The sequence below is a fragment of the Lactuca sativa genome, chromosome 8, assembly GCF_002870075.4.
Source record: "Lactuca sativa cultivar Salinas chromosome 8, Lsat_Salinas_v11, whole genome shotgun sequence".
NCBI classification, from domain to species: Eukaryota; Viridiplantae; Streptophyta; class Magnoliopsida; order Asterales; family Asteraceae; genus Lactuca; species Lactuca sativa.
In genome coordinates, this window is record NC_056630.2 from 231350522 (window position 1) to 231422610 (window position 72089).

Here is a 72089-nt window from a genome sequence, read left to right on the forward strand (position 1 = left end):
CCTCCTTGGACTCTTGAAAAGCTTATCAAAGAAGCAATCGAGTCTCCAAGTATCCTCTGGCTAGAACCTGTGATCTCACTGGATCGAGATAACTCTGTTGACTCACAGTTTAACATGCCCCTGACCCGAAAGGCCTTCATCTTTCATACCTTCGACCACATTGCTGAAGTTCCTCATCCGCACCCAAAGGTTGACAGGGATTTGATTGATTTCTACCTGAGGTTTGCTCAGCCTCAGTATAAAAGATGGAGTGCACAGAAAATCATCAACGTCCGGGTTCTCAAACCTGCAAAAGAGGGCAACTTTATCAATGTTCGATTCAAAGTCTTGAGGGGATCAGAGAAAACCGAACATGCCATTTCTCTTGCTGATCTTCCCAACTTAAATCCTCATGATTGGATTATTCTGCACAATATCCTCCTTACCAATGAAAAGGAATATGAACCGATCATAGATCACTTAAAAAGGATGTTGGGCTACTATGTCATGGAGGTTGCCAAGCTGGATCAAGAAATCGCTAGTGTCCTTAGAAAGAAGCCTACCGTTGCCCCAGTCGGTTCTTCAAGTGATCTGAACAAAATGCAGATGGGGAGGATTGACTCGAAGCGAAACTCGGTCATGTTCACAAGAGGAGAAGGCTAGAAGTGTTTGTTTGCCTTAGCAGATAAACATCTCTACTCTACAGCTTGTCTGGAGCATGTTCTGGGGATCATCCATCGATGCAGGCAAAACTCTGACAGTGACAAGAAATACTTCAACGATATGATCCAGTGGTATATTCGGTTCAGGGTAACTCTTCTCGCCATCATTCCTTGCTTATTCAAGGTTACAAAGAAGGCCGATGCAGCTAGGTCTAGTAAGCCGGTGTAGAGTCTCGCCCCATTTGACGCAAAGGGGGAGATTGTTGGGTGTATGGTGTTGCGTCTTGGGCTCGACTCTTAGCACTGTTTTGTATCCGGATTGGGCCTGTCCATTCGTGATTTATTTGTTAGGGTTTATGTATATATAGGTGCTTGCATGCATCTTTGTACGTAAGATTCAGGAGTAGATTTGATATCTTTTTATTGTTATTGATTGTAAACCCTAAAGCCTCTACAGCGGAAGTTCTTTGTCGAGCTCTGCTGAGGCTTGAATTATTTGAATCATTAAGCATACTGTTGATTCCATCTCTTGTTTATTACTTTGTTTGAATCGTTTTGCCAAACCTGTGTAAGATCTAAACGATCTAAGAGATTCATATCTCTTCAATAAGCCAAGGATCACTTCCTTCCAAGTGAGTAAATATGATGTTTTTTTTTTCTTTTTAATATTTAAATATAAAAGAAGGGCTGAAAAATATTTCTATTACAACATCTCACTTAATATATAAATATGGATATTTATGTTTTGTGTAGTGTAACATCAAATATGTTCCTTCTTTATAGAGTGAGCGCCCTTTAAATTGTGAGTTCTTATCTTTCTTTTAAATTTTTTGTTGACATTGCTATAATTGGGTAGATATTTTTTATTCAAAAAGTAAATATTCAACATTGAAGAATTTTTTAACCTTGCTTTCAAAGTTCAAACTTTGAACAAATTATTAAATTTTTGTTATATATTTGTTTCTTATAGTATAGGGACTAAGTTTAATGATAAAAATGTAGCTTTTTTCAATAGTTAAATGTGGTTTTTAGATTCCGCTTTTGGGTTCTTACTTTGGCTGCTTGTGTGATGCACTCAGAAATCGGAACTAACCACCATTATGTTCCTATGGTAATACTTCATATTATTGCCAAATGATTTAACTCTTTATTTGTAAAAGGAGATCAATGAACTTAATATCATTGTATATTAATTTATACATTTCACTTTTTATGTTGAAGATAATAATCAATATATAGTACTAAGTTAAAACTATTGATCTTCATCTGTGTTTTCAATTTTCTTATTGCACAAAAAAGGACAGGTTTTTTATGAAACAACAGAAGGGCTCATCAACCTAGGTTATTCCTGATGGTTATCTCCTTGTTCTCGAACGGTCTCCTGAGTCGATACCCAAAATGGAGCCAAGAAGATCAATCGAGTTTTTGTTAGTGTAAGAGCTAATTTTTTATTATTTTGATGGCTTAACTTTATGTTAATATTACTTTAGCATATTTACTGCATAATATGAAAGCTTTGAAATCATTTATGTATCTGACATCAAATTGATTTAATGTAAAGTTGTTTTACAGAAAGCTTCACAATATACAAATGTATTAGGGTCATTACTTGAAAATCAACATGTTGGCATTATCATTTTGATTGAATAATGTAATTTTATTGGCATATATGAATTGTAAAGTTTAGTAAACATGGGTTGTATTTTGACTTTTAATGTGAAATGTGTTCATTTTGAACATTGTAATCTTTAGAGATAAAAAAATTGATGTTTTTCATGTACTCTTTTTTTCAAAGAGATCATTAAAGGTCTGGTGGTCATAAGGGAAATACAAGATCTGATGCTTAGCTTCATTTGGAAGTTTTGTAATTTCTACACCTCATTTTTAGTTTTTATTTTCAAGGATGTTTCTTAAAGGTCTGATGATTGATGATTCTTTATTCAAATTTTATGCATCGTTTGCAAGTTCTGGATTTTAAATTAAAGGTCTGATGATTGATGATTCTTTATTCAAATTTTATGCATCGTTTGCAAGTTCTGGATTTTAAATTAAAGGTCTGATGATTATAAAGAAAACAAGAGGTTTGAATTTTAACTTCCACTATTTACTACTTAAAATGTGTGTAAGAAGAAATTAAATTAGGATGTTATAGTAACAAATAAATGAAAAGTATGTTGCTATTTTTTTGCTTGACAAGTTTCGTGGTGGTGGTTCACCGGAGGAGGACCGGAAGAAAAGGGTGAGGGACAGGGGTGCGAGGGTGGGGGGATGTGGGACCTGCATATCTAATATCAATTTTCTTTAATAAATAATAACATAAATAATTAAAAAAAGTAAAAAATTATTATGAATGGAAAAATAGTCATATTCACATTAGTAAGGACCACAAATGCAACAAAAGCAAACTATAAGGGACCATCCGGATTAAAAAAAATAGTTAGAGACTAAAGGTACGGATTACCCCAAACCATAGGAACCATTCGTGTAACTTACTCATTTCTTTTTAAGGCATTTTACTTTTAAAAATTCAACTAAATTATTAGGTTTATAGCATCTCACTTTCATTTGTTTTAACTGTGATAATGTACTTTCAAATGGGTAGCATTCTTAAAGCACAATGTTCTAATATAAAGAAGTTAATATACAATGTTATAATTAACATCACAATATGAATTAGTTAAACTATCAATAATCAACCTGTGTATGTTTTTTGTTATCATCTATTTTATTTTAATTTTTCAACATGGCTTGGTTTTAAATTTTATTTATATATAATAATTGTAAATATATTGATCGTAGTTTCCACAGTTATAGCCTAGTGCATTAATATATATGAAGTGGCAAATCTTTTATATTTATACTAATATATTGAGTCATTTTAGTCCTTGTTTTCTCTATTATGTACTCTTACTTCCTATTAATGGTCGACTTCTTTAATCACGAAGGTTGAGTTTTAATGGCTTTTACATTCATCAAATAAAATAAGGGATAATGACTTAAAAGGGTAACATGTTATTGGTTTTGTACACATTTAGTCCCTGACTTTTTTTTGTCCACATTTTACCCTTGAACTTGTTGTTGTGTATAAATTAAGTCATTATTACCGGTTGCTTCCGGTTAAGCCGGTCATTTTGTGTTTTACTGGTTTACGTGGCAATTACGTGGCAGTTACCCTCTTCCACCCTCATTTATCAAGAAACCTCATTTACGAACGAAGATCAATTAGGGTTATATTGTCTTTATTCTCATAATTCGTTCTTGATCGGTTCCACATTAATCACACTTCTCTTCTCTCTATTTGAGTGGATTCAGAAAGAAGAACCAGACGATGAAGAACTTGTGTATTCAGAAGAAGATGTCGACTCTGTTTTAGCAGATGATGAGAACTGTGAACATGAAGCGGATGAATCTATTACATCAAGCAAAAGAATCTTCACAAGAACCTATAATGATAAGTTTTTGAACAAGTTATGTCCAGTAGTTGTTGAAGATGAAGATGAAAAAGGCAATGAACTTCCAGCTGTCTATGCTAGGCATGATGCTACTCAGGAATAGAGGAAGATGAAGCATGAACTAGGTATGAGATTCTCTTCTCCTGCTGAACTTAAGTCATCTCTCAGTAACTATGCAGTTGCACATGGATATGACTTGTATTATGAGAAGAATAACAAGGATAGGTTGCTTGTAAAGTGTTGTAAAGGAAAAGACCACAATGCCCTTTTAGATTGTGGGCTTCCTGGATGAAAGATGGACAAACATTTCAAATAAAGTTCCTTAGAGAAGACCATAGCTGTTCAAGGGCATTCAAACTTGGGTAAATTGTTACCTACAAGTGGATAGGGAAACAATTTGTCGAGCATCTTCACAAACAATACCGGGGCTCCTCGGGGTGAGGAACTCGGTTTGATGAACCCTTTGTCGAGCATCTCATTGAGATGAATAGATAACTCCTGCATTTCTGCTGGAGTTAAGCGATAGGGAGATTTGGCTACAGGATTTGCTCCAGGGATTAGGTCGATGCGAAACTCGACTTGACGTTCGGGAGGAATTCCCGGGAGCTCTTCGGGAAAGACATTAGGAAAGTTACAGACTTCGGGGATGCTCTTGAGGTCTTTAACTTCCTGTTTCTATTTGATTACATGAGCCAGGAATGCGTAACACTCCTTTCGCAAGAGCTTTTGAGCTTTGATGCATGAAATGATGCGAAGGTTGGAACTGAGTTTATCTCCATAGAACATGAGAGTCTGGCTAGAAGGAAGATTTAGACGGATGACTTTTTCATAACATAGGACATCAGCATGTTTGGGGGTCAACCAATCCATGCCAATGATAACATCAAAGTTCTTATGGAAACTGGGATTAGGTCGATGGGAAAGGAATGATCGTTTTGGGTAAGGGTACAGCCTAATTATATCGTTAGCGTTCTCTTTCTCACCGTTAGCCATCTCGACGGTAAACGTTTCGGTTAGTAGTTGAGGACTATGTTTAAGAAAATGTTTGAATGAATAGCTAACAGATTTTGTTTCAGCATTAGAATCGAAAAGGATTGCAAACATAAGAGTTGTCGAGGAGGAACATACATGTGGCAACGGTGGGATCGGCGACTGCCTCATCTTGTCCTATAGTTAGAACTCTACCGGTGCTGCCAGTTGTTGCTGTCTTGGGGCAGTTTCGCTTGAAATGCCCGACTTCACCGCAACCGTAGCAGGCCTGACTGACACCCGCTCCGGAAGCTTGATTGGTTGATTGGGTTGGGGTTCTGCAGTTTCGCGCAAGGTGACCCTCCTGGCCACAGTTTTTGCAAAACTTCTCACGACATGGGCCATGGATACGATGGTGGTAACTACACCTGTTGCACTATGGGAGGGTACCAGTATATCCACTGGTAGGTGCTTGAGCTGAGGAACCGACGACAAAAACAGCAGCATGAGTAGTAGCAGCGTGGACTGCCACAGTTTGTTGGTTCTTCGAGGACTCCTGCGAAGACTGACTCTTCTTCTTCTTCCAAAATTTTCTTTTCTCACCACTCTTCTCTGTCGGTTCCGGAGTGGTGGCTGCTTCCTCAAGGTCATCACTATGGTCGATCAGAGTTTGTGCTAGGAATTTGGCGTTGTCGTAGGTGTCTGGCTTTGCAGCCAAGACATTACCCTTGGTTGGCTGGGTCAACCCCCAGATGAACCTCTCAATCTTTTTGCTTTTCGGGGTAACCATACCCGGACAGAGTAGTGCCAAGTCATCGAATCTGGAAGTGTAAGCGGCGATATCGGAACCCTTCATCTTTAGGTTCCAGAGTTCATGCTCCAGCTTTTGCATTTCTCCCCGAGGGCAGTACTCCGCAAGTAGAAGTTCCTTCATGATCTCCCAACCCATAGCATTGGCTACAGGTAGGGTTAAGGATTTGACTCGGCCATTCCACCAAGTCAGGGCTTTATCGGTGAACGTGCAGGCAACGAACTTCACCTTATCAGTTTCAGAGCAGGCACAGATTTCGAAAATAGATTCGATTTTCTCGAACCATCGACTTAGGGTAATGACACCTCCAGTGCCATTGAAGGGTGTGGGTTTCACGTTCATAAAGTCCTTGTATGAACACCCCTTCCGGTGTCCCTGACTACCTTCCTGGTTTTCGGGCTGAGTACTGTTGGATTAATGTCTAAGTCCATAACTATATTTGGTATGTACTTGACCCGACCCGGCATGGTCCATTTGGGTTGCACTTCACCGACACAATTTATATGGATAATCTTTTGAGAATAGTATGTTTGTGATTAATATTAATATATTATAAGTTCTAATATATTAATATGGAATCATATTATTTAATTAGTATTGCTCAAGAATTAATTTATAATTAATTAAGTGATCAAAAGGAACTAATTAAATATGGACTCTTATATATATGGAATGGGCCAAGTTCATTTAGGTTGGGCTAAGCTTTCACGGATAGTCCATGGAGTGTTTAACCCATGGATCCTAGGAAATGAAAGGTCATGGGTATTAGGGTTTAACCCTAATCCTCCACACTATATAAAGATGTCCTTGGTTGGTGAAATTGGCACTAGTGTGGTACACTAAGAAGGGCTAGCCAATTTCACTAGAGAGAATCAAGTATCCATATTCTCTAAAGTCTTCTAAGGTGTTTTGGTGATTTGTGATTCCATTTGAGGCTTCCACACTATTGGGGCTAAGCTCTTAAAGCTTGAAGACATCAAGCTACATCATAATATGCTAGTTAGGATTAAAGCCTTGGAAAGTTCTTATTTGCATGTATAATAGAGAAAACATAGATCCAAGCTTTTTAGGGTTGCATGTACACTTAGGAGTGTTAGAATGCTCAAAACCCAACAGTGGTATCAGAGCCTAGGCTTGTTTTCTTGTTATACTTGCAAAAGTAGCTGAAAAATCGAGTTTTGATGCTGTCTGCCCAGCAGACTTGCCGAGTCCATGAATGGACTCGCCGAGTCCAAGGCAAAAAGCATCCAACTCGCCGAGTTGGTTCGTGCACTCGACGAGTTGGACCCCCAGACAGCATAAATTCGACTTTTTTGGCTGGAATTGGACTAGGAACATTACCCTAAGATGTTTTTGAACTTATAAACTTGTTTTTGATGTGGTAATGTTCATGCTAATCCAATTTCAAAGATAATTGTCAATAGATTCATGTTTTGTATTAGTTTAAGGTTTAGACTAATTACATGAAAAAATTTGATTTGAATTATCTTGTTCTTATGAGTTGCTTAGATTAATAGAAAGTTGAGTGAAATAGTTGTTTTCAATTCAAATTAATCTAAGAGGTGATTCTAAAATGTGTTTTTGTAACTTGTCCTCAAGTTATATGAAAAGTCACATTTAAGTTTCATAAAACTCATAAAAGTTGGCAATGGTTACAAAAGATGAAGAGTCTTGTCCTTAAGTTATGGAGGTTCAAGAGTCACTTCATTAATAAATAAATAAATAAAGTGTAACCTTAATTAATTCCACAAGTTATAAAATAAAGAAAAGTAATTCTTTTATTAGTTTAAAGTCTTCCATAACTTGTCCTCAAGTTATGGAACTTGAAGAGTTTTTGGATTAAAACTACTTTAAACACATAAATCATGGAATTAATTAGTTTTGAATAGTTTCAAAACTTGCCCTCAAGTTTTGGAATTTGTAAAGTTTTCTCTTATGAATACTTTAATTCCAAGTTAGCCCTTAGAATCTTAAAGAGTTAAAATTCAACCCTTATACTTTATAATATTATAAGTTAATAATATATATATATATATATATATATATATATATATATATATATATATATATATATATATGTATGTATGTATGTATGTATAAGAGCAAAGTCAGTCTTACCGCTAGTACGCCTCATTCACGAAGCCGGTTTATAAGGTGGGTATAAGGTTGTTGCCTATAAAATGGCAACTTAATGGGTGTCCACTCTCACCCACCGCTTGCTTGACTGGTGGAGGGTCGTTAGCCGAACGGGTTTGACAGGACTAGAATTCTCCCTTCATTAAAAGTATTAATGATAAATACTAAGTAACTAAACTCTTAATAATACCCAATCTTAGTTACTTAGAAAAATGTGAATAAGGTGCTAATCCATGAAATTACACTTTGCACTTTGTTTAAGTCGGTTAGTGGAGCGTGTGTGGTTAACCGGCACACTAACTCATATTTAACAAGGTAGGTAAAGGGTAACTTAATGTTTATCATAGTATCGATGGAGCGTGTGTGGTTAACCGGCACATCGATTGAGGGGTAAACACTTAAGGGGACCAAGTAATTTGCATGGTTACTTCACACCTTGTTTTGTGATCCTCGGCATCCCAGTCACAAAACCTGAAGGGCACACTTGAGATTGAAACATGCCATTGAACAGTTCAATGAATCTCAAAGATCTAGGAGTTTCAAAACCATTAAAACCTAATAATACATTTCGTTCATCTTGGTGGAAATTGGTGAATTGTCATTCACTTACCTTCAAATATTTTATAGCTTGGATTACGGCATACCTCTTCTAAGTTATAAAATAGTTTGTTGGGTCCTAGCCTTAATATTTCATATTGGGTGTCATATTAAGGACTTAAGATCAACTATCTTGAATATCTCCCAAAAGATGTCTGGTTTAGACATTTATGATCTTCCCAAATCTCTTGAAACAAGCTTTCCTAAATGAAGATGATGTCCCATGGAAATCATACTTCTTTCACCTCCTCCAGTTATTCTCCCCAACCCACAAGTTCATGAAAAGTTTAAGGTCACTCAAGCCCAATTGGCAAGGCAAGGTCTAGGTGTGGTCACGTCTTGGAGAGGAAGTCACATATTGACAAGCCGGGAGAGTTGGGTGTCAAAGTCTTGAGAAAGTTGGTGGTTCAATCACTTTCTAAGTCACATAGTGAGTTCCTTTGGGACACCTATGAAACAAACTATGACAAGACCCTTAATGATCTTATCTATTTGTTAAGATCAACTTCCTTAAAACTTGATGGACATTGACAATAGTGACACAGGAAATCCAGAAAAGTATTCTCTTCCCAATGGAAAGGGATCGGCCATAGTCAACTCGGTTGACCAAATGGTAAAGAGAAAAGCTAAGTCTGTGATAGTCTGGTGTACCATTATCAAAGGGTCCATATGTTTATATTGCCAAAGAAAGGAGCATTGATTGCGAAGCTGCCAAATTTACCTAAGGATGTTAAAGTCAATAAGTTTGACTCTACTTCAGGTAAAGTCCACAATCTAACTCTGTTAAGTTTCTATTATGAGATTCTTGATACATGATGTGACTGGGTCACATGGTGATGTTTTAAGAATCAAAGAAAAGTGAAGAAACTTAAAGAAAGAATATGTTGAATTTGATGGCGTAGATGGATTTCTATCGCATAGTTTGAAGATCGGATTCTTGAGCTACTTCTTAGGAGTTATGAGATATTGCTTAGGAATAGATAACAACAAGTTTTCATATGGATTGTAAGGATAAGTTTTTCCGCATAGTTTTAAAATAAAAGAAAATTTTTGATTTTATTTATTTTAAAATATCCTTACAATGACATCTGTGGAAATTTTTGTTGCTTATAAGATTCCATTAATAGCAAGAGTGGAAGTATGAAATTGATTCTTTCATTTGTGGTAATGTCTAAATTTACCAAATAAGGAAAGATTCTCATCACCCAAGTTTCAATTGGACCGGGACTTGGAATCATGCAAGGTGTATAGCATGATGAATGAGAACTTTCAAGTATTGGAAAAATTAAGACTAATTACTCGGTCACATGGATGTGTGGTTCAAGTAAAGGATTAAGGGATCGAGTACACATTCTTATGCACTGGTCAAGTCCACCACAAAAGATTGATAAGACTATTCGTCATAGTTTACTAAAGCTTAGTAAATATGATAATACTTACAAGATTAAGTGTAATTCTGAGACATTGGAAAAGGTTCCAATGTATGGCAGAGCGAATAAGAAGAATCAAATTAGGCAGAAGGATAAAAGTTTCTCAAATCTGAAAAGATGGGAGAGTACTTTAGTATCAGTTTTGTGATCATCTTAATGATTAAGAACCCATAGCACAATTAGTTCTCCAAGGAAATCTTAGTGCATTCTTATGACTAAGAAGAGGAACTTGAATTGTTGAAGTGGTTAAATCAAGAAGATGAGTCTTACTTCGTTCCAATACAAGTCTTAGAGTCATACTCCAAGATTGTAACTTGAGTGACATGTCTTAAAGAAGGTTTAAAACACTTGTCAAATGTGAGAGTAAAAGATTTCCACTCTTGTACATTTGAAATTGGTAAGCTGTGATGTTTTGGATAAAACAAAGACCAACTTAGGCCAATTTTGTGAAGTGTTTGTCTTGATTAGAATCCACACCATCTCTTGGATGTTTGACAAGGGAGTCTTATAGGTCAAGAGGACAGTGGGAGTCTTAAAGGTCTTGAAAGTCTCAAGAACTAATCAAGAATAAAACCTGAAATTCTTCACTAGCACACGACTTGAGGTTTATAACCTATCGTGTTGACATATTCTGTGCCCATTCCAGTTAAAGTTGGCTTTGCATATGAGTTCTTAGAGTTCTCAATTAGTTGCACAACAACTTGGAAGCAATGGAAGGCCCTTGAGCTGCCAGGTGACAAGAAGTTATGATTGAGTTCAATCCATATGAGTTTGGATTTGTCATTATCCTTGTCTTGTGACTATGGTTTTGACAATTCACATGGATAAGAACACACACACCATAAAAATCTAAGTGTCATAAGGTTTCTCTCCGATTCATGAAAATGATGGTGAGGAAACACTTTCACTAAGTAGATTTTAGCTAGATAGCAATTATGATATTTGCATTCTCAAAGTCGTTAGTGGAGCGTGTGTGGTTTACCGGCACACTAACCTGGACTTGTGAGAAGTGGCAAAAAGGTCTAACCATTATGATTACGGTATCCCTCTTCATAATTGTTTAGACACACAAGTGTGCTATCTAAGGGAAGGTGTATGATTTTGATAAAGTCTTATCAAAACAATCTAGTATCAGAAATATGAACTTTGGTAAGAAAGTCAGCTGATTTCTGAGTACATGTCAAAGCTAGTGGGAGCATAAGTGTTATGCTAATAATCATCATGTTCGTGGCAGCATGATAATTATGATAAGTATTGCAAGCTAGCAATGTTAATTATAGAAAACAAAAGGTTTCAATTGGGAAAAATTGTTTTGCTATAGTTAAGGGAGAGGAAATTATACTTCATCTCAAATCTAAAAGCTTAGATTGAGGTTTTAATTGTATTTAGTCAAGGATATATATATGAATTTCATGTTGGAGTGGCTCAACATAAGAAAATTCTGTATATGGGTCCATTATTTGCGTTCTAAAATTCAATTATGATTACGGCATCCCTTTTCATAATCTGAATTATGAGAACTTGGCAAATAGAAATGGAAATGTTATAGCAAAAGACTGGTTTAGTCTTTATGTGAGACATCATGAATCGTGTCCCATATGCTTTGGATATAGGATCGATTACATGTGTTATATTCATCCTTTCTAAAATTTTCCAAATGCCTGGGGCATTAAGAAGTGAAAAGGTTTAGAACTGGATATGACTAAAAGGATTAAACAATTGTCGAGGACAATCTAAGGTTTACCAAAGATTGGTTGCTCAAGGACAGTTGGAAGTATAGTGATAATTCTGGAAGGACCATATTGACATAATCTGTAAGGAGGAAACTCTTGTTCAGAAGTGATAGTCAAAATGGAATCTGGAAATGTTTCAAAGTTAGAATTTTCAATCTGTGTAAGATTAAGGAAACTTAATGCAAGAAGAATGTTTCCAAGGAGCTGATCTCCTTTGGAATACTCTATAATGATTGTTGTCAAGTCTTTCTGACTTTGTGCATAATCATTACAAGAGGATCAATGCATATAAGTTTAGAATCTAACAGATTTCAGTAAATGACATGAATTTGGAATTCTTGCATTTGCGGTAAGGGTTTGAGACTGTGAAAAGAGGATCATTGGAGTTATGTTCAATTGATCTAGTTCACAAAGTGAAGATCATAGATAAACATAGTATGCATACTTGGTGTATGGCATGACTAGTGTTTAGAAAACATAGTGTACATGCTTGGAGCATGGGACAACTATTGTTTTAAATTCAAGAATAAAGTTGATAGCTGAAACAATATACAATGAATAATGTGTAATCATATGGTGATAAATAAAAGGTGTTTTATTTATGTTCATAGGTTTTGATACCATATTGGATTCAATTATTATTGTGTTTCATTTTGCATGTTTTGACTTCCCGAACAAACTGGGTTATTCTTCCGGAATGACTAAGTTATTCAAACCATCCACAGTCGGTCATATGTTGGAAGTAGATATGAATTAAGACTGTCATGGGTTGGCTTGTAGAGGTCTAAGGTGTTGGACAAAGGGCTACAACACTCATGAGTGCTCATAAGTTCTGAGTATTGGATTCAACCCGTGCTCATTGGAATCACTTCATGGATTTTATCACGAGTGATCATGAGACGATAATATCTTATATTCTTCAAACCTAGAGATATGAGTTGTTACTATGAGTTGATAGTACATTGATTGCACGAAAACGCATTTGGTAACTCGGTGCTATAAAACGTGTCTTTGTGTATGATTCAACAAGTAGTAGAACAAGCCATATGAGTCGAAGTTTATCCATTCCTTTTACCTTCAGGATAAAAGCAATATCTGTGGGCCCCTCGATGATTTGATGATGACAAATGGAAGTGCTCAGCCGGGCCAGGACTGATTTGATTTGTTCAATTAGTCAGTCGTCATAAATCGGAAATCGAGAAACAACAAATGGATAGAGAGAATGATTATAATCCATGTCTCAATCCATATGGTATCTAGAATGGAGGAATATATGATCCCTTATCTAATGGACAAGTTCGTTGACAAGATCAGAGTTCGACAGCGGCTTTAAGAGCTACGATTGCCAGTTAGGTTTGAAGTCATACGCAATAATTGTTTTAGACTTATCCAAGTGGGAGACTGTTGGATTAATGTCTAAGTCCATAACTATATTTGGTATGTACTTGACCCGACCCGGCATGGTCCATTTGGGTTGCACTTCACCGACACAATTTATATGGATAATCTTTTGAGAATAGTATGTTTATGATTAATATTAATATATTATAAGTTCTAATATATTAATATGGAATCATATTATTTAATTAGTATTGCTCAAGAATTAATTTATAATTAATTAAGTGATCAAAAGGAACTAATTAAATATGGACTCTTATATATATGGAATGGGCCAAGTTCATTTAGGTTGGGCTAAGCTTTCATGGATAGTCCATGGAGTGTTTAACCCATGGATCCTAGGAAATGAAAGGTCATGGGTATTAGGGTTTAACCCTAATCCTCCACACTATATAAAGATGTCCTTGGTTGGTGAAATTGGCACTAGTGTGGTACACTAAGAAGGGCTAGCCAATTTCACTAGAGAGAATCAAGTATCCATATTCTCTAAAGTCTTCCAAGGTGTTTTGGTGATTTGTGATTCCATTTGAGGCTTCCACACTATTGGGGCTAAGCTCTTAAATCTTGAAGACATCAAGCTACATCAAAAGGTATGTCATCTAACTAGTACTTTGTAGTATAAGAACTTCATAATATGCTAGTTAGGATTAAAGCCTTGGAAAGTTCTTATTTGCATGTATAATAGAGAAAACATAGATCCAAGCTTTTTAGGGTTGCATGTACACTTAGGAGTGTTAGAATGCTCAAAACCCAATAGTGAGTACCACCTCCTAGCCCGCCTGAACCACCAGGGTTCATTTGCGACATGGCAGCTGCCACAGCAGCAGTAACAGCTCCTTGGAACATGGCCGGATCAAATGGAGGGGGAGGTGGTGGCGGAGGAGGATTGTTATTCTTTGAGCTGGGTCTTTTCCTTGGAGGCATCTTGATCTAAAATGATCAGGAAAAAGAGGATTATAAGTCCTCTGAATTGAATCAAGAGATATGGAACAAGAGATATATCATTATGACAGATATAGAGTTCTTTTAAGCGATAAAATAGGAAAGAGTTATCAAAGCAGATAAACTATCGCTAAGGAAGGAATGAGTAGCGATACTTGGGATGGATTTCTACCACGTATTCGGCTTTGGCTAAAATACTCCCATAGTATTTTATGTTTCGTTGCGACGATGACTCATTGTTTGGATATTAGGTAAGTTTTAGGCATGCCGCATACCACAGTCACTCCCAAGCACATGTTGGCCGTGTCTCGAATGAATATAGTTGATCAGGCTATATTGATCCTAGACACGACTACATAACTTCTCAGGTTTAACCGCAGCGTACAACACCCAATTACTTATGTTTTGATCTACTCGTAGTTACGGATTCTGGCGGTTAGGTATTCTTGTATACTTTTGAAAAATACTTATATTTTAAAGTATACTTTTAGTTAAGAGCACTTAGGCCCCTTAGTGTTTATAGTCTTATACCATGTAAGGTTAGGTATACTTAGTTCACTATAAACAAGGGCTTTGATACCAATCTGTCACACCCCAAACCAATGGCGGAAACGTTCCGGGGCGGAGGACGTCATGTAAAGTATCACAACCAATGTAAATAGTAAGCGTAGTAAACACAACCATTACATTACATAGAAGTATTTACATTTGTTGAAAGTAAAGTTATACATGATTATAGATATATACATCCAAAATGAACAAAAGTAAAGACGAGACTGCTAAAAATGCTCCGTCTTATCCAAAAGATCGCGGGGTACTTGTCTAATGAGGACCTGAGAATACAAGCAGTTTTGAAAATATCAGCATAAAGCTGGTGAGTTCATAAGCGGTTTGTTTTTGTAAACTAGGATTTTACGGCCGTAAACTCTCATATACGCTTTCTTATTGTGTTTTGGTGGTCCTAGGTTAAGCACAAGTGGTTCTAGTCCAAAGTACAAGCCATGGAAGGAAGTTAGGGCACCATTTGACCACTTTATGGGAGTTTACGGCCCAGGAACCATTCCTTGGGGGGTTTACGGCTGTAATCTCTTAAGGAGGTGGTTTCTCTCATGATTAAGGTCCCTAACACAAAGGTGGTTGATTCTAGACATTATTCCAAGGCATAGGAGTTGTTTAAGGGGCATTTTAACACCTTAAAATGTGTTTACGGCCTTAGAAGGGGTGTTTACGGTCCAAGCATGCTCTTGGGTCGTAAACTCATGTTTACTCTCCAAATGTTTAATGGTGTAGGGGTATGAACTCACAGTCGAGAAAATGTGCCGATTAGGATGCTAAGTGTCAGTTCAGGGCTTGAACACACGTGAGGTTCCTATGTAATATGCAGAGATACATAATTGTATCAAATTAGACATTGAACTACTAATTAGGTAAGAATATACACTCCGAGGCGCGAAAACACTTCAATTCAAGTGTTAGGAGTGGTCTGGGTTGCATCTAAGGAGGTGAAAGGCCTAGATATGGAGTTTGCTCTTCAAGAGTAAACTCCTAAAGGAGATTACGGCCTAATGACCATATCCCCATGATTTTACGGCCGTAAACTCATGGGTGGTGTGTTCTTGGATGTTTAATGGTCTTACAACACTTATGGAATTAGGCTAGGATCAATTCTAAGGCATTGGAAGAGATTAAACCATCAAAGGGACCATTTTAAGGAGTTTACAGCTGTAAACTAGGAGTTTACGGCCGTAAACTCTCATATACCCTTTCTTATTATGTTTTGGTGGTCCTAGGTTAAGCGCAAGTGGTTCTAGTCCAAAGTACAAGCCATGGAAGGAAGTTAGGGCACCATTTGACCACTTTATGGGAGTTTACGGCCCAGGAACCATTCCTTGGGGGGTTTACGGCTGTAATCTCCTAAGGAGGTGGTTTCTCTCATGATTGAGGTCCCTAACACAAAGGTGGTTGATTCTAGACATTATTCCAAGGCATAGGAGTTGTTTAAGGGGCATTTTAACACCTTAAAATGTGTTTACGGCATTAGAAGGGGTGTTTACGGTCCAAGCATGCTCTTGGGTCGTAAACTCATGTTTACTCTCCAAATGTTTAATGGTGTAGGGGTATGAACTCACAGTCGAGAAAATGTGCCGATTAGGATGCTAAGTGTCAGTTCAGGGCTTGAACACACGCGAGGTTCCTATGTAATATGCAGAGATACATAATTGTATCTAATTAGACATTGAACTACTAATTAGGTAAGAATATACACTCCGAGGCGCGAAAACACTTCAATTCAAGTGTTAGGAGTGGTCCGGGTTGCATCTAAGGAGGTGAAAGGCCTAGATATGGAGTTTGCTCTTCAAGAGTAAACTCCTAGAGAAGATTACGGCCTAATGACCATATCCCCATGAGTTTACGGCCGTAAACTCATGGGTGGTGTGTTCTTGGATGTTTAATGGTCTTACAACACTTATGGAATTAGGCTAGGATCAAATCTAAGGCATTGGAAGAGATTAAACCATCAAAGGGACCATTTTAAGGAGTTTATATCTGTAAACTAGGAGTTTACGGCCGTAAACTCTCATATACGCTTTCTTATTGTGTTTTGGTGGTCCTAGGTTAAGCACAAGTGGTTCTAGTCCAAAGTACAAGCCATGGAAGGAAGTTAGGGCACCATTTGACCACTTTATGGGAGTTTACGGCCCATGAACCATTCCTTGGGGGGTTTACGGTTGTAATCTCTTAAGGAGGTGGTTTCTCTCATGATTAAGGTCCCTAACACAAAGGTGGTTGATTCTAGACATTATTCCAAGGCATAGGAGTTGTTTAAGGGGCATTTTAACACCTTAAAATGTGTTTACGGCCTTAGAAGGGGTGTTTACGGTCCAAGCATGCTCTTGGGTCGTAAACTCATGTTTACTCTCCAAATGTTTAATGGTGTAGGGGTATGAACTCACAGTCGAGAAAATGTGCCGATTAGGATGCTAAGTGTCAGTTCAGTGCTTGAACACACGCGAGGTTCCTATGTAATATGCAGAGATACATAATTGTATCTAATTAGATATTGAACTACTAATTAGGTAAGAATATACACTCCGAGGCGCGAAAACACTTCAATTCAAGTGTTAGGAGTGGTCCGGGTTGCATCTAAGGAGGTGAAAGGCCTAGATATGGAGTTTGCTCTTCAAGAGTAAACTCCTAGAGAAGATTACGGCCTAATGACCATATCCCCATGAGTTTACGGCCGTAAACTCATGGGTGGTGTGTTCTTGGATGTTTAATGGTCTTACAACACTTATGGAATTAGGCTAGGATCAAATCTAAGGCATTGGAAGAGATTAAACCATCAAAGGGACCATTTTAAGGAGTTTATATCTGTAAACTAGGAGTTTACGGCCGTAAACTCTCATATACGCTTTCTTATTGTGTTTTGGTGGTCCTAGGTTAAGCACAAGTGGTTCTAGTCCAAAGTACAAGCCATGGAAGGAAGTTAGGGCACCATTTGACCACTTTATGGGAGTTTACGGCCCATGAACCATTCCTTGGGGGGTTTACGGTTGTAATCTCTTAAGGAGGTGGTTTCTCTCATGATTAAGGTCCCTAACACAAAGGTGGTTGATTCTAGACATTATTCCAAGGCATAGGAGTTGTTTAAGGGGCATTTTAACACCTTAAAATGTGTTTACGGCCTTAGAAGGGGTGTTTACGGTCCAAGCATGCTCTTGGGTCGTAAACTCATGTTTACTCTCCAAATGTTTAATGGTGTAGGGGTATGAACTCACAGTCGAGAAAATGTGCCGATTAGGATGCTAAGTGTCAGTTCAGTGCTTGAACACACGCGAGGTTCCTATGTAATATGCAGAGATACATAATTGTATCTAATTAGATATTGAACTACTAATTAGGTAAGAATATACACTCCGAGTCGCGAAAACACTTCAATTCAAGTGTTAGGAGTGGTCCGGGTTGCATCTAAGGAGGTGAAAGGCCTAGATATGGAGTTTGCTCTTCAAGAGTAAACTCCTAGAGAAGATTACGGCCTAATGACCATATCCCCATGAGTTTACGGCCGTAAACTCATGGGTGGTGTGTTCTTGGATGTTTAATGGTCTTACAACACTTATGGAATTAGGCTAGGATCAAATCTAAGGCATTGGAAGAGATTAAACCATCAAAGGACCATTTTAAGGAGTTTATATCTGTAAACTAGGAGTTTACGGCCGTAAACTCTCATATACGCTTTCTTATTGTGTTTTGGTGGTCCTAGGTTAAGCACAAGTGGTTCTAGTCCAAAGTACAAGCCATGGAAGGAAGTTAGGGCACCATTTGACCACTTTATGGGAGTTTACGGCCCATGAACCATTCCTTGGGGGGTTTACGGTTGTAATCTCTTAAGGAGGTGGTTTCTCTCATGATTAAGGTCCCTAACACAAAGGTGGTTGATTCTAGACATTATTCCAAGGCATAGGAGTTGTTTAAGGGGCATTTTAACACCTTAAAATGTGTTTACGGCCTTAGAAGGGGTGTTTACGGTCCAAGCATGCTCTTGGGTCGTAAACTCATGTTTACTCTCCAAATGTTTAATGGTGTAGGGGTATGAACTCACAGTCGAGAAAATGTGCCGATTAGGATGCTAAGTGTCAGTTCAGTGCTTGAACACACGCGAGGTTCCTATGTAATATGCAGAGATACATAATTGTATCTAATTAGATATTGAACTACTAATTAGGTAAGAATATACACTCCGAGGCGCGAAAACACTTCAATTCAAGTGTTAGGAGTGGTCCGGGTTGCATCTAAGGAGGTGAAAGGCCTAGATATGGAGTTTGCTCTTCAAGAGTAAACTCCTAAAGGAGATTACGGCCTAATGACCATATCCCCATGAGTTTACGGCCGTAAACTCATGGGTGGTGTGTTCTTGGATGTTTAATGGTCTTACAACACTTATGGAATTAGGCTAGGATCAATTCTAAGGCATTGGAAGGGATTAAACCATCAAAGGGACCATTTTAAGGAGTTTACAGCTGTAAACTAGGAGTTTACGGCCGTAAACTCTCATATACCCTTTCTTATTATGTTTTGGTGGTCCTAGGTTAAGCACAAGTGGTTCTAGTCCAAAGTACAAGCCATGGAAGGAAGTTAGGGCACCATTTGACCACTTTATGGGAGTTTACGGCCAAGGAACCATTCCTTGGGGGGTTTACGGCTGTAATCTCCTAAGGAGGTGGTTTCTCTCATGATTAAGGTCCCTAACACACAGGTGGTTGGTTCTAGACATTATTCCAAGGCATATGAGGTGTTTAAGGGGCATTTTAACACCTTAAAAGGTGTTTACGGCCTTAGAAGGGGTGTTTACGGTCCAAGAATGCTCTTGGGTCGTAAACTCATGTTTACTCTCCAAATGTTAAGATTTTGGTGATCCAAGTCCGTTCATGAAAGCCCATAAGTCATATCTAAGCTCCAGAAGTGGTTTGGAAGGGTTTTGGGGCTCCAAAACCCCATTTAAGGGTGTTTGCGATTTGGGATAGTTCCTGGACCGTAAACACATGTTCTTGGTCCTTTTGGATGGTTTAGACATAGATTTGAAAGCTAAACATGCTAAACTATAAGCTAGGATAGATTACTTACCAAATTGGAGCTTGAAAAGGATGGTTTTGGATCAAAACTTGGATTTGTAGAGAGAGAGTAGTGAGAGGAAGTGAAAAAGCTTCAAATGAGATCCTCTCAACTTTATATATGGTTTGAGTTTGAGACCCGGTGGAAATCTACCCGATACTGACGTTAAACGAGGCTTATGGTCGTACACGATTTAATTGTCGTAACCCGATGTGGTCGAAATTAAAAATTCTCCAATTAAAAATTGGGATGTTTTAACGTGTTTTAAATGGGTTTGGACACTCATGAGATCATAATAAAGGTCTCAATTTAATTAACTTAACCCAAAAGTTAACGGAAAAATTGGAATACAAACGGGTTTTATTAACGAAAACGGGTTACAGTGACAGAAACATTTTCGGATTGTCACAGTGGTTGATGGCTGGTTAGATGGGTGTAGGAAGGTAATTGGGATAAATGGATGTTTTCTAAAGGGCATCTGTAAAGGGGAGCTCCTCTCAGCAGTAAGAAGGGATGGAAACAATAACATTTACCCAATAGCTTGGGCAGTAGTAAATGTTGAGAACAAGAATACTTGGAAGTGGTTCTTGGACAATCTAATGGAAGACATAGATGAAGGGGAAATGGTAATGGAATCACATTGATGTCAGATGGACACAAGGTACATATATACACTACTTTTCTTTTACAAAAATTACTGTTTACATAAACTAACATTCCAAATCAATGCAGGGTATAATGGAGGCTGTGAAAGAAAGATGTCCAGAAGTTGAGCATAGGTTGTGTGCTAGGCACATCCTTGCTAACTTCCATAAAAAGTTTAAGGGTGAGTGCTACATTAAACCTTTTTGGAGGTCTGTAGCAACTACAATTCCAAATTTTGAACTTGCAATGGAGAAATCAAGAGCTTTGATGTAGGGGCATATGGTTATCTCATTAAAAGGGACCCCAACTGTTGGTCAAGGGCTTTTTTTAAGGTTTGAATGGGATGTGATGCAATGGAAAATGGTGTGTCTGAGAGCTTCAATGCTCCTATTAGAGAAGCTAGAAAGAAGCCATTGATCACTATGTTGGAGGACATAAGGGTATTTATGATGGAGAGATTGTACATGCAGAAAGGGAAAGGATTGGGTTGGGATTTGGCAATTTGTCCAACTATCAAAAGGAAACTTGGTGAACTAAAGAAGTTGAGAAGGTTAGTTGTTACAAACACTTTTACTTACTTTTTGTACATGCTAGTGCTAACTAAATTTTTGAATTGACAGATTCTGGGCATCATATGTTAGTGGATACAAGCGGTTTGAAGTTGTGCAATGTAATGAAAGGTATGATGTTGACTTGGAGAAGAGAGAATGTGGATGCAGAGGTTGGCAATTGACAGGAATTCCTTGTGTACATGCCATATGTGCCATATCTTCCTTGAATCTTGATCCAGAGGAATTTGTTGCATAGTGGTTTACTAAATCTGCATTTATTAGGGCCTATGAGTACACCATACATCCCCTGAATGATAGTACCTTGTGGCCCCACATGCCTGATTTTCACCAGATACTACCTCATATTAAGAGGAGGTTACCTGGTAGGCCATGTGTGAAAAGAAAAAGAGACCAAGCAGAAAGTGAACTCAGTGGGAACACAAGGCAAACTATAAGCAGGGCAGGTGTTCTTTACAAATGTACAATTTGTAATGAAACTGGACACAACAAAGCTACATGTCCAATGAGGGGTCCTTCTGAAGCAGGTAAAAGTAAAACAAGAAAGAAGAGTAATGCAAGAAACTGTCCTTCACAAGTAGGTCCAAGCACTCCAGCTCCAAGTGCTCCAACACATGTCAATCAACATCCTTTGACTCAAGACCATGTCCCTGTGTGTCACACCCCCGAACCAGACGGCGGAAACGTCCGGGGGCTGTCGTGACTACATTGAATACCATAACATTGAATATATATGAAACATAACATCATTCGTCACCATGCATTAATATAGTACAACTGATAAAGTTTACACTGAGTACTTTGTCTTAGCATTACATTCCCAAAAATAAATTGTTCGGTTCATAGATAAACAAACTGCAAGCCATCACTGAGTACATTTTTCCTTCGATTTACTTGTTACATGAGAATACAAGTATTTTGAAAAATGTCAACATATGAAATGTTGGTGAGTTCATAAGCGGTATTTGAAAAACAACGTTTTGTATTGCTTTGAAAAACTACCAGAAAATCCGATATTTTCTGAAAAGAGTTTATGAAAAAGTTTGTGAAGATCCATAAGTATGCTTGTTTGTTTCTATAGTTGTAAAAATTGTTCATTAAACTTGTATACATTTCGAAACCGTATGTATTGAAAACCCTAGGAAAACCCGATGTTTTCCTAACACTTTGAATTCCATGTAGTTGTTGTACCATCGCGGTGTGTGAAGTCATTGATTCCAGGCGACGTCGGATTATTGCGCATGGTGAATTGCTATAAACACGCGTTACGCAAACGACCAGTTTACAACTATACTAACGATCCCGTAGGCGTCATTCGTACTATTCACGTAATCCAACCGCCCTGACTTCTCGTAGTCCCACATCCGAAGAGAAAGAGGGCACGAAGACCTCGATAACTCCGTTAGTCGGTTGGGGATAAAAAAAAAAGAGTGCGAAGGGCCCTTGACCCAACTCACATTAGAATAACCGACTTTACTAGCAGTACCAAAGGACCCTTGGGGACCAATAGTATAAAAGCCATTGAAAGTCCTTTTACGCTGTGTTGGATCATATAAGACCCAACAACTCGTAAGGTTGAAGTCTTCGGGCCTAAAGATCAGGTCATTGGGCTAGCTAGGCCCAACAAACAAGATTTTCCACTTTGGGGCCCAAAGATGGTGCGTCGACGTCTGTGCACTCTCACGTGTGTATTGAATTCCCAAGTGTTACTTGTATGAATCGAGTTATCATCGTGTTAGTAGTTTCGGGTTGTTATTGATTCGAGACCGAATCATTTCGTTTAACAACGATTTTTGGTATTGTTGTGTATTGTGTTTCGTCGGTAGTCGCGGTGCCAATATTTGATCACGATGGGTGTATTGAATTAGCATTGAAAATTTTCTGTTTACAGCCCCTCTTTAATTTGTAAATTTACTTTTTCGACCCTTTGCATAAATAAATTTCCGGTTTAGTCCTTAAACTATTTTTCTTGGCATTTTAACATCAAAACTTATTGGAATTGATATTTTTCAGCACATTTTTAGTTGAAAACAGTTTTAGTCCCTGAAAATACAGTTTTCTTGGTTGTAACCCCTCTTTTTCGTAGTTTTTACAATTTTGGCCCAAATTGGAAAATTTTTGCAACTTTGGTCCTTTTAAATTTTGAAAAGCATTTTAAACCTTAGAAAAGGACTTGGAACACTAGTAGTCCACTGTTTTACAGAAAAACACAGTTTTAGCCCTTCAAAACAGAAAATTTCGCATATTGGGCCCTATTGGGCCAAAAATGCCATTTTTAGCCCATTAAGCTTGAAATTTATATTTTTAATCCTCCAAAAGAATGTATTTCCAGAAAACACTTTGTTGAAACTGTTTTGACTCATCTCACCCATCAGAATTCGTAATATGTCATTTTGGGCCCTTTAACTTTATATTTTTAACATTTTGTGTCCAAAAATTGAGTTTTTAGCCCAAAGAAGATGTTATTAAGCCACTTAGCTATTTTTCTTGAAATACTTTGTATGTAGAAATATAATTGATGCTAGTATCATTTAACATAAAGTATATCTCGATTTTTAGGGGCTTATGACTAGATCCAACATCATAATCACACAAAAACACACATATAAGCATAGAAATCATACAAGGCATACAAAATACATATAGATCTACACTTTCACTTGTATTCCCCCCCCCCCTATAAAACTTATAAAATAGAAAAATAGGGAGTATGAAGCTCACCTTAGGGTGTGGTTTCGGTTTTTGAAGAAAAGATGGAAGAAAACTTGGTGATTTTCGGCCCTAGCTCCCTTGATGAAGATCTCGAGTTTATGGAGTTTTCTTAGATGAAGAGTTTGTGGAAATATCCTCTTGAAAACCTCCTAATTTTCGAGATTTTTGAATGGAGAGGAAGGATGATTTCTTGAGTAATCTAGAGAGAGTTTGTGAGGTGTGTGTGTGTGGGTTATTCTCGGCCTAAACAAGAAGGGAGAAGGAGAGAGAGAAGAAGAGACCTTGAGGTGATGTTTGCATGGAAGAATGAGAATACATGGATGTTTGAAGGGTAATACTTAGATATACACCATGCAAAGATGATGTGTCATGCAAGAAGTCAACTCCTCCCTTTTATTTGGGCTTGGGCCAAGAATGGTGGGGGAAAAGAGAATGTTTGGGCCTTAAATGCTTAAGCCCAATTTTCATGGTTATGTTGAGTGATTTTTGGTCCAAGTAAATATAAAGGTGATTTTTATGACTTGTTAGGGATAAATTAGGTTAATTATGGCTCATAGTTATTAATTTATTTCATTCTAGGCCCAATGTGGCCCAAAATGTTGAAATAAATGGATGTGGGTCCAATTAGAGCCCGTTTAAGGGTTCTAAGACCATGATAGTCAAATTGGAAGCTTATTGGGCCATTGAGTCCAATAAGGAAGTCCTAGCCCAAAATGGACCTAAACAAGAACTTCTAGGGTTTCCAATTGCTTAATGACTATTTGTAGTATTTGTATGATGTATTGATTGAAGTTTTTGATGCCATAATTATAGGTATCACACACATGCTCTTAAGTTTTTGATTCAACATTTTACTTAAGTATAGTGATTACAAGACACAAAATTTCTGATTGTGACACTGTGAATCAACAGCCTGTCATTCAAGAGAATGGAGATACTGTGAATCTAGAGCATGTGAATGAAGATCCTGTGAATCAGGAGAATGTGAATGAAGTTCCTGTCAACCAAGATCATGTGAATGAAGTTCCTGTGCATGAAGATCTTATGAATGAAGTACTTATCAACCAATATCATGTGATTCCAGTACCTGTTAACCAAGTACCTGTGAATCTTGGTATTAAAGTGCCTAGGAGACTTGGTGTTAGAACAAGGAAGCCTTTAGAGAGAATCAACAAGATACAAATCAGGAAGCAGGTTTTCCGAAAGGATGGAAAAGGAGTGACTGAGGACAACACAATTACTTTAGATTTAGACTGATTAGGTTTACTTGTTTTCTTTTGCTTTGGAAGTATGTAATAGTACACTGTGTATGGTGACTTTCTTTTGTTAATTGGGCCAACTTTTGATGTAATTGACAGTACTACCCTTGCTTGTAACCTAGCAACTTTTTATGGTCTTTAAGTAATGGAATCGGATATGGTATCCTATATCAATTGTGTTTTGTCTTTTTCAATATTTATTAGTATTAATGCATTAGTTTATTAAGAAGGTCATAATGGGAATCATATGTCAATTGTCTAATGGGAATCATATTTCCTATTTGTTTCTATCAATGTCCTTTATCTTTTGGTTGTTGAAATTGCAGACAAATTCAATTATCATTTTCCTTGTCTTTTGGCTGTTGAAATTGCAGCCAAATTCAATGTAAATTACAATCAAATGTTCACCATGTAACACTTCATTCAGTATGCAAACTCCATTCAATACATTTAATATAAACTATTCAGTACATTCCATATAAACCATTCAATCCCTACATTCAAAATACCACAATTCAATACATCATACAAAACACTATTCAAACTGTTTTCATATAATATTACAACTGATTTCAACCCTATAACTATGTGCTTTATTCTTCAGCTCTTGAACTTCTTTCTTCAAACATGCAACATCCTCTTTAACTGCTTCAAGTTCTTGTTTTAAATACGGATTCCCAGTCACAGGTTCATCAATCCATTCCCAATACTTACACTTCTTACTTGGTTTCTTTGAAATCAAATATAAAAATTGTAAGAACCTCAAAATCTTTATTTATTAGAAGGAAAATCAAAAGTATAGAGGGAAATCAAGATCGACATACCAGAGAATTAAGTCAAACTTTGAACTTTTTGTTAGGGCTGTCTTTAGTATTGGATGTGCATATTCGAACTGGGAGTTGACAATCACGTAACTCCTCTTTCTTTGCGATGGAACCAGATGAACTGGGATTCGACATCTTCTTCTTCGATTTTGGGTATGGGTTCGAATGTTTTTTGACTGAAGTTAAGGCTAGGCATCTTATTATAATCAACGGAACTAAGAGATGATCCACGTAGGAGTGTTTTCTTTTAATGAGTGTCCACATAGGCAGCCATGTCAGCAAATATGGAAGCAACCGATAATAATGACTTAATTTATACACAACAACAAGTTCAAGGGTAAAATGTGGACACAAAAAATTCAGGGACTAAATGTGTACAAAACCAATCATATGTTACCCTTTTAAGTCATTATCCCATAAAATAATGACAAAATTGAAAAAACGATCCCTGTGGTTGGCAATTTTATGTGCTTTTGGTCCAAAACGAAATGTTGGTGCACCACTGGTCCAAAATTGGATATTTCTATTGTTTTTGGTCCATATCTACTTAAAAAGACCATTATGCCCTTATAATTTGTTTTTCCATTTTTTATTATCTATTTTTATTCAAAATAAAAAACCACCACCATCCTCTCTCTCTCTCTAAATCTTCATATGGGTTCTTTAACTTCGTCTTCTTAAACACACACACACACACAATACACAAAGTTATGAAGATCCTCGTCCGATGGAGAAAAAGAAATATGAATTGGAATAGCCCCAAGGTCGATCGATGGTCCAGTGGCCGAATTCACGAGTAGGGGCGAGCAATACAAGAGGCCGTCGCCTCTTATCTTTCATCGGGAAGAGAAATTGCCGCCTCTTGGTGTTTTACTCACCCGGAGCGGAGGATGAAGCGAGGGCAGCAATGGCTGCTTGAGCAGATCTTGTGCTCTTCTGTCTCGGAAGAAGGATGCGGAGGAAGGGGGATCGGTGTGGCTAGGGTTTTCGAAGGGAAGGAGGCTAGAAAAGAGTTTAGACGAGAAACAGGATGTCGCAGGTGGTCCGGTGGTGTTTGCTTTGACGGGAGAAGAAGAGATGTGCAAGAGGTGAAGCTGCTGTCTCGATGACTCACTGAAGCACCACTACAGCCAGTGGTTCATGACAGAGGACGAAGAAACAGGTCGAGACCAAGAGACCCAACGATGGGTCTCGATTTTTGTTGAATCTCAAACCTGCAAATCATGATTGGTAATGAATCTAGTTGATTGTGGGTGGGTTCTTGTGCTCACTGTATAGTTTAGGGATGAATGCACTTTTTTTTGCTACATATTCCCGTTTGATCTATCTGATGAAGATGAAAGGAAGCAGGAGATAGAGAGAGAGGTGGGTTTATTTTGTTTTTGTTTTTCATTTTATTATAAGAATAAGAAAATAAATAAAATAAATTAAAATATAATTATTTAAGGGGCATATTAGTCATTTTAGGTGGGATCTGGACCAAAAACACAAGAAAATACAACCATAGGGACCAAAACCACACAATGTATCTAAAATTAGACCAATAGTGCACCAACATTTCGTTTTGGACCAAAACTACAAAATTATGCCAACCTACCATTTTTGCAATTTTGTCTAAAATAATTTTGACATAATTGTCGATATATAGATTTGGGAAACCTAGTACATTTCTTGAAACAAAGATCGGAATTTCTCTATCATAGATATGAGTATAAAATCTATAATATTTTCCATCAAAATATCAAAATATACGGTAGATATATTAGTTTATTTATTTATTTATATATATTTTTTTATCTATCGAATCGAGTTAAAGAGGCAACTTTTGGACACATACAAAAAAAGGTTGCCATTTGGAAATCCACCGAGCATGAGGTCACGTGGGTAGTGCCTGGTTTGAATGTCTATTTACTGTAATACCCTCACGTTTTCAAATCGAAGAAAATTCCATCACGCGCTCACGCGCCTACCACCACTACCTTCACCTTCTGCTTCTCTTCTTTCCTGCAGGTTTACGTTACCACCCTCAGAAATCACTCACTCTCTTTCTCTCTCTCCGTATTGTGCTTTCTCTCTCTAAGACTCTCCAAAATATTCATTCAAAAGTTTGTGATTTGACTTCAATTACTAGTACAGATCCATATGGCCACAAAGCAGCGTCCTCCGCCGTCAGCACCGCCGCATCGTTCACCGGCACGCAACGCATCTGCTGAAACCGCTTACAACATAATCCCAATCCACAACCTTCTCGCTGATCATCCGTCCCTACGTTTTCCGGAAGTACGCGCAGCCACCGCTGCTTTACGCGCCGTTGGAGACCTCCGTAAACCACCTTTTGTTCCATGGCAGCAACACTACGACCTTCTGGACTGGCTCGGCGCCTTCTTCGGTTTCCAAGCCGCCAATGTCTCAAACCAACGCGAACACCTTGTCCTCCATCTCGCCAACGCTCAGATGCGACTGCAGCCACCGCCGGACAATGTCGACACCTTAGATCCCTCCGTTCTCCGCCGTTTTCGCCGTAAACTTCTCAGCAACTACACTCACTGGTGCTCGTTCATTGGCCGGAAATCTAACATCTGGATCTCCGACTCACGCCGCGAATTCTCCGCCACCGACCACCGCCGTGAGCTCCTCTACGTGGCGCTTTACCTACTTATTTGGGGCGAGTCCGCCAATCTACGGTTTATTCCTGAATGCCTCTGTTATATATTCCATCACATGGCTATGGAATTGAACAGAATACTCGAAGATTACATCGATGAGAACACAGGTAGGCCTGTTTTACCTTCCATATCAGGGGAAAATGCCTTTCTGAACCGTATCGTTACGCCAATTTACGAAACTGTTAAGGCTGAAGTAGAAAACAGTCACAATGGAACCGCACCACATTCAAATTGGCGAAATTACGATGACATTAACGAGTATTTCTGGAGTAGAAGGTGTTTCGACAAGCTAAAATGGCCAATCGATACCGGAAGCAACTTTTTCGTAACAACCAGTAAAGGCAAAAGGGTCGGGAAAACCGGATTTGTCGAGCAGAGATCGTTCCTGAACTTGTTTAGGAGCTTCGATAAGCTATGGATCATGTTAATTTTGTTTCTACAGGCTGCAATTATAGTTTCCTGGAAAGATCATCATCCATGGCAGGCGTTAGGGGATAAAGACACTCAAGCTAGGGTTCTGACAGTTTTCATCACTTGGAGTGTATTACGCTTCATACAATCTCTTCTCGATGCTGGAATGCAGTATAAACTAGTTTCTCGAGAAACATTATGGCTTGCCGTTCGTATGATTTTGAAGATCGTCGTTTCCGCCGCCTGGACCATCATTTTCGTGGTGTTTTACGTCAAGATTTGGAATCAGAAAAACAATGATCGCCGGTGGTCTGCCGCCGCCAACAGGAATGTCGTGACTTTTCTAGAGGTTGCTTTCGTCTTCATCACCCCCGAGCTTCTATCCCTAGCTCTCTTCGTTCTCCCATGGATTCGCAACTTCCTTGAAAACACAAACTGGCGAATCTTTTACATAATCACATGGTGGTTTCAGAGCAGAAGCTTCGTAGGCCGTGGACTCCGTGAAGGTCTAGTGGATAACATAAAGTATTCTCTCTTCTGGATCTTCGTTCTCTCCACCAAATTCATCTTCAGTTACTTCTTACAAATCCAACCAATGATCCAACCCACAAAAGATCTCTTAGACCTTCAAGATGTCACATACGAATGGCACCAATTCTTCGGAAACAGCAACCGATTTGCAGTTGGGCTTCTCTGGTTACCTGTGATCTTGATTTACTTAATGGATTTACAGATCTGGTACTCAATTTACTCTTCCATTGTTGGAATGGCAGTTGGATTGTTCAACCATTTGGGCGAAATCCGAAACATCCAACAACTCAGACTCCGATTCCAGTTCTTCGCAAGTGCAATGCAATTCAATCTCATGCCTCAAGAACAAATGTTAACTTCACGAGGCTCTCTCAAGACTAAATTCAAAGACGCTGTTCACAGATTGAAATTAAGATACGGGTTCGGGAGACCTTTCAAGAAACTTGACTCCAACCAAATCGAAGCACACAAATTCGCGTTAGTATGGAACGAAATCATTTCAACATTTCGTGAAGAAGATATAATCAGTGATCATGAAGTTGAGTTACTCGAATTGCCTCAAAATAGTTGGAATGTTAGTGTGATCCGTTGGCCTTGTTTATTGTTATGCAATGAACTGCTTCTTGCTCTTGGTCAAGCTAAAGAATTGGTGGATGCCCCTGACAAATGGCTTTGGTATAAAATGGCGAAGAATGAGTATAGAAGGTGCGCTGTAATCGAGGCTTACGATAGCGTGAGACACTTACTGCTCACGATAGTAAAGGTGAACACTCCCGAACACTCGATTATCTCAACTTTCTTTCAAGAAATCGATAACGCGATCAAAATCGAAAAGTTCACAAAGACTTTCAACATGCATGCACTTCCGAAAATCCACGCAAAGACAATCGTTCTTGTGAATCTTTTAACAAACCCCACGAAAGATTTAAACAAAATCGTGAACACCCTCCAAGCATTATACGAGATTTCCACACGGGATTTCTTTAAAGATAAACGTGGTATGGATCAATTGAAAGAAGACGGATTAGCCCCTCACTTGTCAGAAGCCGGGCTTCTTTTCGAGAATGCTATCGAATTGCCCGATTTGGATAACGAAAGCTTCTATCGACAAGCGAGACGGTTTCACACGATTCTTACATCCCGGGACGCGATGAACAATGTCCCGGTGAACCTCGAGGCGAGACGTAGGATCGCGTTTTTTAGCAACTCGTTGTTTATGAACATGCCACATGCTCCACAAGTTGAAAAAATGATGGCGTTTAGTGTCTTGACACCTTACTACAATGAAGAAGTCGTGTACAATAAAGAACAACTTAGAACCGAGAACGAAGACGGTGTTTCCACTCTTTATTATTTGCAGACGATTTACGCGGATGAATGGAAAAACTTTTTACAAAGAATGAAACGCGAAGGGATGAAATCGGAATCAGAATTGTGGACGGATAAACTCCGCGAGCTTCGAATGTGGGCATCGTATCGCGGTCAAACACTTGCCCGGACCGTGCGAGGAATGATGTATTACTATCGCGCGTTGAAAATGCTCGCGTTTCTTGATTCCGCCGCCGAGATCGACATCCGCGAAGGCTCCCGGGAACTCACCGCCATGAGCCGCCAACACCGTGGCGGCGGCGGTGGCGGTGATGACGGTACGGTTTTCATGAAATACACGTATGTCGTTGCGTGTCAAATCTACGGTACACAAAAGTTGAAAAAGGACCCACATGCGGATGAGATTTTGTATTTGATGAAAAACAACGAAGCGTTACGAGTCGCCTACGTGGACGAGGTACCTGGGCGTGACAAAACTGAGAAAACCGAGTATTTTTCGGTTCTCGTGAAATACGATCGGGAATTCGAAAAAGAGGTTGAGATTTACCGGGTGAAATTACCCGGCCCGTTAAAGCTCGGGGAAGGAAAGCCGGAGAACCAAAACCACGCGATAATTTTCACCCGAGGAGATGCGGTTCAAACAATCGACATGAACCAAGACAACTACTTCGAAGAAGCGTTAAAAATCCGAAACCTTCTAGAAGAATACCGACAATATTACGGTATCCGTAAGCCAACAATCCTAGGAGTCCGCGAAAACATCTTCACGGGGTCCGTTTCGTCGCTCGCGTGGTTCATGTCGGCTCAGGAAACAAGCTTCGTGACATTAGGCCAACGGGTGTTAGCCAACCCGTTGAAAATCCGTTTACATTACGGACACCCAGACGTGTTTGATCGGTTTTGGTTCATGACACGTGGCGGGATTAGCAAAGCTTCTAAGCTAATCAACTTAAGTGAAGACATTTTCGCAGGGTTTAATTGCACGTTACGTGGCGGAAACGTGACACATCACGAATACATCCAAGTTGGCAAAGGACGCGATGTTGGATTAAACCAAGTCTCAATGTTTGAAGCAAAAGTCGCAAGTGGAAACGGCGAACAAGTGTTGAGCCGGGATGTATACCGGTTAGGCCATCGGCTCGATTTCTTCCGGATGTTATCGTTTTACTTCACAACCGTTGGATTCTTTTTCAACACCTTGATGATTTCTTTAACGGTTTACGCATTTTTGTGGGGCCGGTTGTATCTCGCGCTTAGTGGAGTCGAGAATTCCGTGTCCCGTAACGCAAACACAAATACCGCGCTCGGGACGATTTTGAACCAACAGTTTATCGTCCAACTCGGGATTTTCACCGCGTTACCGATGATAATCGAGAACTCACTCGAACTCGGGTTTTTATCTGCAATTTGGGATTTTATCACAATGCAATTACAACTATCATCGGTTTTTTTCACCTTCTCGTTGGGCACCCGGGCGCATTACTTTGGGCGGACGATTCTCCACGGTGGAGCGAAATACCGGGCAACCGGGCGGGGGTTTGTTGTCGAGCACAAATCTTTCGCGGATAATTACCGGTTATACGCGCGTAGTCATTTCATAAAAGCAATCGAGCTCGGGCTAATTCTCACTGTCTACGCGGGATACAGTCCGGTTGCTAAAAACTCATTTACTTACATCGCGTTAACAATCTCAAGCTGGTTTTTGGTTTTCTCATGGATTATGGCTCCATTCATTTTCAATCCTTCCGGTTTCGATTGGTTGAAAACGGTTTACGATTACGATGATTTCATGAACTGGATATGGTTTCGCGGGGGCGTATTCGTAAAATCCGAACAATGTTGGGAAAAATGGTGGGATGAGGAGCAAGATCATTTACGGACAACGGGTATTTTCGGGAAGGTGATTGAAATCATTTTGGATTTACGGTTTTTCTTTTTCCAATACGGGGTTGTTTACCAATTGGGTATTGCGGGGAATAGTAAAAGCATCGCGGTTTATTTACTTTCTTGGATTTATATTTTGGTGGCGTTTGTGATTTACTCGATTATAACATACGCGAGGGATAAATACGGTGCTAAAGAACATATCTACTATCGATTGGTGCAATTTCTGGTTATAATTCTCGGGGTGTTGATAATTATTGGGTTGGTTGAGTTTACGGAATTTGAGTTTCTTGATTTGTTAACGAGTTTGTTGGCGTTTGTTCCTACTGGTTGGGGGTTTGTTTCGATTGCACAAGTTTTTAGGCCGGTTTTGGAGAATACTAGGATTTGGGGGACAGTTGTTTCGGTTGCAAGGACTTATGATATCATGTTTGGTGTGATTGTTTTGAGTCCAGTTGCGTTTTTGTCATGGATGCCCGGGTTTCAATCGATGCAAACAAGGATTTTGTTTAATGATGCGTTTAGTCGTGGGTTGCAGATTTTCAAGATTATTGTTGGGAAGAAATCTAAAGCATGAGGTAAATTTTATTATTTTGATAGTGTTTTACAATTACTACTATACTTGTTGAAGTTTTTCACATGTGAATTTTCTTTATGTTTTGTGTAGGAACAACTTTGGATTAGATACATGTGTAAAGTGTAGTTTCGTGGATTTTCAGTTATGCAAAAAGATGTAAGTTTGTTTGTGACTTTTTTGCATACTTTAATCTTTAAGGGACTATTTTTGTTTACAAATGAAAATAATTGGTTGATTTTTGTGAAAATGATTTGCAGGTTTTTGAGGATTGACATGAAGGGGAAGTAAATGATATGATAAAATAGAGAATTTTGTATGTTAGATTAACAAATATTTTTATGCATGTCTTTTGTTTTTATGAAAAGTATGTTGGCTTACTGATTGAATGGTTTTTATGCTACGTAGACACCAAAAAATATCTATTCATACAACAGTTTTGGTCCGTGTGTTTGTTCAGAAAAGGTATTTTCTTCAATAGTTTCCTAATTTGGATCAAAACTAAAACTTTTGAACAAACTCAGGGAGCAAAAACGAAATATTTACATGTGAATATTGTTGGTTGTTTTAAACTTATCGAACAAGTACTGTTCAAACATTTTATTTGCTTCTTCGGTTGGATCTTCCTTTTCTGAGGTAGTTGAATTTATGTTTGGAGGGTGGTAAACTGCTAGAATCAGTGTCCTTCAAGGGTAAAACCGGAATTTTCTGAGTTGATTTGACGGTTGGAAGGTTGTTTAACCAGAAAAAAGACACTTCTACCCCTGGAGGCAAATTGATATTATCAAATCGGGATTGAATGCTCAAGTAATGAGACTCATCGTCTGACTCAAGAATCTCAAACATTATAATCCCCATCATAATCTAAATCAAAATCATCATCTACATCATCCCCATTATCCATCATCTCATCATCATCATCATGATCATAGTATGGCATATCTGAGTTTAGAGATCCAGATGTGCCAGCTTCACTAGTAGGCTGCATAACATCAAATTAGCAAATTCTAGAAAAAAAAAAATATAGTAATCCAATTGAAAACAAATAAGTACGATTACAAATTTTGATTACTGTGTTTCATATAATATAATAATAGTTGATTAAAAAAAAACACTATTGAAAATTCGATTGCCCATAACAATTTGCAAAAACGAAGGCGTTATTAAATGCAGGTCCACATGAAAACGCATATTTGTACAATTTTTATAAATTGTTCAAGTGTTACTTGTTTGTTAATCGAAGGGAGATGATAAGTCGAAAGAATTAAACATGCATTAATTAAGTAAAACAAATGACCTAATTAATTGAACATCTGTGACTATATATACCTCTTCGTGTTTAAGATTCTTTACAATCGAATTATCGCACTCCATCATATCGATTTCAAATTCCATAGTAAGTGGTGTAATCAAATCAAATAAAAACCCTGGACTTTAAATAGAAAAACGACAGGAAATTTTAAGAGGAATTTCAAAATTCCATATCTGGAGAAAGGAGAGAATTTATGGACGTGTGGGTTGAGTTCTATTCGCGCTCGTCGCTAACCTACGCATGCAGCCTAGCGTCGCTGATGTTTTCCCCTTTGCTTGCTCATCAATCTAAACTACAAACATTTATGTTTACTATTTTGTGCAAATTCTTAGGTTTTATTTTATTTTATTTATTATATTTTTTCAGTTTAACCATGGAAATAATAATTTTTTTTTTTTGTTTTTATTTTCAAAAAACCACTGTATAAAACTTTGAATTATGTACAAACCAGTGTAAATTACACGAATTGTCTGTATGTTTTGAATAAGTATGAGCAAAAGGAACCAACCCGGCTGGAATCGGCCCAAACCGAAACTGAAGTCGGCCGAAATTAAGAACCGAACCGGACCGCCGGTTCTATCGGTTCCCGGTTCCTACTGGTTCTTGCCGTGTCTTCAATGTTGGAACCGGTCATTGAGAAATAGCAACATACGGTTTCGGTTTTTGCTGGTTCTATCGGTTTTTGCTGGTTCTACCGGGTTCCAGTTTCAAAAATCCACAAGAATATCGTCCCGGTCTCGGACCGACCGGTTCCATCGGGTTCCGGTTCCGGTTCCGGCTGATTCCCGGTCCAAATGCTTATCCCTAGTTTTGAAGTAATTTATGTGTTTGGTTCCTATATTTATTATTTATTTATTAACTCGGATCATGCCAATGGTCCGGCCAATGTATGTTTTTATCACGTTGTTGGTCCTTGCCTCATATAAAAAACTATTTTACCCTTTACCATTTTGTTTTTTTAGAATTTAAAATAATATAATCCAAAGGACCTCTCTCTCTCTCTCACACACACACACACAAATTAGATTAGAGGTCCAAATCAACATGAACCATACCTCGTCCATGGGAACTTAATATGTTTATCTCTCCTCCAACCCTGCGAAACTTATATACTCATCTCCAAGAGAGGTATAATATTCTCATCGTTATCATCTCGGGTGAACCATATCTCTCCCCTATCCATGCGTGTGAACTTCGACAGAGGAGATGAATACAATTTCCAATAAATGTGTTCATTTTGATGGATCGGTCCGATCCAATTAAGTGAACCCAGATTGGTTTTAGTTTTCAAAATATAGATCTGAATAGTCTAAAGTAAACTTAAATCCAATCCAAATCAACCAATGGTGTGTTTGATTTGGCTTCTAATCGGGTCGAAAGATAGACCGCGTCCAAAAAAAATCCATTTTACATGTTTGATTTGGCTTCTAAAATGTTGGACTGATTCGGTCCCCTCTCCAACATTGAAGGTCAGGGACAAACATTGGACAAAAAGCGAGAATTCCCACTATGGCCTAATCCATTGTCGCCTTTACATAAAACAAAAACGGAAAAAAAAGATCGATTTGCTATCTCCTCTTCCTCTACAGACGGAACTCCACAGCCTCGGTAGTCTTCCTCCGACCATGCAACCTCCAACCACCCTTCCTCCGACTCAGGTACAAAAACCGATTCCGCAGATTAGCGTATTCATTTTTTCTTTCTCATTTTTTTTCTAAACATTATTTTGTGCCACTGAACATGATTTTGTGCGAAAAATATGTGTATTTCTCATAAAAACATACTTGTGTGTATGAGAAAAATGTGTGTATTTATGTGTATTTCCACAAGAAAACAACCCCTTATGTGTATGTTTGTGTGATTACGAATTGAAGCAGGGAAAATGAGAACCACGCCTGAATATATAAATTATAGGTGCCAACTAGTTTGTTAAATGAGTTAAAAATCTGTTGGTTTAGCCTTTTTCTAGTTTCATAAACAAGTAATAATCAAATATAGCACATAATTGTTAATGACACATAACTAAATAAAGGTTGATACATATATACATATACAAGTAGCAAAATTTTATTTTTGTGTGTATATTTGTATGTATGTGTGTATATTTGTGTGCATTCGAACTCAGCCTCTTATGTGTATGTTTGTTTCTTGATCTTGCTCTATATGTAACATTTTTATCATTCATTTATTCCTTAGACATATTTCTTAGACATGGCAGAAAAACAGAGGTAGAGCCGGATTGTCTTTGGATATTGTGAACAAAAGTTTTCTTGAAACATATATACAAGAACTAACAAGTAACGGTCGAGAGGGTAGTGGTGTAACGGTCAAGAGGGTAGTTGCATGAAAGAAACTTCATGGAATGTAGTAGCCGAAATACTAAAAAAATGAACATGACTTTGTAGTTGACAAAAAACAAATGAAATATTGTATACATACTTGAAAAGCAAGTATGCAGTTTGTTTGAAGTTAAAAAAAAAAAAACTAGGAATCTTTACAATCCTAAAACAAACACGTCTCATATGACAAAGGAAAAATGGCAAGTGGAGGAAAATGTATTCTTTTTTTTTAAAAGCACATGATTATTTTGTTTTATAAGTTTGATAATATTAATAATTTTTTTCAAACAGTTGAACAAGACGGTTGACAAATTAAAAAGTATGCCCCTCCTTTTCCTAAATCTATGCACCTAATTGTTTGACGGGGCGACCTCCACCGGTTGTCATAGTCAGGGACCATCGTCGACACTTCCTCATCCCACCGAAGTGTTTACCACAAATGATTTTGAGGATATCGAGATGGAAGACCCATGCATATCTCAACCTCAGCCTCAACACTACCCCCACCTACAAGTGCCTCACCTATAAGTAAAACAATCCTCTGGAGAGTCAAAAAAGAAGGGAGGAAAACGAAATGCACCCAAGGACACACTAGATGATGACTTAAGAGAAGTTTGTAAGGAAATTGTACAGGTTACACAGGCGTTCGCACCAACAAATAATCTTAACAAGGAGATTGATGAATGTATGGAGAAGTTGGAAGGCTTGGAGTGGGGGAAATTGTATCCAAAATACATCAATGTTCTTATCATATTTGCTGAAAATGTTGGTACTAAGGAAATTTGGATTACTTGGTTGACTTTAATATGACTTTAAGATCCTTTTGGATTTATGTGTTATGAATTTATGTTATGGTTCATGTTATGGATATTTATGTTTAGGATCGATAGGTGTTATGGATTTATATGTTATGGATTGTTATGAGTTATGTTTAGGATTGTTATATGTTATCTATTTTTATGTAATAGATTTATGTTATGGATTGTTATGTAATTTATATTTAACATTTAACCGGTCACATATGGATAAAGAAGATGAATTTTTTGCTTTCCTTATACTATTGTGGTCTTGGTTGATGTTGGTCTAGCAAAGGCAAAAAAGAAGCGGAAGAATAAGAGGTAACGAACCGACAATAATTGGGCATAACCCATGATGAACAAACCCGCTATAATGGAAGAGGAAAATGTGAATGTTATCAAAATGTAATAGGACTTTTTGATTTCGATATGATATTCAACTTTGTATGGGTTGTATAGGAGGGCATAACACATGATTTAAAAGTTTTGACAGAAGTTGCATTTAATTCGACTTTCGAATTTCCATTAGGTTTGTAATCTTTCTATAACTTTTATCATCTATATTATTTATATAATAAGTATTACCTTTTGTACCAACAGTCATATATAAGACTGGACGGTGTGGTGCGGTTTGGAACCGCGATTTGCTGCCACGTAAGGCTGGAACACCGCCCCTAGGGCACGGTTTCCAGCGGCCAAGACCGCAGTGCGGCCCTTGAGGACCGCGAATTTTGATTGGTTGGTCAACTTTTTGACCGTTGAACTGCAAGATTCGTGTAATTTTCTTCTTCTTCTTCTTCTTCTTCTTCTTTTTTTTTTTTTTTTTTTTTTTTTTTTTTTTTTTACCATTACTCCATCTATATATATATCTTACCATTTTAACCATTCACACTACCTTCACTCCACCTTTAAACAATTTTTACACAATCCTTTCATCCAATTTTTTTGAAAAAATGTCTTCATCCCAAAGGCCTAGCAAAGAAAAAACACGAGTCAGAAACACCAACACCCCACCACCTTCATTTGACAACCGATTTTCTCACCTCCGTTTTACCACTACGACGGTATGCTTCCGTATTTTCCACAACGACCAGCGCCACCACTATCACAACCCGACCCAGATTTTAATCCATTTGATTTTTTATCTCAACCCGAGTTTGTTCAACAAACACAAACACAACCAGAAACGGTTGTTTCTGATTCTGAACCGGAATTCGTTACAGAGACTCAGCCCACTCGAGCAGCAACTAAAAGAAAAGAGAAGGCGGAGGCTAGACCTTGAGAATCTTTGGAAGCGTTAGTGTTGGCACAATCTTGGATCGATATTTCAGAAGATGCGAAGGTTGGAAAAGACCAAAAGCATGTCCGCTTTTGGATTCGCGTTTTACACAGGTTCCATAAAGGAATGAACGTTGGAGAATACCGTACAAAACATCAAGTGTACTCCAAATGGGGGAAGATGAACAAGGAAGTCATGTTGTTTAATGACTTGTGGAACAACATGAAACGTCAACGGAAAAGTGGAGAAAGCGATGAAGTGATTTTGAAGAAAGCGTTGAAAGTGTATCATAAAGAAAATCTGAAGGCTTTCAAGTTTCTTGAAGTTTGGAATTTTTTGAAAGAAAACAGGTAATGGCTGAGTAGCAAAACATCAGACGAGCATATCGACAGTGGGTCGAAACGCAGCAGAACATCTGAGTCCGACCATACTACATCAGATGCTCGTGTTCAATTTGATCTGAACGAAGATGAACCTGTTCCAGTTTCACCACCTCCCCGACCAATGGGAAGAGACAAATCAAAAAGCAAAGGCAAAGGCAAAGCGTCGGATTCAGATGATTTGAAAGAAATGGGATCTGACATGAGGGGTATAAAAGACAAAATGGACAAGATTTTGAAAATTACTTCTGAAAGAGAGCTTCGGAAACAAAGGGAGAGCGACATGCGAATACTAGCGATGGACACGTCGAATATGACCGGGGCCGAGCTTGAAGTGGTTTTGGCGATGAAGGAGGAAGTGAAAAATCGTTACATCAATCGTGGCTAATTCCTAGTTTTTTTTAAATGTTTAATCGTTTCGTGTGTGTGTTTTTTTTAAGTTCTAGGTTTTATGTTTCTACTTTGTTTTTCTAGATTTTTAGGTTCTTTTTTTTAAGTTAAGTAATTTATGGCATTTTTATTTTTAATTAATGAAATGTTATCTCTTTAAAATTATGTTTTTTTTTTTTAAATAAATAACTTTTATTAAATTAAAATAGTTAACAAAATAACAAAAAAAATAAATTGAAAAGTGTGGCACCACACCCTTGGTGTGGCATGAAACCACACTTGAGTGGTAAAAAGTGACATGGCGCTAATGTGGCGGGGAAGGGAGTGCGGTTTCGGTGGCACCACTCCCTCCAGCCTAATAAATGTGTCACTCATCTACTAATAAATATTACCTTTGTGGCGATGTATATACCAACTTTTATGGATTTATGGCTCCCTACCACAATACTAGGTATTGGCTAGCCGATTTTCAAAGAAACAAGGCTTTAACAAAGGAAGAAAGGTTCAATAAAGCTCATGTACAACTTAGAAATGTTATTGAACGTGCTTATGGTGCACTGAAGGTGAGATTTCCGATCTTAAAACAAATGATGCCTTATCCTTTTTCCATTGCTTAAACATAGTCATTGCTTGTGTTTCGATCCATAATTTTATAAGGAAATACAAAGTTCAGGACGACTTATTTATGAATTTTGAACATAACATTATGGTTATTCCTGACGTGGAAGGTGGATGAAGTGAGGGCCAACACATATAATGTATAGAATGGAGTTCATAAGTTGTTGAATATATGACTACTTTGCATGACCTGATTGCTAATCAACTACTTTCAAATGGTTAACGTTAAATTTTTTGCAAATTATTATGTTTTTTTTTATTTTGTATGTCAATTTGTATTTGGATTTTAAATGATATATGTTTAATTTAGATTTTATGTGAGTTTGTATTTTTTTAATCATTTTAACTAGCACTATAGACAACATAAGGATAATGTGATCATTTTTCATCATTCACCATAGACAATCAGAGGAATAACCAAACAACATTGTTTAAGTCAGATGTGGACTCAGTTATAAGTCAGTTAACAACTATCAAACGACCATAAAATTACAATCCAGTTAAATCGGTTTTTAAAATTCAATATTCAAAAAGTGGGGAATTTTAAAAATATAACTTGAATATTAATGAACTCTAAATAAAAGTACATTGAATAACTATTAGAAAAAAAAAATACACATTCTAATTTAATATTGTATAGATAGAAAGGTTTTGATAAGCACATACTAATTTTTTTATAGGATAATATTTTCTAATCTATTTAGGAATATAATTTACTAAATTAACAAATAATTAAAGATGTGTATTAAAAACAAAAAAAAAAAATACAGGATACATAAATAATAAAATTTTAATTGGATTTTTTGAACTATTTGGTTTTTATTTTATAAACCGAAACCAATCTGAAATCCAAAATAATAATTTAGCTTTGTTGAAAGCCCATTTAAAAATTCGAATATTCAACCCAAATAGTCCTATCCAAAATGTTCAATTGGAGAATTCAGTTTTATCCGAACATTAAATAACCCTAGTTTTCAGGTGATGACTCGAAATTCTTGTTTGAAAAAAACCATTCTGAACATTAAGCAGTGGATGTCAAATCTGATTTACAATACACTCAAACAAGGTCTATTACATGTACTCATGTCAGACCCTGATATTATGGAGACCTTGTGCGAAAATCAATTTTGATGGGTTATGTGGAGAAAAATAAGTCACAAAGGCACGCAAACATACAAAATCCCATAATCCATGAGAGGATCACAAGTTCAAACATTCTAATGTAACTTAAACAACACATATGGGGTTTAAAGATCACATTGATAGGTTTTCTATATACTTCCTAAATTAATTATCATGGCAGCGGAAACATACAAAGTTAATCTAAGGCAAGCAAAACACTAAAACCTACAATGATATTTAACCTAATTTATATTAGCAACTACAAGTGGGATAAAATTTACTTACCTGTAGCGAAACCAATTTTCTTGAAGACCATTGATTTAGATTGTGAATTCTTCAAGAAGCTAAAGAAGAGTAACCAAAGTAGCTTATCTGTAATGGTTCACACTCAACAATACCAAACTATTTCATATAAGAAAATAACCCCTTGGAACAATAGAGATTGACCAACGAGTTATAGAAAGAAGAGAAACTAAGAATGCTTAAAGTGGGACAAAAATATAGAGTGCATAGGGAGGGTATTTATAGCTTGCAGATAAAACATATTTGAATAATTAAATAATCATATATAATTCAAATTAAAATCATTTCCTTTTATCTTGGAGGAAAATTGTAGGGTTTATCCCTTAGAATTTCGTTCACCTCTTTAGGGTTCCAGAATTTTCCAACTTATTCAACTATTACATAACTAACATTTAGTCCCTACACTTTTAGTTAGTACAAATTAATTCCAGATTAATTCTAATTAATTCCAAATTAGTTTCTAATTAATTAATAAACTATTTGTATTTCTCTTATAACATTAAAATACTATTTAGTTTATTGATGGAAACCTAAAAAAGACCTTGCTATTAATGGATAGTCTTACCAATTTAGCTATGACATTGTACACTATTCCAACATACATACCCTTACAACCTTTGATTTTCTTGTTCTAACAAATGGAGTGGATGTAGAGAATCACAATTAGGATTCCTCTTTTGTAGTCACAACTAAAGAGCAACTAAACAACCACTTGACATATTCGTTGTTGATGAACACCCTTGAACACAAAAATCCTAATCAGATTAGGCTTCTGATCATTAGACGCATCATGAACTCGAGAAGGGTCACGCTGTGACGAGAGGTGGATCGAGATTTAGATAATGGGGAGAACAAATTTAGGGTTGGTTGACTAGTCTCAAATCTAGTTTTGGGCACCTCTATTTATAGGGTATGATCTAGAATCCTTATGACCTTTTTGGATAGCTACTTGGTCACTAAGTAGTTATCTGTAAGATTTGACATTCAAATCTTTACACTTTAGACACTTTAAGTTCTACAGGTTTTTATTAATTTATAAAACACTAATAAATTACAAACTAGATCCTTACTATTTTCTCATGTTAATTATTGCTTAAACTGTCCTTTCCAGTAACCCAAAAGAACCATACTAGTACTAATAATAATATTACCAACTATTGTAATGGTGGTAACTATTTCCAATAATCTCCTACTTTCACAAATCACCAATACTGTATGGTCTAATATTCCCTAATAATAAACAAAGATTATGCCATTCAATGCATCTATTGTACTCAAACGAGCTAGCTACGAGACAACCCTTAGATAAGTGATCAATTATTCCTTTATCTACAAGATATATATAAACATGAGATATGGAAGCAGCTCAATCCTAGTCTTTAAGATTATGTTTTATGATATAGATTTATGATGACCATATTAGATCGTTCTATTAATTTTTTAAAATTATTTAGGAGCATGAGGAAGCCCTTGTGGAAGCTATTGCAAAGCTTGAAGGCACCTGATGCTGAAAGTGGTAATAAATGACGGTGGTAATAAATGACTAATGATGATGATGATGATAACACATAGTTTGATATTATTGTATATTAAATATTTTTTGTTTCAATATGTAAATAATAATAATCACCCCATGGTGGCTAAACTTAACACGTGTTAATAGTGATAATTGGACATGGTTTATCATCAATATCTTCACATTTTTTTTCTCTTTACAACGAATTCATGAAATCTAGATGCCATATGATAAAATTAAACAAAATGATGTATATATATTTGATAGGTGCATTTAATGCACCTATTTTTCATGTCTATTTCCGTCCTTTCATAGCATTCTACTTCATAATTCTTGCATTTAGTTAGTTATTTGGGCAATTGCATATTTCATTAAGAATGCCTGGTACTTCACTGTTTTTGATTTATTTTGCAAGCATTATGGAGCATGGAACGTAGAGCTTGGATGCATGGAGCTTGGCTGCTTGGAGCTTTGGAGCCTGAAGAGAAGATGAACCGGTCATTCCATGGCAGAAAACATGAAGACATAACCCGAGTCATGGTTGCATTGTCATCATAGCAAAGGACCAAGTTTGAAATGCGGTTCTTGTCACACTGACATGGGTCGTGTTTGTCCTTTATCATCTCATATTTAAGCAACATGACTCGTGGTGAAGCTAGATTGAAGATGTAGCCAACACTGAAGAATTATTTGATTTTTAACAAAAAGCATGGGACATGCCAAAAACACATGGTCAAGACAAATGGCCATGCCAAAAACACATGGGCAAAATGCATGGTCATGCTAAAATCGCATGGCCTTATGGCAAGCACGTGAGCATTAATAAAATAAGGAAGACGTCGCCATTTCAAACAGGGAGGGTTTTTGGAGTAGTTGAGGGCGATCTTGGGCGATTATAGGAGAATTTTTGGAGCTTTTGAGAAGACCTAATCATTGCAAACACTTTTGATTTCATTTTTATAAGCATTAAACACCTCGATTCCGTCTTTATTCTTGTTTGATTTGTTCTTAGCCATGTGTGGCTAAGAAACCCTAGTTTCTAGTTCTTGTTCAAAACATGTTGATTGTTTGACGTGAAGCATATGATTTGATGTTTGATTTGTGATTCTATTCTAGTGATTATGTTTTCATATAAAGTAGAATCCTTGAATTTGATTTATGTTTGATTGGCCACTTTCATGAATTGAATTTTTGTGCAGTTAATTAACTTTTAGGGCACCTAATCGTTCTGTTGATTTAACAATTGGTAACAAGCAATAAGTTTTCTTATTGTAAAACATATATCACATGTTTTCATACTTCCGAGCATATGAGAAGAAATGAACATTGTTGGGAAGCTTGTACAAAACTTAATGCAATTTTTCAATACAATCTAAGAGCATGTTTAGGTTGAATTAGTAAAGCTATGTCTAGTCAATGAGTGTGTTTTGGTTAGATAATTTGGCAAGCGAGAGGTATTAGAGCGTGTTAATATCTTTTAGTACCAACTTAGAATAACAATCATGAATTACATCAAGTCACAATCAAGTTGAACAACAACATTGAGAACTAGAACTGGAAACACTTTTACAATTTGTTTACAAATCTATTTCATTTTGTGCATCTTTTTAAAGTAGATTGTTATTTTATTATTTCACTTTTGCAAACAAATCCCCATTTTGTGATCGAAGTACGTTGCGCAAGGAGGTATAGACTTTTGTCTCGTGTCTGTGGTTCGACCCGGCTTGCCTTGTACTACTTTTTAGTGCATTAAAGCAGTGTATTTGGAGTCTGTTGTACCCCTATTATTTGTTGGATTTGACACCCCTAACAAATTGGCGTCGTTGTCGGGGACACGGTGTTACTAATTGTTTATGTCAAGATTTTTGTGAGCAGGTACATCTCAAAAAAAAGTGTGGCTCAGAGATGAACACTCCTTATATTAAAGACCGACTTTCTGAGGTAACCTAGATAGTTAAGATGATTGGAAATGACCAAAGTGTACAGCCTACACCTATTCCCTATGATTTTTGCACTCAAAATGGACATGACACCAACATGTGTCCATATTTACAAGGGGAATGGGTTGAAGCACAGGAAAGGGGATGCTACTACTGGCCAAACCAATGGAGTTATGATCAACCTTGTCACACCCCAAAACCGATAACGGCGGAATACGTTTCGAAGTGGAGGACGTCATGTATAGTATCATCATAATTGCATAATAGTAAAAACAAGAAACATACAACCATTTCATTACATAGTGAGTTTAATTACAAGTGTGTCCTGTAAAGTTTCAATGGACACCAAAAGGAATACAAAAATAAGAGATGGATCTTGTATGCTCCATCTTCTCCAAAATGCTGCACATGTACCTGTCTATCTTTTACCTGAGGATACAAGTTATTTTGAAAACGTGTATCAACATAAAGCTGGTGAGTTCATAAGAATTTAGTGTGGTTAATGTATAAAATGTATTAGAACATATAGTGTGAAAAGCTGCAGTGTACATTTATAATTAGTAGAAAACTCTAGAAAATCCTATATTTTCCAGAAAATACATCGTAAGTGAAAAACTCTAAGTTGCATGTAAGTTTTATCATTGAAAACTGTTTGTTGTAAAAGTGTGGTACTAAATCTCCAGTATGTAGTGTAGATAGAAGAAAATTTATGCCTGTTGACAGTGATAGTGGTGCGAACTTCCATTAGTAATAGATACTTATTTACTTCGGGATATTAACTGAGACTTTAGTCTTAGTATTTTGGTGTGGATATAGTGTATTCCTTTTATGTGACCAATAGTGTGAGTAATAGAGGATCCCATGACATTCCCGGTCACACACAGTGTAGTGAAGTGGTGCCATCCCTGGGCCTGCTCGGCTCAGACTGAAGTTAACAGTCGGGATCTATAATGTTTGCCCCGTATAGATCTATACATGTAGCGTCGCCTTCCTTCCGGAAAGCTCTGGTCACAGTATGTAGAGCATAGAGTATCTTGTAGAGAGTTAGTATGTTATCTTTCGAATTAGTGCTTTCTCTTGTAATATAGTGTAATAGTCTTTTATGTAGTTCATAGTGTGTTCTCTTATTTGTGTATCGTTTTGTAATAGTATGAATTATAGTATGTATAGTAGTAGCGGTAACAAGTAGTAGTGACCTTAACTATACCTATTATAGTTAACTTAGTGTGTATGGTTCTTGGCAATTAAGTAATATAGGCATCGAATGAGATGAAAATGCTCGTATCTAACACCAATATACATGATATATAACTAAGAAATCAACGACAGTCGGACGGATAACAAATACCCTAAGCCCACATCAAACAAGAACAGGAAATAAAGCGAGCTATCGGTCCTAAGTCCTTCAAGTCTTACTTATATAAATATATTAGTGTAGATACATTTTACAAGAAAAGTAATTTAATAAAAATCTTGACTAACGAAAGCGTTTAGAAAATAGTTTATTTTTTCAAAGTAGTTTTGAAAGCGTAAAGTTCTTTTATAAAGCATAGTGATAAATCACATGTGATTTGAACTACGGATAGTAAATCACATGTGATTGGTTTTCATAACAATGTATATTTGACTTGTATCCCCCCCCCTAAAACATATGAAAACATTTGAAAGGTTCATTAAGGGGTATGAACTCACCTGAAATCGAGTAAATCGGGTGAAAGTGTCGGTTGGGCGATTGGTGTCAATTAAGGACTTGTACACCTTTTAAGACCCTATTAACATACGAGATATGTGTTTTACAAGAAATTAGTCACTTATTCTTTTTGTTAAAACATTTACATATCCTAAAATTGATTCGATGTCTTATGGATTAGAAGTGGTTCTTGGGGATCGTACAAGACCAAAAAGGGGTACCAGGGAGTCCAAGAGTTTACCCCCTTGTAGTTTACAGCCCAAAGGCCACTCCTTGGGAGTTTACGGCCGTAAGCCTCATGGCTTGGCCGTGAACTCTTGTTTACTCCCCAATCTTTGATGTTAAGGTCCTTATTTCATCCCGATAATTTTCTAGTGAAGGTTTAGGGCTATATAGGGGGTTTAAACCCTCATTTGATGAGGTTTTGGGGAGTTTACGGTCTAAGCATATGCTTGGGCCGTAAACTCTAGTTTACCCCTCAAGCATGATGTTTTACTTGTCCTAAACTCGAATTTGAAGCTCCTTAGTTCTTATCTCAAGCCTAAAATGATTTGGAAGTGTGTTTGGGGCCTTTTTGCATGGAAAAAGGGTGTTTACGGCCTAAGCATGTGCTTGGGCCATAAACCCTCTTTAATGCCCTAAAAGTTATGGTTTTGATGCTTAAACACCCCTAGGTAATTCCCTTAACTAGTTTTCAAGCTTAATAGAAGAAAAATCGGGACTTTTGGCCACTTTTTGGGTGTTTACGGCCTAAGGAGCTTCTTAGGATGTAAACTCCTTGTTCATGTCCCATTCATACAATTTTTGAGCTATAATAACAATGATGCATGTTTAGAACAAGTTAGGGAGGAAGATCTTACGTTTGGGAGCCGAAATTTGCGGCTTTGGAGCCGAAAACGAGTTAGAGAGAGAAAGTAGAGAGAGAGTGGAACTTTGAGTGGTAACAAGAGTTCAAGGAAGTGTTACATCTTCCTTATATATTCCTCGGGTATTGCACTCGGTACACGACTACCCGATGCTAAAGTTTAACGGGGTTTAAACTTTTTTCCCGGGTTAGGTGGTTGAAAAAAAATAACATAACTTTATTTCGTTAAATGGAACTAACATTAACGAGTTATATTTATTTTTACTAAAATAATAATCACATGAAATATAAATAAATAAATAAATATTTATTTATTTGACGACTCCAAATTACAGAACTTTTTATAAAGCGACATATTCCGTTAGCGAAAACGGAATTATATAACGGAATAACGTTGGGTTGTCACATCATCCCCCGTTAGGGTAATTTCGTCCCGAAATTTAGAATTCATACAGATAAGTTATTATAGTACTACTAAGCGAAGAGATGGGGATATTTGAGTTTCATTTGATCCTCGCGCTCCCAAGTGAATTCCAGTCCCCGCTTGGCGTTCCACCGAACCTTCACAATTGGGATGCGGCTTTGTTTCGCTCGTTTTACTTCTCGATCCATAATCTTCGCAGGCTCTTCCACGAAGTTGAGGCTCTCATTGACCTCGATCTCGTCAAGTGGAATCACTAGAGTCTCGTTGGACAGACATTTCTTTAAGTTTGAGACGTGGAAGGTAGGGTGTATGTTACTGAGCTCGCGGGGTTGGTTGAGTTTGTAAGCTACAGGGCCGATTCTAGCGAGAATCTCAAAAGGCCCTATATACCTTGGGCTCAGCTTTCCACGCTTTCCGAAGCATATCATGCCTTTCCAGGGCGAGACCTTCAAAAGGACTCGGTCTCCCACCTGGAATTCCAAGGGTTTTCTTCGTTTGTCTGCGTAGCTTTTCTGTCGATCCCTAGCGGCTTTTAATCGTTCGCGAATCTGAACAATCTTCTCGGTCGTTTCTCGAATGATCTCCGGACCTGTGAGAGCGCTATCAGGAACTCGTCCTTTAGCTAACTGAGTGTCACCCACCTCAGCCCAACACATATGGGATCTGCACTTCTGGCCATAGAGGGCTTCGAATGGAGCTGCCTTGATGCTCGTATGATAACTATTGTTGTAGGAAAACTCCACAAGAGGTAAGTGTGTATCCCACGATTTACCGAAGTCAATCACGCAAGCTGGCAGCATATCTTCTAAGGTTTGGATCGTCCTCTCACTTTGCCCGTCAGTTTGCGGATGGTAGGTTGTACTCATATCCAGCCTCGTCCCTAGTGCCTTTTGTAGTGATTGCCAAAATCTCAAGATAAACCTACTATCTCTATCTGAGATAATAGATATAGGGACGCCATGCAGCCGTACTATTTCCTTAATGTATGTTCTTGTGAGTTTCTCCATCTTGTCCGTTTCCTTGATGGGTAGGAAGTGTGCAGACTTGGTCAATCTGTCGACAATGACCCAAATGGTATCCAACCCACCCGTTGTCTTGGGCAGCTTGGTTATGAAGTCCATTGTGATCCGCTCCCACTTCCATTCCGGTATCTCCGGTTGTTGGAGGAGTCTCGATGGCTTCTGGTATTCGACCTTGACCTTCGCGCCAGTAAAGCACTTACTCACAAAGGTAGCAATCTCTGCTTTCATGTTAGGCCACCAGTATAGCCTTTTGAGATCCAGATACATCTTATCCGAACCTGGGTGGAAGGAGTATCGAGTGTTGTGTGCTTCCTTCATGACCAAATCTCTGAAACCTCAGTGGCGCGGAGTCCAGATTCGGTCCATGAGATAGTAGGCTCAGTCACCCTTGACCTCCAAACTCTTATCCATTCCACGCAGGGATTCTCCCGTCACATTTTCAGGATTTAAGGCTTCAAGCTGAGCCTCCTTGATCTGTGCAGATAGATGCAAATGGATAGTCATTGTTAATGACTTGGTTCTTCGACCAAAATACTCTTTCCTACTTAGGGCGTCTGCTACCACGTTGGCTTTCCCCGGGTGATATCGAATTTCGCAGTCATAATCATTGAGTAGCTCGACCCATCGGCGTTTTCTCATGTTGAGCTCTTTCTGGTTCAGTATGTGTTGGAGGCTTTTATGATCAGTGTACACTACACTCTTCGTTCCATACAAGTAGTGTCTCCAGATTTTTAGTGCGAAGACGACCGCTCCTAGCTCGAGGTCGTGAGTAGTGTAGTTCACGTCAGGTGTCTTTAGCTGTCTTGAGGCATAGGCAATGACCTTACCTCGTTGCATCAAGACACAACCGAGCCCCTGATTCGATGCATCGCAGTATACAACAAAATTTTTTGTTCCTTCGGGGAGGGATAATACTGGTGCGGTGCATAGGGCTCGCTTTAGGGTCTAGAACTCCTTCTCCTGCTTCTCTTCCCAATCGAATGTTACGCCCTTCTGTGTCAACATGGTGAGAGGTTTTGCAATCCAAGAGAAGTTTTGGATGAATCTGCGGTAGTAGCCAGCGAGGCCTAGAAATTGATGAATTTCTGTAGGCGTATTCGGTGCTGACCAGTTCTCAATAGCTTTAATTTTGGAAGGATCCACGTGGATTCCTTCTTCACTAACCATGTGTCCTAAGAATTCAACTCTTCGGATCCAAAACTCGCACTTAGAGAACTTCACATATAACTTCTCAGATCGTAGTGTTTCCAGGACTCGTCGTAGATGATCCTTGTGTTCTTCCTCACTCTGAGAGTAGACGAGTATATCGTCAATAAAGACGATGACAAATTGATCCAAGTACGGACGACACACCCTATTCATCAAGTTCATGAACATTGCGGGCGCGTTAGTCAGTCCAAAGGGCATCACCACGAACTCGAAGTGCCCGTAACGGGTTCGGAAAGCTGTCTTCGGAACATCCTCCTCAAGCACCCGTAACTGGTGGTACCCGGACCTAAGATCAATCTTGGAAAAATAACTTGCCCCTTTTAGTTGGTCGAATAGGTCATCGATACGAGGGAGAGGGTAGCGATTTTTGACCGTGAGTTTGTTGAGTTCCCTATAATCGATGCACATACGGAACGATCCATCTTTCTTCTTTACGAATAGGACCGGAGCTCCCCAAGGTGAGAAGCTCGGCCTTATAAAGCCCTTGCTGAGCAGCTCGTTAAGTTGACCGGATAGTTCTTGCATCTCAGCAGGCGCTAAACGATAGGGCGACTTAGCTACGGGGGTAGCCCCTAGGACTAGGTCGATTCTGAACTCAACCTGACGTTTGGGAGGTAGACCTGGAAGATCTTCTGGGAAGACGTCAGGGAAATCGCATACAACGGGGATGTCTTTCGGATTTTTCGCTTTCTGGCTTGTGTCAACGACGTGAGCAAGAAAGGCGCGATATTCCTTACGCAAGTATTTATGGGCCTGAATACTGGAGATGATACGAAGGCTCGTACCGGGTTTGTCTCCATAGATCAATAGAGTTTGGTGATTCAGAAGATTCAGGCGAATGGCTTTGTCGAAGCATAGGATATCGGCACGATGAAGACTCAATCAGTCCATACCAACAATGACATCGAAACTCTTGATTGAGACTGGTACGAGGTCGATTGGAAATGAGTGATCGTCTAACGTGAGGGTACAACCTATGTAGATTTCGTTAGAGCTTTCGGTCTTCCCGTTAGCCATTTCTATAACGAATGTTTCTTTTAGTGGTTGTGGGGATTGTCTAAGTAGGTGTCTAAAGTTTTGGTTTATGAAGCTTCTTTCTGCACCACTATCGAATAAGACACATGCATAAGAGTTGTTGAGAAGAAACATATCCGTGACTATTGTGGGATCCGCCACTGCTTCATTGTGACCAATAGCGAGTATTCTTTCAGTTCCCCCAGTATTCCCAACCTTCGGACAGCTTTTTCTTGAAATGACCAGCTTCACCACAGCCATAGCAAGTCGGGGTCACTCCCGAGCCAGGAACTTGCGAGATAGGTTTGGGTGGGGCTCTGCAAAATCGGACAGTATGGCCCTTCCGGCCGCAGTTGGAACACTGCAATTCACGGCAGGGGCCGTTGTGGTGGTAAGGGCACTTGGGACATTTGGGCAGATTCCCAACATAAGCTTTTGTCGGTGCAGGAGTGGCTGGAGTAGTAGCAGCATGGACCGCCACAATTTGCTGGTCCTTAGAGGAGTTTTGAGCTTTCTTTCCTTTCTTCTTATCCCAACACTTTCTCTTTCTGTCAGCTGAATCGGGTGGTGCACTGGTAGTTGTGGTTGCTGTTGCTGGAGTGGAAGAGACTTCATGGTTGATTAGACTCTGGGCCAATTCCTTGGCGCTGTCGAAGGTGGTAAGGGGCGAGGCTAGAACATTTCCTCGATATGGGGGCATTAAACCCCAGATGTATCGTTCAATATTCTTGCTTTCAGATGGGATCATATTGGGACACATAGCCGCCAAGTCACAAAACCTGGCCGTGTAAGCTATTATGTCGGTCCCTTTCATCTTGAGGTTCCAGAGTTCCTCCTCAAGTTTCTGAATTTCGCCCCTAGGGCAGTACTCCTTTCTCATGAGATCTTTCAGAGTGTCCCAGCCCATGACATTGGCTGTTACTAAGGAGAGTGCACTGACATGGCCGTTCCACCATGTCAAGGCCCTGTTAGTGAGGGTGGCAGTAGCAAACTTGATTTTGCTCTCTTCTAGGCAAGAGCACATTTCAAAGACAGCTTCGTTTCTTTTGAACCATTGAGACAATGCCAGAATTCCTCCGGTACCATCGAAGAAGGTAGGTTTGCAGTTCATGAAGTCCTTATATGTGCATCCCTGCACTCTTTGATGGACTTCACCAAATCTAGAGTTGCCACCGCTCGCATCACCGTAGTTCATTTGAGCCATGGCTGCTGTCACAGCCGTTTGGAACATCACTGGATCGAACTGCGGAGGAGGAGGTGGCGGAGGAGGGGTTTGAGTTACTGGTCTTCCTTTGTTTGGACACTTTCTTGGAGGCATCTTTCACTGGAAGATCATAGAAATGATAGCAATAGTAAGAGTCTATTGCGAATATGAATAGAGTGTTTCATGGATTAAATCAACATAATCCAAAGATCAGAATGAGAGTCATAGCAATAGAGTAGTTAACTGCCAATTTACTGGTATTAATGATGTAATACAAGTTCATGAAAATGACCTAACAGTAGGTCTTACATCAAACCATAAGGAAAATGTTGGTAGTCTAGAGGTTTAATTAGAGTACTTTTAAGCTAGGAATGTTTACAGACAAGTGATCTACGAAACATTGAGAGGGAAGGCTAGTCCTTTAAACAAAAGAGTGAGGTAACTAGACGTCTTCTACTGGCGACAGTTACTTGTTGGGCGAACCCTCAGATCTGCTAGCTGACGCATAACTTCCTGAAGGTGTCGTTCATGAGTCCTTTGGCATGCTCGGAGTTCCCTAACTTCAGCTCGGGATGCAGCTAGCTGATGCTGCAGAGCCTTGCTGGTCCTCCTTGTCCTGTCCATGGCTTCTTCAAGTTGGCGGATGCGAACAGTGTTGAGATTCGAGTTGGCATCCACTTCTACAACTCGACCAATGGCTGCTTGAACCTGCTCGACATTCCTGGCAATCCTTCGGATCATGATGGGCAGAACTCGGTCCGTTGATCCTCCTTCGCTTATGTTGTAGAAGCTTCGGTCTCCATTGTAAGGTAAAGGCTGACCCTGCTCCTCGCTCCATCGGTTCAAGGATATTGCCCACAGGGGAGTAGGACCCTGAAATGCCGGACGGGGGTTGGGGTTCGGAGCTCCAGGAGGTAGGTTGTTAACTTCTGGCTCAGAGGCGGAGCTATCCGGAAAGCCTTCTGCTCGGTGGTCATCCAGAGGGATCTGGTGATCATCGTCCGACTCTTCGTCGAGCCATCCTCCATTGCCCTGGTTTGGGTAGTACGGATCGCCGGGAAGGTGGAAGCCAGCCATGCTATCTACGCGAGAAAGGGGAAAAGAAGATTAATAGATGTACTAACCTAAAATACTTATAAGATGATCGCCACGAGTTAGAGCAATACTTGCATAATGAATACTAATTACATGTGACCGGGGCAGGATAGTCCGTCGAATAAGTGACCCTAACTCTAAGTCCACAACCAAACAAGGAACAGGAAGTAAAGCAAAGATCACAGATTCTATGTCTATAACGCCCTAATCACAGGTAATCGGAAAGTATCCATTTAGCAACTATTGCTCCACCAGTAACGACCCTTTTAGTTTCTTACATATGTATGTTTTAGCGGCACATAATACTCCTATAGTATTCTTATTCTAACGTTATTATGGTAGTGTTGGTAAGTTTTAGACTTGTTGCAAAAACACAACCAAACTTAGGCACATGCTAGTCACTCCCAAGAAAAATGTAGTTGATCAGGCTACATCCACCCCCAAGTGTGACTATATGTCTCTAAGCCCAATTGTGTTGTCCAACAATCTTAATACTGTTGTTCTATTCTAGTACGACACTGACTTCTGTGTTTTATAGAGGTGTGTGTATATATACTTAGTTAAATCTTTTAAATACTTAACAGTATATATTCTTGGTCAGTGTGTTTAAGTCCCGAAGTGTTTATAGTTCATATATCTTTTATAGGTTGATATACTTGATTCACTATAAACAAAGCTCTGATACCAATCTGTCACACCCCAAAACCGATAACGGCGGAATACGTTTCGGGGTGGAGGACGTCATGTACAGTATCATCACAATTGCATAATAGTAAAAACAATAAACATACAACCATTTCATTACATAGTGAGTTTAATTACAAGTGTGTTCTGTAAAGTTTCAATGGACACCAAAAGGAATACAAAAATAAGAGATGGATCTTGTATGCTCCATCTTCTCCAAAATGTTGCACCTGTACCTGTCTATCTTTGACCTGAAGATACAAGTTATTTTGAAAACGAGAATCAGCTTAAAGCTGGTGAGTTCATAAGAATTTAGTGTGGTTAATGTATAAAATGTATTAGAACATATAGTGTGAAAAACTGCAATGTACATTTATAATTAGTAGAAAAATCTAGAAAATCCTATATTTTCCAGAAAATACATCGTAAGTGAAAAAATCTAAGTTGCATGTAAGTTTTATCATTGAAAACTATTTGTTGTAAAAGTGTGGTACTAAATTTCCAGTATGTAGTGTAGATAGAAGAAAAGTTATGCCTGTTGACAGTGATAGTGGTGCGAACTTTCATTAGTAATAGATACTTATTTAGTTCGGGATATTAACTGAGACTTTAGTCTTAGTATTTTAGTGTGGATATAGTGTATTCCTTTTATGTGACCAATAGTGTGAGTAATAGAGGATCCCATGACCTTCCCGGTCATACAAAGTGTAGTGAAGTGGTGCCATCCCTGGGCCTGCTCGGCTCAGACTGAAGTTAACAGTAGGGATCTATAATATCCGCCCCATATAGATCTATACATGTAGCGTCGCCTTCCTTCCGAAAAGCTCTGGTCACAGTATGTAGAGCATAGAGTATCTTGTAGAGAGTTAGTATGTTATCTTTCGGATTAGTGCTTTCTCTTGTAATATAGTGTAGTAGTCTTTTATGTAGTTCATAGTGTGTTCTCTTATTCGTGTATCGTTTTGTAATAGTATGAATTATAGTATGTATAGTAGTAGCGGTAACAAGTAGTAGTGACCTTAACTATACCTATTATAGTTAACTTAGTGTGTATGGTTCTTGGCAATTAAGTAATATAGGCATCGAATGAGATGAAAATGCTCGTATCTAACACCCATATACATGATATATAACTAAGAAATCAACGACAGTCGGACAGATAACAAATACCCTAAGCCCACATCAAACAAGAACAGGAAATAAAGCGAGTTATCGGTCCTGAGTCCTTCAAGTCTTACTTATATAAATATATTAGTGTAGATACATTTTACAAGAAAAGTAATTTAATAAAAATCTTGACTAACGAAAGCGTTTAGAAAATAGTTTATTTTTCCAAAGTAGTTTTGAAAGCGTAAAGTTCTTTTATAAAGCATAGTGATAAATCACATGTGATTTGAACTACGGATAATAAATCACATGTGATTGGTTTTCATAACAATGTATATTTGACTTGTATCCCCCCCCTAAAACATATGAAAACATTTGAAAGGTTCATTAAGGGGTATGAACTCACCTGAAATCGAGTAAATCGGGTGAAAGTGTCGGTTGAGCGTTTGGTGTCAATTAAGGACTTGTACACCTTTTAAGACCCTATTAACATACGAGATATGTGTTTTACAAGAAATTAGTCACTTATTCTTTTTATTAAATCATTTACATATCCTAAAATTGATTCGAGGTCTTATGGATTAGAAGTGGTTCTCGGGGATTGTACAAGACCAAAAAGGGGTACTAGGGAGTCCAAGAGTTTACCCCCTTGGAGTTTACAGCCCAAAGGCCACTCCTTGGGAGTTTACAGCCGTAAGCCTCATGGCTTGGCCGTGAACTCTTGTTTACTCCCCAATCTTTGATGTTAAGGTGCTTATTGATGGGTTTTGAGCATTCTAACACTTCCTAAGTCTACATGCAACCCTAATAACCTTGGATCTATGTTTTTCTAATTATCATGCAAAGTTGAATTCCAAGATTATATTCCTATCTAGCATACATGGGGAACAATTTTTTAACTTGAATGAAAGATAGAATTACTTACCTTTTTGTTGCTTATGTTCCTTGAAACCTTGTGAGCCTAGCACCCCAAGTGTGATGCCTCAAATGCTTCACACAACACCAAATGCTCTTGGAAAGACTTTTGAGAGAATACACACTTCTTGAAATCGGCCTAGCCCTCTTGTTTCATATGTGTAGCAGATTTTGGTGGAGAATGGGATTCTTATATAGTGTTGACACATCTAGGGTTACACCATGTAAACCCTAATGTGTCATGACTCTTCATTTCCATGACCCATGGGTTTGTAACTCCCATGGAGCATCCTATGGGTGGAACCCAACTTGATAATCCATGGAGCCTCTTAGCCCACTATACAAGATATGAATGATTTACATAATCAACCCATATACTTAATTAGTTATCTTTTGATCACTTAATTAATTCTAAATTAATTCTTGATCAAACTAATTAAATAATATTATTAATATATTAGAACTTATAATATATTAATAATCTCCAAGTGTTATTTCTCTCATTTAGTCTATCCAATTGCATGGTGCCATGCAACCCAAATGGACCATGCCGGGTCAGGTCAAGTACTGACCAGAAATAGTTATGGACTTAGACACCTTATCCAACAGTCTCCCACTTGGATAAGTCTAATAACTATAACTTCAGTACTTTAGGAACCGACCGGCAATCGTAGCTCTTTCAAGGTCTCTCGGAACTGAGAAGATGTTGATACGCCATTTTAGATAAGTGATCATATAATCCTCTGTTCTAGTTATCAGCCGGACAAATACATGGAACAATGTCTTACTTATTGTCCAACAGTTTGTTTCCCGTTTTCCGATTTGTTTGACAAAGAACTTAATTGAACACATCAACTTAGTTCTGACCGGGCCCGGTACATAGGTCAAAACAAAATCATCGAGGGGCCCAAATATTAGCTTCTAATCCAAGAAGGAACATATAAACTTCGACTCATATGTTTGTTCTACCACTCATTGAATTATACACAAAAGCACGTTTTATAACATCGAGTTACCAATGCGTTTTCGTACAATCAATGCATAACTAACTTGTAAGTAACAAATCATATCTCTAGGTTTGAAGACTTATATGATATTACCGTCTCATGATCACTCGAGATAAATTCCATGAAGTGATTCCAGTGAGCGTGAGTTGAGTCCAATGCTCAGAACTTATGAGCACTCATGATTGTTGTAGCCTTGTCCAACACCGTAGACCTCTGCAACCAATCATGACAATCTTGATTCATACCTACTTCCGACATATGACCGACTGTGGAGGTTTGAATAATATGTTATACCAAACAAAATTATTCTGGAAGTCAAAACATGCAAAAGAAATATAGTAAACGATCGAAAAGAGATAGCAATACTTTACTCATAAATAAAACACCTTTTATTCATCATCTAATGTCAATTACACTTTACAAATTTCGAGGTTATCTAACTACTAAATCTAATATCATCCTTCAGCCCTATGCTCCGAGCATGCTGGAGATGCTTAACCCGAGTCAGTCCCTTCGTGAGGGGATCTGCTGGGTTCTCATTCGATGATACCCTATTTGCCACAAGGAGTCCTTCTTCTATCCGATGTCTGATAAAATGGTATTTTCTATCGATGTGTCTGGATCTCCCGTGATCCCTTGGTTCCTTGGCTAAGGCAACAACACTTTCACTATCACATAAAATTTCCATTGGCTCTTTAATAGCTGGTACAACTCCAAGGTCTCCAATGAAGTTCTTCAGCCATATCGCCTCCTTTACCGCCTCGCTAGCTGCAATATACTCTGATACACAAGTTGAATCAGCCACTGTCTCTTGCTTGGAACTCTTCCAAGAAATTGCTCCTCCGTTTAGTGTAAAGACCCAACCCGACTGAGACTGGAAATTATCCCTATCAGTCTGGAAGCTAGCATCACTATACCCTACAACTCTCAAGTTATCACTCCCACCGAGGGTAAGGACCCAGTCCTTAGTCCTCCGTAGGTACTAGAGGATATTCTTTACCGTAGTCCAGTGTGCCTTGCCAGGGTTCCCCTGATACCTGCTAACCATGCTCAGGGCAAAGGCTACATCAGGTCGAGTACACGTCATTGCATACATGATCGATCCTACAGTCGAAGCATAAGGTATTCGACTCATTTCTACTATCTCAACCTCAGTGCTAGGGCTTTGTGTCTTACTCAATCTGGCGTTACTCTGGATGGGTAACTCTCCTTTCTTGGAGTCCTGCATGCTGAATCTTTTCAGCACCTTATCTAAGTAGGTACTCTGACTAAGTCCAATTAGTCTTTTACTCCGATCTCTCAAGATCCTTATCCCTAGAATATAGGCAGCTTCTCCTAGGTCCTTCATAGAGAAACACTTCCCAAGCCAGGACTTAACTTCCTGCAGATTTGGGATGTCATTTCCTATGAGTAGTATGTCATCCACATTCAATACCAAAAAGCTAACTATACTCCCACTAGCCTTGACATACACGCAAGACTCATCTTCACTCCTAGAAAAGCCAAATTCCTTGACCTTTTCATCAAAGCAAAGATTCCATCTACGAGGTGCTTGCTTCAATCCATAAATGGATTTCTCAAGCTTCCACACTTTATTAGGGTACTCGTTGCTGACAAAAGCTTCTGGATGACTCATGTAAACATCTTCACCCAACTTTCCATTCAGGAAAGCGGTTTTGACATCCATTTTCCATATTTCATAGTCATGAGATGCTGCTATGGCTAACAGAACCCTAATAGACTTAATCTTGGCTACTGGAGAGAAGGTCTCATCATAGTCCACTCCAGGAATTTGAGAGAAGCCATTTGCAACCAGTCGAGCCTTATAAGTGTGTACTTTACCATCCATGTCGGTCTTCTTCTTGAAGATCCATTTGTACCCTACTGTCTTACGACCTGGTACATTCTCAACCAAATTCCAAACTTGATTGTCATACATGGACTGTATTTCGCTGTCCATTGCCTCTTTCCACTTGGCTGACTCAGGGCCTGCCATGGCTTCCGCATAACTCTTAGGTTCATCCAGACCTATTAGTGTCTCATCACTGATAAGTGTATCACCTTCTACAGTAACATGGAATCCATAGTAATGCGCAGGAGCATTCCTAACCCTTGTGGACCGACTCAGAGGTACATACTTGTCAATTGGCTCAATAGGAGTTTCCTCCTCAAGTTGAGTGCTAGGGTTTGAAGTTCCTTCACCGCTTGACTCTTGAATTTCTTCAAGATCAACTTGCCTCCCACTGTTTCATTGGCTTATGAACTCTCTCTCTCTCTCTCTAAACAAATCCCTCCTAGCTACAAAGACCACATTTTCACTAGGTCTGTAGAAGAGGTAACCAAAGGATTGCTGTGGGTAGCCGATGAAAATACACCTCTCGCTTCAAGGTTCGAGCTTATCATGAGTCTCGCGTCTCACGAAAGCCTCGCAACCCCAAATCTTGATGTGGTCTAGTTTAGGTACTTTACCAGTCCACATCTTGTGAGGAGTTTTGGCAACTTTCTTTGTAGGGACTAGATTAAGGATATGGGCGGCAGTCTCTAAGGGATACCCCCAAAATGAGATTGGTAGAGAAGCTCGACTCATCATCGAACGAACCATATCCAACAAGTTTCGATTACGCCTCTCAGCCACACCATTCAACTGTGGTGTCCTGGGAGGTGTCAATTGTGAGACAATCCCACATTCCCTTACATAGTCAAAGAACTCTGAACTAAGATACTCACCACCACGATCGGATCGAAGCATCTTAATGTTCCTGGCCAATTGATTCTCGACTTCCTGTTTAAATTCCTTAAACCTTTCGAAAGTATCTGACTTATGCTTGATCAAGTAGACATATCCATATCTACTGTAATCATCAGTAAAAGTCAAATAATAACGATTAGCATCCCTTGTGGCATGTTTGAATGGTCCACACACATCCGTGTGTACAAGGTCCAACAAACCTTCACCCCTCTCACACGAGCCTGTGAAGGGTGACTTTGTCATTTTTCCAAGTAAGCATGATTCGCAACTATCATTTGACTTTAGGTCAAACGACTCCAAGACTCCATCCTTTTGAAGTTGGCCTATGCGTTTCTTACTTATATGTCCAAGACGACAATGCCATAATGATGCTTTATCCAAGTTATTATTGTTAATAGAATCAATACACATCACATTATTTCCTACGTTATCAACAACAGACACAGCTTCATACACACCATCACAAGGTAATGCTTTAAAATAAAGAACATTATTAAAGAAAGCATCAATAGAACCAACTTCATTATTAAATGAAAAGGTCAACCCTTGTTTGTACAATGCATGAAAGGAAATCATGTTTCTTGCCATTTCTGGCGAATAACAACATTTATTCAAATCTAAATTTAACCCACTACTTAGCGACAAAGTATATACTCCAATCTTGGTGACAGGTGTAACTTTCTTATTCCCCATGATTAAGTTTATTCTTCCTTGCTCCACATTCTCACTTCTTCTTAGTCCCTTCAAGTCACAACAAATATGAATCCCACAATCGGTATCAAGGACCCAAGATTTAGAATGGGGTGAGTTATTAGAAATGATAGTGTAAATACCTGCATGGTTGGGTTTAACTTTCCCATCCTTCACATCTTGCTGATATTTTGGGCAGTTCCGCTTCCAATGTGATTTTTCATGGCAATAGAAGCATTCAGCCTCTTTTGGGTCAGAAGAAGGAGTGACGAAACCTTTCTTGGTTCCATTTGAAGAAGAGCCATCAAGGGTCTGAGCCTTGGTACCCTTTGAAGAGCTCTTTCTCTTTTTCCCTCGACTTTTCCCGATTTCCAAAACCGGAGTGGATTTTGGAGTAGGAGTGTTAACAACCGACTTCCCCTTAAGACCTGTTTCAGCGGTCTTGAGAAGTCCCTGAAGTTTGCTGAGTGTGATCTCTTCCTTATTCATGTGATATGTCATGCGGAATTGATCATAGCACGATGGTAAGGAGTGCAAAATGATATCTATTGCAAGCTCCTCAGGGAAGTTCACATTAAGCTTCAACAATCGATCCACATACCTTTGCATTTTCTGCATGTGGCTTATGACGGATTCCCCGTCCTTCATCATGGTTGTTATCATGGAGCAGATGATTTCATACCTCTCTTGTCGTGCACTTTGATGGTATCTTTCCATCAGATCTTGGTGCATTTCATAAGGGTAGAAATCCTCATAGGACTTTGGAGTTCCGCTGTCAACGTGGCCATCATGATGCATGCCACTTTGGTAGCATCCCTTTCATGTGCCTGAAATTCAACGATCTCGTGGGGAGTTGCAGTGGTCTCATCAATCTCCTTAAGCTCCTTGTCAAGGACATATTCTTTGTCCTCGTAGCGGGTAATCATCCTGATGTTTCTGATCCACTCATTGAAGTTGGATCCATCAAAAGTGACTTTCCCACACAAGTTCATAAGGGTAAAGGAGCCATTAGGATTAGAGCCAGAAGCAGCATTGTTTGAAGACATCTGAAGGAAGAGGACAAGATTAGTTTAGATATTAAGAGAGTCCTTAATAAAACACCCAAATGTAATATTAAGGCTAGGATCCAATCACAATATATTATAACTTATAAGAGGTATGTCGTAATCCAAGTTATAACATATTTGAAAGGTAGGTGAATGATGATTCACCAATTTCCACCACGAAAACCGAAATATTAAATATTAGGTTTTGATTGGTTCTTAGAAATTCCTAGATTCTTTGAGATTCAATGAACTTTTGCAAAGGCATGTTTCAATCTCGAGTGTGCCATCCAAGTTTTGTGACTGGGATACCGAGGACTACAAAACGAGGTGTGAAGTAACCATGCAAATCACTTGGTACCCTTAAAGTTTATCACTCAATCGATGTGCCGGTAAACCACACACGCTCCACCGATACTATAATAAACCTCAAGTCACCCTTTACCTACCTTGTTAAGTCCAAGTTAGTGTGCCAGTTAACCACACACGCTCCACCAACGACTTAAACAAAGTGTAAAGTGTAATTTCATGGATTAGCACCTCATTCACATTTTCCTAAAGTAACTAAGATTGGGAATTTAATAAAACATTTAGTTACTTTATAATATTCATCATACTTTTAATGAGAATTTATAAGTCCTTGTCCTACCCGTTCGGCTAACGACCCTCGACCAGTCAAGCGAGCGGTGGGTGAGAGTGGACACCCATTAAGTTGTCATTTTATAGGCAACAACCTTATACCCACCTTATAGACCGACTTCGTGAATCAGGCGTACTAGCGGTAAGACGACTTTAATCTTATACATGTATATATTATTAACTTATAATATTATAAGTATAAGGGTTGAATTTTAACTTTTTAAAATTCTAAGGGTTGGAACTAAAGTTTTAATCAAGACTTTACTTGTTCCAAAACTTGAGGGCAAGTTTTGTAAACTTTCAAAACTTTTCATTTCTTGTAACTTATGAGTTTAATAGAGTAATAAAAATGAAGACTCTTCATTTTTCTAACTCTTGTGTTCTTTTAATGGTTTTAATTCAAGTGACTTTTGGTTTTCCATAACTTGAGGACAAGTTATGAACTCCATTAAAACACATTATGATCAAGAATTAAACTACCACATAGGTTACAAATAATTCCTATGATCATCTAAATATCATAAGATCAAGAACATGAACATGAACACTATCATGAATCAAAATTACACTTAAAACTTTGTAACTTTGATAACTAGTTGTTGTAAATGGATTAGGAAAGACATTACTCCATCTAAAATCAGTTTTCAAGTACCAAAACAGTTTAGGGTAATGTTTCTAGTCCATTTCCAGCAACTAAAGTCGAAAATCTGCACTCTGTGGCTCCTACTCGCCGAGTGCATGAACCTACTCGGTGAGTAGGTTGAAAATACAAGTGAACTCGGCGAGTCTCCCCATGGACTCGGCGAGTTCATCAGGCAGACAACAAGCTTTTCGACTTTTTTCAACTTTTAAGCACAAATAACAAACAAACAAGCCTAGGCTCTGATACCACTGATGGGTTTTGAGCATTCTAACACTTCCTAATTGTACATGCAACCCTAATAACCTTGGATGAATGTTTGTCTAATTATCATGCAAAGTTGAATTCCAAGGTTATAGTCCTATCTAGCATACACGGGGAACAATTTTTTTTTAACTTGAATGAAAGATAGAATAACTTACCTTGTTGTTGCTTATGTTCCTTGAAACCTTGTGAGCCTAGCACCCCAAGTGTGATGCCTCAAATGCTTCATACAACACCAAATGCTCATGGAAAGACTTTTGAGAGAATATATACTTCTTGAAATCGGCCTAGCCTTCATGTTTCATATGTGTAGCAGATTTTGGTGGAGAATGGGATTCTTATATAGTGTTGACACATCTAGGGTTACACCATGTAAACCCTAATGTGTCATGACTCTTCATTTCCATGACCCATGTGACATCCCCATATTTCTCGGCCAGAAAAGACCGATTTAATTTATGCTTTTTAAAATAAAATCAGAGAAATCTTTTTAAAAGATGTTGCGGAATTGGTCCCCAAACAACATATGATAAAAGTTTATCAAAATCCTTCATTAAGAAGGTATATATTTTCCATATATATCAAAACCTCGGGATGTCATGTTCCGATACAGATCAAAAGCATAAACAAGACATTATAAGCCTTTCAACAGTTATTTACAACTACTGGCCTATAATCCAAAAATATCTTGTCGTCCTCCGACTATGCTCGGGGTCCACTACCTGTAATCATAAAACTTAGTGGGTCAGGCTTGGGAGCCTGGTGAGCATATAGGGTTTTCAACCCGCAATAATTATATACTTATTAAGTTCACCAATCAACAATAACCCTGATTACCCATTCCCATTGTCCTCACTTTACGTCCCTAAACACCTATCACAAGGGACCTAGCCTAAGGATTATCATCGGGATGGACACTACTGCTAAGGGGTTTCCTCATCCATACATGTCCTTAAGGCAACCATGAGGGGGTTGAAGTACGCCAATGAACATTTAATTCATCAACACCTACAAGTTGCGAACCTGCTAGTGTTCCACTTGGACTATCTAGAAAGTCCGTGGTCGTCATCTATACTTCGCTAGATGACTACAACAACAACAACAACATCGAGGCCTCTCACCATTTTAACACACATCAACTATTTCATCTACCCATGTTCTACCCAACATATTTTGTAGATAAAAAGCATATACAGTTTAAAACTTGTATAAAACATCAATTCAACGGTCACCTCGAATAAACAATTAGCATATTTACACATAACACGTATTTCAAGGTAAATACTTCATATCTATGTGTAAATTGAAAGTAACTACACACTCACGTATTTTGGTGAAAATCGGGCAGCAATTCGTTTCCTAAAACGATCGTTTCTAATAAAACCAGGAGTTTTATTGAGAAATCGGGCTCTGCAAAAGTCAGGCTTCGAAACCGAAAAGATAAATTTTCCAGGCTTCTCGGGCACTTCGTGGGGTATTCCGGGCTTTACAATCGATACCGGGGCTTTGCGGGATGTTAAGATGAAAGAAATATGGAGAAAGGGGCTAAAAGTGGAAATTTCTTAAAAATATCCGAGAAGGCTCGCAGCCTTCTATTTATAGGGGGAAACTTTTGATCGGACGGGTGAGAAGCTTCTGATCCAATGGATGAGAAGGCTCGCAGGCGAAGGCTCGCATGGCTCGCACATGGCTCGCACCTGCGAGAGCTCGCTGGCGGCTTCTAAGTGGATTGCGGCTGACTGGTGCACCTGCGAGGCTCGGAGTTAGGCTATGCGAGGCTCGGACACACGCGGCAGCTGGGCGAAGCTTCGGCTGGGGAGCTGGCTGCTTCGGATTGGGCCTCCTCCTCGGTCGAATCAGAAGAGGGCACGTGGCTTCGCATGACTCAGCAGCCTCGGTGACTCAGCAGCCTAATGACTCAGCAGCCAGGTGACTCAGCAGGACACGTGTCACATTCTAAGCGAGGGTGACGTGGCAATTGTGACTATGCGAAATTTCTCGGTTTTCGTGCCAAAACTTCTAAAATTCATAACTTTCGCATACGAGCTCCGTTTTTGACGTTCTTTATATGCACACGTAGCTAAAATTACGATCTACAACTTCCGTTTAGACTTCGTCGGCTAATTTTGAATTTAGATTTTATATTATTATTTTTAACAGACCAGGACAGAAAATCCGTTAAAAATTCATAACTTCTTCATCCGACGTCCGTTTTCGTCAGACTTTTTACCGTTGTGTTCCTAATGACGAGACCTTCAATTCTTGTTTAGCTTGTGTTGGCTAAAAATCGCTCAATCTAAAATTCGAGTTTTTAGCTGTCTACTGCTACGCTGAAACTTCAAAAAATCATAACTTCCTCATACGAAGTCAGATTTGGGCGTTCTTTTTATCGAACTTCTCGGTTTAACGAATACTACGACTTTCGTTTAGATTACTAAGGCTAACAAGTAGTTTATCGAAAACTCACTTTTTACGATATTCAGCACCGTGCCGGTTTTGTCTCGAAACTTCGACAGGTCATAACTTGTTCGTTATAACTTGGATTTTGGTATTCTTTATATCCCCGAAATCCTTGTTTCGACCACTACAACTTTATGTACAGATATCGGGCTTATCTCACACTTTAATTTTGACGCTTATTTTTATTCTTAATTAATTAAGCCCTAATAATTAAGCATAAAACACATAATTCACATAATATTCACATAATTCCTTTTCATTTCTTCAAAATGAGTTACAAAGGTTAACCTAGACTATCAACTCAATATAAATGCCTAGGCTAGAAACACGAGTGTTACAATTCTCTCCCCCTTAGGATGATTCCGTCCCCGGAATCACATATAACCAAACAACTGCGGGTAGCGACTCATCATGTCACTCTCCGTTTCCCAAGTGAGATTTGGTCCATTCGTATGTTTCCAGCGCACAAGCACTAAATCGACCATCTTGCGTCGTAACTTCATAGTCTTACGGTCAACAATTTCCTCAGGTTCCTCGATCAACCTCTTTTTTTCATCCAACCTTAACTCAGAAATCGGAATTATGTCGGGCACATCTCCTGTGAACTTTCTCAAATAACACACATGAAAGGTGTTATGAATACCCTCTAGTTCTTCCAATAACTCTAGCTTGTAAGCTTGATTCCCGATTCTCTGAAGAACTTTAAATGGTCCAATAAACCTTGGACTCAACTTCCCTCTCTTACCAAATCTTATAAGTCCCTTCCACGGCGAGACTTTAAGTAAAACCGAATCTGCAACATCAAAGGATATCGGTTGTCTTTTCTTGTCAGCATAACTCTTTTGTCGATCTTGAGCAGCTAACATCCTTTCCCTTATCACTTTCAACTTTTTAGCAGTCTCATGGACTACTTCAGGTCCCATAAACTGCTTTTCCCAAGCTTCTAGCCAACATGATGGCGTTCGACACTTTTCCCCATACAAAGCATGATAAGGTGCCATCTTAATGCTTGAGTGGAAACTATTATTATAGGAGAATTCTACTAAAGGTAAGTGTTCATCCCAGTTACCTTGGAATTCTAGGGTACATGCTCTCAGCATATCCTCCAATGTTTGAATCGTTCGCTCGCTCTGACCATCGGTTTGCGGATGGTAAGCTGTACTCAAACACAACTTGGTACCCAATTCCTCTTGTAGACTCCTCCAAAACCTTGAGGTAAAACGGCTATCACGATCGGACAGAATCGTTAACGGAACACCATGAAGCCTCACAATTTCCTTCACGTAAGAATTCGCAAGTTTATCCATAGACCATTTCTCTTTGGCCGCTATAAAATGCGCACTCCTAGTGAAGCGATCAACGACCACCCAAATCATGTCGTGACCGTTCCTTGTTCTGGGTAGTTTAGTCACAAAATCCATGGTGATGTCTTCCCATTTACCCATGGGTACGGGTAAAGGTTCTAAACTCCCATACGGTTTCTGATGTTGTGCCTTAACCCTAGCACAAGTTACACACTCAGCCACATGCTTAGCAACATCGAGCTTCATCGTCGACCACCAATAATAGGGTTTTAGGTCCCTATACATTTTTGTACTGCCGGGATGAATTGAGTACATGGTCTTGTGAGCTTCTTCCATCAGAAGATCTCTTATTCCGCCTGTCTTAGGTACCCAAATTCTATCTAGAAATACCTTCAACCCTTGGTTGTTTGTGCCGAACACTAACATTTTGCCCAAACGTTCTTCCTTTCGGTCATTTTTCTCTAAAGCTTCCTCTTGAGCTTTCTTTATACTTTCCACAATTGTCGAGACAACTTCAATTCTCAACGTTGTTGGCCTTTTCTTTTCAATGTTTACCTTCCGACTGAGAGCATCGGCAACAACATTTGCTTTACCAGGGTGATAAAGTATCTCACAGTCGTAGTCCTTGAGTAACTCTAGCCAGCGTCGTTGCCTCATGTTCAATTCCTTATGATTAAAGAGATATTGGAGACTCTTATGATCAGTGAAAAGTTTACACTTTGTGCCATAAAGATAATGCCTCCATATCTTTAAGGCAAATACTACCGCTGCCAACTCCAGATCATGAGTGGGGTAGTTCTTTTCATGTTCCTTTAATTGCCTCGATGCATACGCGATCACTTTATCCCTTTGGGTCAGAACACAACCTAACCCAACTCCAGATGCATCACTATACACTGCGAAGTCATCAACTCCTTCAGGCAATGAAAGAATCGGTGCTTCACACAATCTCTTCTTCAACTTCTCAAAGGCTTCCTTATGCTTCTCATTCCAAGCATAAGTAGCTCCTTTGTGGGTCAAAGCTGTTAATGGAGTAGCAATCGAAGAAAAGCCTTGGATAAACCTTCGGTAATATCCAGCAAATCCTAAAAAGCTTCGAATCTCCATAGGACTTTTTGGTTGTTCCCACTTCATTACAGCTTCAATCTTTGCTGGGTCAACCATTATTCCTTCTTGGTTAACCACATGACCTAAAAATTGGACTTCTTGAATCCAAAATTCACACTTGGAGAACTTTGCATACAACTTCTCCTTTTTCAGGACTTCTAGCACTTCACGCAGATGCTTTTCATGCTCTTGCTTGCTTTTCGAATAAATCAAGATATCGTCTATGAATACTATCACGGATTTATCTAAGAATGGTTTACAAACCCTATTCATCAAATCCATGAAAGCTGTTGGGGCATTGGTTAGTCCGAACGACATAACCAAAAATTCATAGTGTCTATATCTCGTTCTAATAGCAGTCTTTTTGATATCTTGCTCTCTCACCTTTAGTTGATGGTATCCCGACCTAAGATCGATCTTCGAGAAATAGATCGAACCCTGCAACTGGTCGAACAAGTCATCGATCCTTGGCAACGAGTATTTATTCTTTATCGTCACTTTGTTCAGCTCTCTGTAATCGATGCACATTCTCATGCTTCCGTCTTTCTTCTTTACAAATAACACAGGGGATCCCCAGGGTGATGAACTAGGTCGAATGAAACCTTTGTCCATTAACTCCTGAAGTTGTGTCATAAGTTCTTTCATTTCGTTTGGCACTAATCGATAAGGTGCTTTCGCTATCGGCGTCGTTCCTGGTAAGAAGTCGATACGAAATTCTACTTGTCGATCAGGGGGTAATCCGGGAAGATCTTCGAGAAAGACTTCCGGATAATCACACACCACCGGGATATTCTGCACCTCCTTCTTTTCCATCTTGGCATTAATCACGAACGCTAGATATGATGTACATCCCTTGGCCAAACACTTTATGGCTTTCATTAGGGAAATGATTCCAGAGTTTACTCTGCGTTTGTCTCCGTACACCATGAACGACTCTTTCCCTGGCGGGTTTACTTTTACTATCTTCTTTCTACATAGTATTTCTGCATCGTTGGCGCTAAGCCAATCCATTCCTAAAACCATGTCGAATCCATTTAACTCGATAGGCAATAATTCCTCTTGGAACTTATTCCCATCCAAGTCAATGAGGATGTTTTTCATACGATGGCTAACAGGTACAAACTTGCCACTAGCAATCTCGACTATTATAGCATTAACTAGCCTATCTACAGGCAAAGCTAGCTTTCTACCAAATTCATGCGATATAAAGGAGTAATTGGATCCACAATCAAACAAAATTTGGGCAGGAAATTCGTTTACGATAAAGGTACCTGAAGCGACATCGGCTTCTTCTTTCGCAACTTCGAGCGTCATCTGAAAGGCTCTCGCCTTCGGCTTTGGTGGTAGATTGGGTTTTGCTACGTCCTTCTTCTTCGAGCAGTCCCTCAAAATATGCCCTTCTTCATTGCACCCAAAACATACGTTCTTATTGAAGGTGCATTCATTGGCATAATGCCCTGGCTTTCCACATTTGTAACAAGTGACTTCCACGCTGCACTTCCCAGCATGTTTCTTCTTACACTTGTCACACCACTTGGATTCAGCTCCTCCTCCAAACTTTCTCGAACCAGTCTTCGAGAACTTGTTCTTTTTATTGGAACCTGAAGTTCCTTCAAACTTTCTCTTTTCGCCAACTTCAACCTTGCTGGCGGCTCTTCCCTTAATCATGTCCTCCACAGACTTGGCAGCCCAGATAGCTGCCTCCAAAGTAAGTGTCTGACGTACTGGCACCGCATACTCCCATGGAAGTCCCTTTGCGTACCTGTCTATTTTTGCCAACTCATCTAGGACAATACGTAAAGCAAACTCCATTTTGTCTCTGAAGTTATTCGTATATTCGTCAACGGTCATACTCCCCTTCTGCAACGTTAGAAATTGGTTTTCTAACTCAAGTACGTTATGGGCTGAGCAGTACTTGCGCTTGAAGTGCACCAAGAACTCTACCCAAGTTAATTGCAGTGGATCATTAGGGCTTAGGGTTTTCCCCAAAGTGCTCCACCAACGAGCAGCACTACCTCTGAACTGACGTACTGCAAACTTAGTTTGTAACTTGCCTTGGCAATTACAAGTCATGAAAGCCAACTCCATTTCCGAGATCCAGTCCATTACTCCGACAGGATCTTCTTTTCCATTGAAGGTCGATGGCTTGCAAGTCATAAAGTCCTTATACTTGCACCCATTCTACCCTCGTAATTATTCCTCCCAACCATAAGCGGTTCACTATGACCAACCGATCTACTGTTGTTCCCTTCTTCAGATCGATTTTCATTTAGTACACGTTGTTCAACAGGAACTGAAGGTTCGTCCGTGTCGTTCAGAAACATTTGCCTCAATTCCTCCCTTTGTTCAGCCAACATGGCCTGAATCATAGTTCATACTCCAGCCATGGTGATGGGTTTGGGTGCAGCTCCTACTATAGGCACCTGTTCCACCACTTGAGGTTGAGGTTATTGGTTTCTGTTTGCATTTCCAACTCCACTCTGAGTTCTTGCCATTACAATCTATATACCGAATAAGGCGAATTTAGGTCTTTATCCTTGTTACACATTTTAATTCCCTTATCACTCCGAAACGTTTACATGTTAGTTCTAATCTCGTAATCATACGCTTAGAATCCTACACACATAAGGTTTCCAGATCCGGTCGACAACAGACCATAGATCCGAACAAATAATGGCACACATGGAAAACACATAACATTTAGCACATAAGGGCATTTTAGGCATCTTCCCTAAAATAAACTAGTGCTCGTGTCTAAAATATGGTAGACACTCATCTCACAATCATCACTTCGCATTCTTAGTTCAAGTCTAGAAATTCTACAATTTCATAGTTCGCTTAAACTAATGCTCTGATACCAACTGTGACATCCCCATATTTCTCGGCCAGAAAAGACCGATTTAATTTATGCTTTTTAAAATAAAATCAGAGAAATCTTTTTAAAAGATGTTGCGGAATTGGTCCCCAAACAACATATGATAAAAGTTTATCAAAATCCTTCATTAAGAAGGTATATATTTTCCATATATATCAAAACCTCGGGATGTCATGTTCCGATACAGATCAAAAGCATAAACAAGACATTATAAGCCTTTCAACAGTTATTTACAACTACTGGCCTATAATCCAAAAATCTCTTGTCGTCCTCCGACTATGCTCGGGGTCCACTACCTATAATCATAAAACTTAGTGGGTCAGGCTTGGGAGCCTGGTGAGCATATACGGTTTTCAACCCACAATAATTATATACTTATTAAGTTCACCAATCAACAATAACCCTGATTACCCATTTCCGTTGTCCTCACTTTACGTCCCTAAACACCTATCACAAGGGACCTAGCCTAAGGATTATCATCGGGATGGACACTACTGCTAAGGGGTTTCCTCAGCCATACATGTCCTTAAGGCAACCATGAGGGGGATGAAGTACGCCAATGAACATTTAATTCATCAACACCTACAAGTTGCAAACCTGCTAGTGTTCCACTTGGACTATCTAGAAAGTCCGTGGTCGTCATCTATACTTCGCTAGATGACTACAACAACAACAACAACAACATCGAGGCCTCTCACCATTTTAACACACATCAACTATTTCATCTACCCATGTTCTACCCAACATATTTTGTAGATAAAAAGCATATACAGTTTAAAACTTGTATAAAACATCAATTCAACGGTCACCTCGAATAAACAATTAGCATATTTACACATAACACGTATTTCAAGGTAAATACTTCATATCTATGTGTAAATTGAAAGTAACTACACACTCACGTATTTTGGTGAAAATCGGGCAGCAATTCGTTTCCTAAAACGATCGTTTCTAATAAAA

At 38.7% G+C, this 72089-nt stretch overlaps 1 protein-coding gene and 1 non-coding gene across 2 annotated transcripts; both read left to right on the plus strand.

Annotated features, from left to right (window-relative positions):
• Positions 1-27682: 27682 nt before the first annotated feature.
• LOC111891787 (callose synthase 12) lies at positions 27683-33571 on the plus strand. Its single transcript, XM_023887844.2, has 3 exons — positions 27683-33130; positions 33220-33285; positions 33387-33571. Exon 1 carries the CDS (start codon positions 27874-27876, stop codon positions 33127-33129), a length of 5256 nt encoding a protein of 1751 aa, XP_023743612.2. The 5' UTR covers positions 27683-27873; the 3' UTR covers position 33130; positions 33220-33285; positions 33387-33571.
• LOC111891809 (small nucleolar RNA J33) lies at positions 30843-30918 on the plus strand. The gene has a single exon (XR_002850329.1). It is a non-coding gene; the product is annotated as a small nucleolar RNA J33 (small nucleolar RNA).
• Positions 33572-72089: the final 38518 nt, after the last annotated feature.

Coding starts and splice junctions, on each gene's coding strand:
- LOC111891787 (XM_023887844.2), top strand. CDS start 27,874: ATGGCCACAAAGCAGCGTCCTCCGCCGTCAGCACCGCCGCATCGTTCA.